Below are 72089 nucleotides of genomic sequence, written 5' to 3' on the forward strand. Positions count from 1 at the left end.
CCAGCACCTTCACATGGTCCTTTGCTGTTGTTCTGGGATTGGGATTGATTTGCACTTTTCGCACCAAAGTACATTCATCTCTAGGAGACAGAACGCGTCTCCTTCCTGAGCGGTATGATGGCTGCGTGGTCCCATGATGTTTATACTTGCGTACTATTGTTTGTACAGATGAACGTGGTACCTTCAGGCGTTTGGAAATTGCTCCCAAGGATGAACCAGACTTGTGGAGGTCTACAACTTATTTTCTGAGGTCTTGGCTGATTTCTTTTGATTTTCCCATGATGTCAAGCAAAGAGGCACTGAGTTTGAAGGTAGGCCTTGAAATACATCCACAGGTACACTTCCAATAGGCTAATTGACATCATTTGAGTCAATCAGAAGCTTTTAAATCCGTGACATCGTTTTCTGGAATTTTCCAAACTGTTTAAAGGCACAGTCAACATAGTGTATATAAACTTCTGACCCACTGGAATTGTGATACAGTTGTTGTAAACAATTGTTGGAAAAATGACTTGTGTCATGCACAAAGTAGATGTCCTAACTGGAGGTCGTCTGATTATGATTTTTCAATGCCGATACCAATTTATTGGAGGACAAAAAAAAGCCGATACCGATTAATCGGCCGATTTATTAGAAAAAATGTTTTATATATATATATATATCATACACTCACACATTTTTGTAATGATGACAATTGCAACAATACTGAATGAACAATGAACACTTATTTTAACTTAATATAATACATAAAAACACACACACACACACACACAGCTCTGAAGTGACAATGATACTGAAGAGTCTGCTTAGGAGACAAATACCCACAATTGTTTGAATAAAAATAGAGTTTAAGTTACCTGTGATGAATGTTGAAAACAAAAACTTTAATTTCTATATGCAGGAAATCATATTTTAATAATGGGCATGGTAAGAATTGACAACCAAAGTGTGAGTCATAATTCCCATGACACCTAGCAAAATCTGAATAGCGGTTCCTTCATTTATTCTATAGGATATTTTTAGAATCTCTTAAAATAAGGTCTGTGTTTCGTGTAGGCTTACACCACCGTGCCAATTTTATAACTGTGTAGATATCCATAGGACAAGGTATTGGCCAAATATAAGCGAAGATCATTTTTTTTGTAGAGTGGATTTATGAAAATATGTTGACAAACGTTACCTTATCCTAGTGAGATTTACACGGGTATCAAAACGCAGAGGCGCTTTAGGCCTGCACGAAACACAGACCTTATTTGAAGTAGATCAAGACATTCTCTATGGAAGACATGAACGGTAAAATAACGAAGGAACCACTTTCAAGTTCAGCCGCAGGTTATTACATGAATTATAACGTGTCAACTATTTCTCTCTAAACCATATACCTTTGACTAATCCGGAAACTATCACCTCGAAAACAAAATATTTATTCCGTTCCGTATTTTATCTAACGGGTGGCATCCATGAGTCTAAATGTTCCTGTTACATTGCACAACCTTCAATGTTGTCATAATTACGTAAAATTCTGGAAAATTAGTTTGCAAAGAGCCAGGCGGCCCAAACTGTTGCATATACCCTGACTCTGCGTGCAATGAACGCAAGAGAAATGACACAATTTCACCTGGTTAATATTGCACCTGGATGTCTTTTAGCTAAATATGCAGGTTTAAAAATATATACTTGTGTATTGATTTTAAGAAAGGCATTGATGTTTATGGTTAAGTACACATTGGAGCAATGACAGTCATTGATTGTTTTTTTTTATAAGATAAGTTTAATGCTAGCTAGCAACTTACCTTAGCTTACTGCATTCGCTAACAGGCAGGCTCTTTGTGGAGTGCAATGTAATCAGGTGTTGGACTAGTTAACTGTAAGGTTGCAAGATTGGATCCCCCGAGCTGACAAAGTAAAAAGTCTGTCGTTCTGCCTCCTAGGCCGTCATTGAAAATAAGAATGTGATCTTAACGGACTTGCCTAGTTAAATAAAGATTAAATAAAGGTGTAAAAAATATATATATGTAATAAATTTAAAAAATCGGCGCCCAAAAATACCGATTTCCGATTGTTATGAAAACTTGAAATCGGCCCCGATTAATCGGTCGGCCTCTAGTCCTAACCAACTTGCCAAAACTATAGTTTGTTAACAAGAAATTTGTTTAGTGGTTGAAAAACGAGTTTTAATGACTCATACGTGTATGTAAACTGCCGACGTCAACTGTACATGTACGTACTGTGCATGTACAGAGTACCTCCAACTAGACTGTACGCCTGCACATTGACTCAGTGTCCCCTTTGTATAGCCTTGATGGATGAAGAAGCATATTGATATATCCCTGCCTAAATATTTCCACAGCAACAGTACTGCACTCTGTGAACCATGCACTCATTATTGACCATAGTATACAGTGCGTCCCAAATGGCATCCTATTCCATTTAAAGTAGTGCACTATATAGGGAATAGAGTGCCATTTGGGACATAAGCATAGATTTTTTAATGTTGCCCTTCCTCCTCCATCGATGTGGCTGTTGCTTCTCCTTAACCGTCTTTCCCCAGGTGGTATTTTCTTCATTCACGAGAGCTTTGTCCTCCAGCATGCGGCGGCCATCTGCGAGTGGGTCTTCACCGTGGACATCCTGGTTTTTTATGGCACCTTCACCTATGAATTTGGCACAGTAACCAATGACACCATGATGGTCGGCTTGCAGCAGACCCACCACCACTCGGGGGTCATGATGGGCGGCGCGGCCGGGGCCATGACGCTGGGCATGGGAGCCAAGGGCCTCAAGTCCCCTGGAGGAAGTAGCACATCCACCCATCTCAACTGCACCCCTGAGAGTATAGCCATGTTGTAGGTTAGTGGGGATCACTGAAGGTCACCATGCTGCTGCAGAGAGGAATCACCACACAGGTAGTGGAAGTTAGGGCTCAATGATAGTACTGGCCGCCAGGGGAAGGAGGAAAGACAAGACATTGAAAATCACAAGATATGATTGACACACTGGGTCGGTATTGCTGTATTGGGTTTTCGTGTTGTAATAATCTGTCCGTTTCTCCACTACGGTCTAATTTTCTTTGCTTCATCAGCAGGAAGGAAGACTTACAGGAAGGACAAATATATGGGATGATGATGTTCTGAGTGTTTCCAAGATGACAGCTGGCACATGGGCCTCCCAGCACACTGACCCGATGATACCTTTTTTCTTTCTTAAAGATCAGTGTTGTTCACCGGTCACTGAGGCTTTTGCCAGTGTTCATCCTTGTCATGTCGGGATGGCAGACACAAACGGTTTCTTTTATATGCCAACACAATGTTGTTTTTTGTGGCACATTTTACAGACTTCCTCTACCTGGTGAATGAGAGAGTAGAGTACGTTGTTGGATTGAGCAGACTTGGTTTGAGTTTTTCTTTTGTGTATACTCTGCCAATGTTTAAGCATCATAGTAAAAACTATTGAATGTTTGAGAAGTGGAACTATGGATAGTATACTGTTATGTGCATGACAGGTTGTATGTACACGTCTTTTTATTTATCAAATCAAGTATGAATGAACTGTAAAACGATTTGTGAACTCAGAAACATAATTTGACAAGACAATTTACACATTCTGTGCACAATATCTGCCCAATATCTCAAATAGCTGTCTCAAGAGGGCAAGTGATATGAACAACTTTATTTTTTTAATATTGTTTCAAATTATATCTCTGTATGTTTAGTTATTCCCTAGATAAAATTTTATAGATGTATTACATGCTATACATCTAGATGACATGATCTGAGCATCGAATGCTCACACAAACCTGCTGGTCTGTTCTGCCCCTCTGTTACTGGGGCAAACTCTGCGTCTCAATCACTCTTGATTTGTTTTACATTTCCCATGTTGCCACTGAATTTCCCTCACCAGTTAGCCACTGGTAACATGGCTTATTGTGTTGCTTTTATGAGGTCACCTTTATTGTTTTCCATCTTTGTTGGTGAATTAATAGCCATTTCATCTGCCAAAGTAAAATACACTACAGAGTATGTTTTTGAAGCCTTGCTTTGGAGAGTTTTGAACACATTGCTCTTTGTTATATGTCAAAGTACATGTAATTAAATATATGGTTATAGATATGTCAACCCTCTAGGCTACGATCCATTTTAAAAGGTGCAAATATGACTAATTGAACAACAGCTGTCTTATCTGGAGAAAAGAAATACAGGGGTATCTACTGGTTGGATTCCAGGCTGGTTCCTTGGAAGCCTTATTTGGAGACTGTGGGCAACACAATCTCTGTAAGAAACGTCTCGTCAAAGCCTGTCATTAATGTTCTGAGTCAGATACTGTGTTGAGAACAGTGCTCGTATTTATAAAGCCTCAGAGTCGGAGTGCCCTTTAGTCCACCCCCTGTCCATGTAACCTTGTTCATTATGATAGAAGTGATCTTCGATCAGCACTCCGACTCTGAGATGCTTTATAAATACAGGCCCAGTTGTATTGACAGTAGGGAATAAAGAGGAGGATGCCTATATAGACCTTGTGCCATTGACCTGATAATGACGAGTGTCTGATGTGTGTCAACAGGTTTTGAGTATTGTTGAGATCCTCTCTGTCATGCCTCTGATGTGGAAATACATGAGGACATTTGTCATTTTAGAGTTGAGAGGCTGCATGCATGTACTGTGTGGGCGATGGGGTGCAAAATTGGTAGACTGAAATAGATGTGTATGATATGTAGACCGTGACTTATGAATGACTTAAATTGTCTTTCTCATTGCCAAACATCTATAACTGAAATGGTACAGAATAAACCTCTCAACGTTGTGACTGACAACCAACCAAATATACCCCAGGTCAGAGTCACCAGGAAACAAATGTGTTTCTGTAACCAACCAGCGCCACCTTGAGGCCAATGATTGTCTCCACATGGAGAAATCAAATGCAAGTCAGCAGTTTTAGTTGTGCTATGCTTTCTCCCTCTCTCTCTCTCTGGCACTTCTTTAGTAGGCCCCAGGGGTGGACTTTGCTACGTTGAAGGGGTTTCAATTAATTGAAACTGTCCCCAGCTGCCCATGGGAACCCCACTGACTGTTATTTAACAACTTTATATGGCCTATATATTCCGTGAAATAAATCTTTTCAATTGTGGGATAATAATCATATACGGTCATTTTCCATGGAAAAATTTCAATTTAAGTCCGCCCCTGGTTGGCACTTTTAACATTAGTGATCTATGATATCACTTCCACGGTATTCTCTATTGGGTCATTGTGTTCCTGGTAGAGTATATATTAAACTGTACAGTACAGCCACTGGATGGTTTTTCAGCCAACAAAACTATTTTCAACCGTGTTTTATAGTTTTCTTCATGTCAGCTACCTCTGTGATTGCGAGTGGACTTGATGTTATTCCAGAGAAGATGCATAGATTGTATTTCCTATTCCTATAGCTGGAAAAGATGAGAATCTACACTGGAAAGTGATGGGTTGGCTCTGTTGCTATAAAACAGGCCACACAGAAAAGACAAGAAAATGAAAGCACACTGGTGGTTTCTGATGCAAAAATTCTGTAGCTCCTGTGTATTTTCACTACGTTCGATCTTTTGGCATTTTCCCCCTTATCCCGTACCAGCCAAAAAGTTTTTTCAAATATTTGATTTCAAATTACCTTATTTTCTGATGTATTTCAGCGCACTGTAATTTAGTATCAAGGTTAGACTTCAACAGGCAGCTTTGATGAAAAATGTACCTACATGGGATTGGAACTATTCTGTGTAAACATTTGTGTTCTCTTACAGTGGACATGGCCAAAACATGACAAAATGGAATTTCTATACATGATTGTTTTTGTTAAAAAATAAATAAATAGATTCATGCACTCTTTCAAGACGTGAGAGAATAACAATTCCAGTAGCAGAATACAGCCTGTATGTAAAATGATGTCTTGAATTTTAAATAGCAGCAATGCACATCAAAGATGTAATAGTCATTTTATAATTTTTGAAAACTATGTAAAACGGGTGGTATGGGAGGGAAGTCGATTACCCCCTTCTGTAAATGTGTGATGTATCTATCATTTAGCTATTTTTCTTTTGTCAGAGATTTATATTCAAAAATGAAATAAAATTGATGAATTATAAGCAAATTCTTTGCTCTTCGTATTGTTTATTTGTGGGCAGAAGATGGGTAAATCATGTTAGATTACACAAGCTGAAGGTTTGTTTTGACATGACTGATCTGGGACGAGTCTCAGCTGTATCCCCTCAGAGAAGGGAGTAGGCTGGCTTGGCAGACATTAGCCTACCCACTAAAATGATATTTCCTCAATATTGCAAAAATCAACATTTGGCATACCTTTGAGCCCAGAACATCAACTTCTCTCTTCTGCTCCAGCCTTGTGAAACCACACTAACTGCAATGTGAGATATTGCAAGATTATTCAGGTTTCATGAGGCCTTTACTATAATGAAACGTATCATGTGCTCTATACAAGACAGCGCTTTGTTGTAAACCAAGAGAAATATGACAGAACAATTATCACTGCCTTGAAATAGTGTCGGTTCAGTACTGTCCGCATTTCACAGCAACTGTTAATTTTAAGGACTCACTCACAGGACTCAGCAGTTGGAGGTTATTTTGTCATATGCCTACTGAGATACACTCATTGACATGAAGCACAAACCAGTTATGCCAGCCAGACCAACAACTGAATGCTATACATGCTTTATAACCACCCATTGGACTTGGTCTGTGTGTTAACAATGCTGGGTCATTCAACAAACTATTTAGTATTTGAGGAAATGCGATTGAGTGGACCTGAGAAAAACTACAGTTGTGAGATTGGTCCTTAATCTACAATGCCTTTAGAAATTATTAACAACCCTTTACTTTTTCCTAATTTTGTTGAATTAAAAATAGTTTAAATTGAGCTTTTATGTCACTGATCTACACACAATACCCCATAATGTCAAAGTGGAATTTGTTTGTTGAATTTTTATTTATTAATTCATACAAAATGTAAAGCTGAAATGTCTTGAGTGAATAAGTATTGGACCCCTTTGTTATGGCAAGCCTATATATGTTCAGGAGTAAAATGTGCTAAACAAATCGCATAATATTTCGCATGGACTCGTGTTCAATAATAGTGGTTAACACACATTTTTTATGATTACACCATCTCTCTACCTCACACATAAGGTCCCTCAATCAACTAGTGAATTTCAAGCACAGATTAAACCACAAAGGCCAGGGAGGTTTTTCAATGCCTCGCAAAGAAGGGCACCGATTGATAGGTGTAAAAAAAATATCCCTTTGAGCATGATGACGTTATTAATTAGTCTTTGGATGGTGTATCAATACAGAGTCACTACAAAGATACAGGCGTCCTTCCTAACACAGTTGCCGGAGAGGAAGGAAAATGCTCAGGGATTTTACCATGAGGCCAATGGTGATTTTATAACAGTTACAGAGTTTAATGGTTGTGATATGAGAAAACTGAGGATGGATCAACAACATTGTAGTTACTCCAGAATACTAAATTATATATTTTTTTCATTTTAATAGGCAAGTCAGATAAGAACATTAAGAACAAATTCTTAATTTTACAATGACGACCTACCCCGGCCAAACCCTCCCCTAACCCGGACGACACTGGGCCCATTGTGTGCCGCCCTATTGGATAAAGTGAAAAGATGCCTGTACAGAATAAAAATATTCCAAAACATGTATCCTGATTGCTACAAGGCACTTAAATAATACTGCAAATAAATGTGGAATTTTTAAAACCTTTTTGTCCTAAATACAAAGCGTTATGTTTGGGGCAAATCCAACACATCACTGAGTGCCACTCTTCATATTTTCAAGTATCGTGGTGGCTGCATCATGTTATGGGTATGCTTGTCATTGGGAAGGACTAGGGAGTTTTTTTAAATAAAAATAAAAGGAATACAGCTATAAGCACAGGCCAAATTCTAGAGGAAAACCTGTTTCATTCTGCTTTCCAACATACACTGGGAGATGAATTCATCTTTAAAGCAGGAAATTAACCAATTACACAAGGCCACAACGACACTGGAGTTGCTTAACAAGATGACATTCAATGTTCTTGAGTGGCATGGTTACAGTTTGGACATAATTCAGTTTGACAATCTATGGCAAGACTTGAAAATGGCTGTCTAGCAATGATCAACAAATCAACTTGACAGATCTTGAAGAATTTCTAAAAGAATAATGGGAAAATATTGTACAATCCAAGTATGCAAAGCTCTTTGAGACTTTGTGAGGCTCTTTGAGACTCTTTGAGACCCTAAAATACTTACAGCTGTAATCACAACCAAAGGTGCTTTTACAAAGAATTGACTCAGGGGTGTTTGCTTATGTAAATGAGATATTTCTGTATTTCATTTTTAATACATTTGCTACATTTTCTAAAAACATGTTTGCACTTTGAAATTCTGGGGTATTGTGTGTATATGTATTTTTATATTTAATCTATTTTGAATTCAAGCTGTAACAGAACAAAATGTGGAATAAGTCAAGGGATATGAATACACTGTATGTTCACCGGTTTTTTTCTGTGCACTGAGTGGAGTTCATTGAACTTTCTTCAATATCCTATACCAGGGTAGGGAGTTACTGCTGGTGCCAAAGCAATCAACACTATAAACAGATTGTTTTTCAAATCTGACAAATGTGAGGCCATCAAAACATATGCCATTTAAAAATCTGCTTTGGTCATTATATTACATCTTGGGGGGAAAAGAAAAGGAAGAGACATGGTATGACATGTTAACGCAGGGAATGTAGAGAGAGTTCAAACGGACTGAACTGCCTCAGTATTCCTTTCATATTGTATCATGATCATCCATCATTTATATCTGTATCAAAAAACATGTCTTTGTACAATTGACTGTATATAAAAACGGACATATTTACAATACACAGGATAAAACATAATAGCTAAACAATGTTTTTTGCTGCTTTTGTCAATTCTCAATTCTATTGCGACCCACTGCAATACATGTGAAATAAGTAATAAGTGTGCTCTGAGCCGCTATGTGTACATGGCAACATGTAGATACTCCTGTCTATGTTCCCTCTGTTTTCTCTTATCCTTTAACACACAAATACACGGTTTAGTAACAGGCTGACGCTGACCATTTCTGTGTCCCAAATCAGCTAAATGGCACCCGATTCCCTGTACATTTGTGACCAGGGCCCATAGGACACTTAGGAAAGAGGGTGTCATTTGGGACACATCCAAAGTCTCAACTCTAAATGAGACAAGCATTATGATTATGATTTCCCATGCCAGAGTTCCACACACACCTTGTCCTTCTTAAACTCCTCATACTCTGGATTGTCAGTTGGTAGGTAGAGTCGGCATAGCAGACAAGAATTGGCCTGTAAAGATACACAGCAAAGGTTAGGATTCTCCAAGGGTTATATATTGTTCAGGTAAATAGTAAATTCACATCATAACCGACAGAATTGATCCATGTGTGTGTGTGTCGATTCAGTGGCCCTTACCTTCCTTAACCAGGGCAGGATACAACCAGAGTGAAAGGGGTGTTTGCCAGGCATCTCCCGCACTGTCTCCTGCTCCTCAAAATCCAGCAGACACACAGGACACTTCAGCCCTTTGCTGGATGATGGGAGAGAGGGAGTTCAATCACAGACAATAGACTACACTTACAGACTACATTGGTTGTCGTGCAAGCAATTATAATGAATTCAACTGAATATTTTTTAAGCATCATAAATATTTTTTAACGGGGTGGATCAGCTTCAACATTGCAAATAGATTGCTTCTTCTATGAATGTAATATCCTGAATCATTTCCAATCCCACATATTTTTTTAAATAAATATATTATATTAAATATATATATTTAAAATGTTGATATTTAATGGTTTTACAGTGGGCTGTAGATAGAAAATGAGAGAGAGAGAGTAAGGAGAATCATCGCTGGAGAGATGCCTTGACCTTTAAGTTTGGGCTATTTTTTGGGAATTGTCTCGTGCCGGAATTTGCGACTACAGACAATTATAATAATAGGGTTGTTGGCGGGGAGGCTCCGTCATTCCAATAGTGATGGTAGTTCAGTGGTTAAATTGCTGCCTTCCAAGCTTGAGACCCGAGTTTGGTTCACGGTAAATGCTCTGACTGGAATCTGAGTCTTTCATTGTAATTAAACCATTTGTATGTTTTGCCTGGAAAGATACGGTTGTTAGTGTTGGTATAAGATATAACTAGAACTTTCTTAATAGATTGTTTAAGTTAAATTGAAAGACCAATCCATTCTAAATAATAGCGGGGCGATGTCGTTGGAATACGCTGTCTTGCCTAAATATCCCGCGGGAATAACGTATTGGGAATGGAGTCGTATTCAAAATGCTGAATCACAGATGAGACAGTTACCTAAATCTAATGAATTCTAAATAATAACGAAGAGATAACTACTATAGAGTTGTGCCCATCGAAATGTTATTTTAACATACGTTCTAAACTTAGCGAAGTACATGGTACTTTTAAACTTTGGAGTAGAGAAGGTTGAAAAGTTTGGTTTTACTCTTACGATAGGATTAAAACAGAACTCAGTTGGAGTAGGGGGTATATTTTTGCCTAGAGGCAGGAGTAAGAGAGTTAGTTGCTGTGTTGGCTACTAATTGTCAGGGTAAGTTGCTAGAGGCAAGTTGATTTGTTGTGTGATAACGTAAAACTGCGTCATTATGTTGAATACACAATAACGTTACTCAAATTGATTGGACCGTTGTTCAGGTACACTCTTTTCTGTACTTCTGGCAGTACAATTTTGATTTATTGATTGATGTTGTAAGTTCTATTCAAGATCCAACATCTGTGATTAATTGGGTTTGGCTTATCAAACCTGTACTACTGCTGCTGCAGTCAGCCAACAATGATTTGCAATCTGTTGAAGTTGCTGCGGCCTGGGCACGGGCTGAGCGCCTGTTGCTGACATCACTCACAATGCACTTTTGCAGCCAGGCAATGAGGTTGTGACTGAGGGTGACAGAGAAATTTGTTTGTGTCATTTAGAGGGAAACTGCATGCATTATAGCTTTGAGTCACTTTTCAAAAGTTGCTAAAAGTTCCAAATACATTTTTAAAAGTAGCTGAATATTGTCAGTGTAGTCTGAAAAGACGCTAAAACTAGCAACAAAATTGCTAGGTGGCCATCACTGATTGGTGGCGTTCACTGGGCTATATTTGGCTATAAGAGAGGGAGGTCTGAATAGTTGTATCGTACAAGTTTTGTAATAGTTCCCGGTTATTGATTTTGGTTTGATTGTTTAGGTAACACCAGTGAAATTTAACAGGGAGTTAAAGTATACAAACAATAGAATTATACAGGTCCAACCAGGGGATTGCAGGCTGAGTTTATTTTATTTTAAGGGGACAGTGCAGGTTTATCACAGTTGTGTGTGTCTAATGGCAGGGTATTCCTATCAAGCATTTTGGGGAGACTATTTGGAGAAAGACTGAATGAGTTACATGAAACATTGAGGACATTTATAACTAATGATTGGAGGGAGTAGCTTTCCATTTTCCCAGAGACATGATATCTTAAAGGGGTACTTTAAGTTTTATTTTTTTAGTTCTAATTAAACACGTGGATTCTTTAGATAAAGGGTTCTTTAATATGTCTAATATAGTATGGAACATGACTGTAAAAGGGTGGTATAACCTTTGACCTCTATCATGGCTTTCCCTTGTGGTCTGATCAGCCTCAGGGGAGGGCCATTTGGATAATGAATTTGTGGTCATTTGGGATACTGGTTTTAAGGTAAATTAATTATGATGGAGTTTGTAGCTCTTGGACATAATTATAGTTTGAACCGCAGAGGAGAAAGTGGAATTGAGGCAGGACAAATTATGGGGAGCGGGGGAATAAACTCTAGAGAGGAAGAGGAAGAGGTTTAGGGATTCTGTTGTGAACACTGACTGTGAAGGTTTCGAATTGGCTATTATTGATTTGGTATTACAACAGGAACAAAAATCCTATTTATCATCGATAATAAATAGGAGAAGATATGGTAGATTGAGGTTTAGACAGGAAATATTTGAAGCCAATAGTGCAGGAAAATACATTGAGATAGAAAAATATAGATTTATAAGCATTAAAATTATTTATGAAAATAAATAAGTTGCAGTTCTTAGGGATGGTAAATTACTGTAGACAAGGTATCCCACACTATGCAACACATATTAAATTATTGATGAGACTGATTTTAAGGTTAACCCATGTTATTGTTAGATAAAATACAGTGGACTCCTGAAGGAGAGAGCTCATTAGTACAGACAGGATATGATATGGTTAGCATTCGTTTTGGCTTTATTTGACCATTAGAAGATTTTCATTTAAATCGTATTAAAGTTGACAGGGATATATGACATCTGTGGTGATTTAGGATTATTGCTGGATCAAGATAGGTTGATTAAGGTTATGTAAGGACTTTAGAGACTGCCACCATAGACATGTTTTTTTTTAAATCCATGAGTTCAGATAAGGCCAAACAGTGAGACACTTAATATTTGGAAACAACACATAGTTGTTACAGACAGATAGGGGAAAGGGCAGACAGAGGAGCCCTCCCCGCACTGCTGAGACCTTGAAGGTTTGAGAGCAGAGAGGAGAAGGGGGCCAGGAAATAAGCAAGATAGGGGTGACCCTTGAAATAGTAGCATTGACTAGTGTCTGTGAAATAAGAAAGGAGAGAAAAGGGTTACTGTTTAAATAGATAAACAAATATATTTAAGAACATACAAAGCAGCACAGGTACCTCTTAAAGTAGATAAGACACTTGGCAATGAATTGATACAGGATAGACATTAATGGACGCCCAAGGGAGAATTGGACATGTGGAAAATGAAAGGGGCGCTCCTACATGATAATGTCAGAACATATGGATAATTTACTAATCTTACCTAAGTCATTGTTTAAAGTAGGCAAGGTTGTTAAAGGGGGGGTGGGTAAGTTGTGGTCTAGGATAGGACGGGGCCTAGGGGGGCCTAGGATAGGACACTTTGTGGCCTATTGGATAATAAACTAATTTAAAAAAAATTCTAGCTAACATGTAGGCATAGAAGTTAAAGACATAATCAGATAAACCAAATGAGAAACTGTTTGTTAACCAAACCTGTATGTCCAAGATTTTATGCACTACAGGTGAATTACAGGAGAAGGTGATTCACTCAATCCAGTCCCTGAGGAGAATAGACGGGAAGCAGCCCCATTGGGAGGGGCCATACCAAGTACTCCTGGTGACAGCCTTCGGTGGGTGAGAATACCTGAAAGATCTACTTGGATTCATATCACACACTGAAAAAGGGTAAGACAACAATCACAGTGTTAGAGAGGAGAACCATAACCAACAGGGTTCGAGTTGCGAAAGAAGAATGTTAGGCCTGTGCCACAGCAAAACCTCAGTTGATAACCATTCCCTTTCCATTTGATGGAATTGATTCACCAGGGGGATTGGCTTGTATGGTAAAGCTGTTCATGAAGGCAGGGAAACCAGACAGTGACAGTTGCATTGATCTGCATTATCTGTATCCCTATGTGTCCATCACATTCAGATTTCCCCCTTTCACAGTTACAGGAGGACATTATTATTGCATGGCTTGCTACATCACACATGGATGGGACGTAGGGGAAGTAAGAACATGCAATAGGACAGAGAATGTTACAACCGACAAGACAATGAGGGACTTGACTGGCAGATGAAAAGGCCTGGAGGGATGTCTGGTGATTTGTGGGGGTGTGAGACTGTGACCTAACCTGCCTACCATTTTAACCTGTAGTTGTGCACTAGTGTAGCTTGGCGTGCTCTTTACCCTTACCCAGAGCCAGGTAGAAGAGAGAGAAGGAGTGCTCAGTCAAGATCTTTTGACAATAGAGTTTAAATTAATAGCATTGGTGTTCCACAGACGAGTTCAAAGCAAGAAATCAGATCCTAGCAGGATTAGAGTCAAGTATTTTCTGGTGGTCCACTCTCAATAAGAATGTGGACTGGATCAATTATATCTATTATAATCAACAGTGCTTCATCAATTATACCAGAGATGCAATAAAAGGAATGGCAGAGCAGAACTGAAACGCTCAGCCTGATGGCTTGGCAGAATAGAATAGCCTTGGATATGTTACTGGCTGAAAAGGGTGGGGAGTGAATGAGATTCGGAGCAGAATGTTGTAATTTCATTCCCGATAACACAGCTCCAGACGGATCAGGCCCTGGCAGAGAACTCTGGGTAGATAATGCTCTAACAAATTGGTTTGATAGTGTGTCTGGAAAATGAAAAAATGTCATGATCACTGTGTTTTGCACATCCTTCACCTGTGTGACTGTGTTAGTTTTGTGCCGATGTTGTGAGAACGGTTCTCATTTCTAAGACTCTGGAGAAATCGATGACAGAATAGATGGTGAGATACGGACCGATTCCAAGCTCTGACTAGTGGGATGAAGAATACAGACTTCCAGGCCTAAGAGAAGGCTCGGTGTCTTTTAATTATGAGGAGCCAATGTTGGATGAGACTTTTCAATTTTTTATTAAATGCTGTTCATTTCATGAAGATTATGATGAAGATCCTTAACCGGAAGTGTTATAATTGGATATAGGCGTAGAACCGTCATTGATGAGGAATTGAATGTAAATACATGTATCGTTTTGGTATATTCTTGTATAAAAATGAATGTTTCCATATAGTGTTTGATATGTCAGTATGAATTATTTAGTCATTAAGGGTGGATTGTTAAGATATTTTATCAAGGTTTAAGATAAATAATTCTGTCCATTTTATGCAAATAAGGATTTTACAAATTCTTAGAAACAGACAGAGTGATTTAAATTAAATTGGTTAATGAACACATAAGAACTAAATTCATCCAACACTTTTCTGGTGGATTGATCCAAAATTGCAACCGACTTTCTATGGCTTGTTTTAAAAACAGCAATATTTTGGAGAGGATATCATTTCAAATAACCGAAAGTGAGAGGTTGTAATCTGAATAAAGGGAAAAAGGCCATTCTTGAACACGGGTTGAGCCATTCTTACTAATCTGCTAGAGAACTCATTTGGATGTAAGTATAGCTTTTGTATGACTATCATTTAAAAAACAAGTCATTAGGTGTAGGCAAATAAGTAAACTGGGATATAAATCAAGAGTTAATCAGGGTGATTTTCTTTCACAATAGACAACTATTTTCCATTCCATGGTAGCCAGATATTTACTATTTTTGCTAACATTCTATAAAATGTATTGATGTGAGATAATTTCTTTCTTTCGGAATATAAATACTGAGTATGACCACCATTTTATTGGTAATGTACACAGTAATGTAAAAGTTGAATTTGTTTGTGATCCAATACCTAATATAGTACACTTATCATAATTTGGTTGTAATCCAGAGAGGTTAGGAAAATTATCTCGATCCTCTATGAGGCTATGGAGGGATCCAAATTGTTTATTTAAAATAAAACATGAATCATCTGTGTACAATGACACCTTTGTTTTTAAGCCCTAGATTTACAGGCCCTTGATATTATTGTTGGATCTGATTTGAATAGCTAACATTTCGATGGCCATAGTAAATAGATATGCCGATAGTGGACAACCTTGTTTAACTCCTTTTGACAGTTTAATACTTTCTGAGAAGTAGCCAACGGAAATGTATTACCACATGAGACAGCACATTATTGTTGTCTCCTTTTTGAAGAGACAGTAGCCTATAATCCCCAAAGGTTTTTCACAGCTAAAGAGGGTAGTTTATGCAGGCAGCAGGGTTCACCTGCTTGCTCTGGGGATATGACAACCACAGGTAAGGTTTGGACTGCTGTTTTAGCAGCTGGGGAGGAAGATGCTGTAATATTCATATGTGTAAACATACTGAATTGTAATTGGATGCATTTTACCGCCATATCATACTGTGCTATGATTGGTTAAGACCACCCAAATGGTTAGGTCATGGTCAGTTTGATCCTGGTTGGCGATATGTGAACATGCCAGTTATAGCTAGCTAATAAAGAGCTACGTTAAGAAATATCCTGTAGTACTGCATTTTATTATTTTGTACAAAGTGTGCAAAACAAGACATGGTGTCAGAGTAAAAGGTCTTAAAAGATGGATTTTTCTGGAGTTCCTCGAATGGACTGGGAGTCTACAAACCTGACGCATGGCGTAAGTACAAACAGCATGTAGAGAGAAACTTTTGAATGTTGGGTCTGAGGTAACGCTGGACAAAGCTATCAACATAGCCAGTTCTAACGAGCTAGCACAGGCTCAGATGAAAACCATTTCGAGCGGCAGCACGAGTGCATCACGTGAACAAGCAGTGCATGCAGTCAGGCAGACATCAAAGCACACCTCCGGTGCACAGAGAGCGCATTTTAGAACGGAGAGAGACATAACTCCAAAACAGAGGACACTGACTCAAAACGCCCCACAACATGTGGATATTGTGGATACAAAGTGCATGGCGAACAAGGAAGTTACCCTTATTCCTCTGAATAAGTACCACAGCTTGACATCTGAATGCGACCTACAGCCCACCATGTGCAGACTGACTAGTTATGGTGGTGAACAGCTCCCAGTAAAAGGCACATGCACTTTCAAATGCAAATACAAGGAAAGTGACATGATGTTGGAATTTTATGTTGTTGACACTGGAACACCTGCAGTGCTAGGTCTTAAAGCATGTTTAGACAGGGACCTCATCAAGCTAGTTTTATCTGTGACAGTGTCACGTTCTGACCTTAGTTCTTTTATTATGTCTTTGTTTTAGTATGGACAGGGCGTGAGTTGGGTGGGTTGTCTATGTTCGTTTTCTATGTTGTGTTTTGCGTTTGGCCTGGTATGGTTCTCAATCAGAGGCAGGTGTCGTTAGTTGTCTCTGATTGAGAATCATACTTAGGTAGCCTTTTTTCACCTGTGTTATGTGGGTGATTGTTTTCTGTGTCTGTGTGTTCCACACGGAACTGTTTCGGTTTTTGTTTCGGTCTTTCACTTTGTTATTTTGTATTTGTATAGTGTTCAGTTTGTATTATTAAAATGGACACATACCACGCTGCAAATTGGTCCGACCTCTCTTACTCCTCATCAGAGGAAGACGAATCCCGTTACAGACAGCACCAGTAGAGACAGACAATTTACTGGAGGAGTTTGCTGATGTTTTTACAGGAATAGGATTATTCCCAGGAGAATGTACCATTCACCTTGACCCAGACGCAACCCTTGTGGTCTACCCACCGAGAAAGATTCCCCTTGCTCTCCGTGCCCGTCTGAAGAAAGAGTTGGAGAGCATGGAGCAATCTGACATAGTCACCAAGGTTACAAAACCGACTGACTGGGTAAACGCAATAGTGGTGGTGGAGAAACCACACACAGGCAAGCCCCAGGCTATCAAACGCCCCCATTACCCTTTACCGACTCTAGATAGCATCACACACAAGCTAGCGGGAGCACACTACTTCAGCGTCATGGATGCTAGATCAGGCTACTGAGCTATCAAGCTCACAGAAGAGTCATCTAAGCTCATCTAAGCCTTTTGGGATTATCTCAGCCCAAGACGAGTTTCAGCGAAAGATCGACAAAGTGTACGAAGGCCTCAACGGAGTTGTGGCAATTGTGGACGACATTCTTGTCTATGGTCGAACTCCACGCGATGCTGCAAAGGTCCCGCGAGAGAGGAGTCCGGCTCAACCCCAAGAAGAGCACAGTCGGCGCTTAGGAGGCCAGCTACTTCGGACATCTTCTCACAGCGACTGGAATCAAGCCAGATCCACAGAAGATCTTAGCCATAAAAGAAATGGAGCCACCAAAGAACCGTGCAGAGCTGGAAACAGTGCTTGGCATGGTCAACTACTTAGCCAAGTTCGCACCCAGCCTCTCCAACGCTAATACACCCCTGCGTCAACTGCTAAAGCAGTCCAGTGAGTTTCTCTGGGACAAGCAACACGACATTGCTTTCCAGAATGTGAACGACTTGATCACGAGAGAACCAGGACCAATCCTTGCCTACTACAACCCCGACAAAGAGCTCAGACTCCAAGTGGACTCGTCGAAGTATGGACTAGGTGCAGTGCTACTGCAAGAAGGAAAGCCCATTGGCTACGCTTCCAAATCTCTCACAGACTGTGAAATCAACTACACTCAAATCGAAAAGGAGCTCTACGCCATTCTGTTCGGATGTAAACGTTTCCGTCAGTACATATATGGACGACAAGTCATTGTGGAATCCGACCACAAGCCCCTTGAGTCAATTATGAGGAAACCACTAGCCGCAGCCCCGCCAAAACTACAGGGAAGGATCCTTCAACTACAAAAATATGACTTGACAATCACTCCTCATCCAGGCAAAGACATCCCTGTCGCAGACACACTCTCCAGGAAGTTTCTTACCTATAAGGACAGCAGCCTCAGTGAAGGCATGGACATGCAAGTGCACACTGTGTACAGCAACTTACCAGTTAGTGACACAAAACTGAAGGATATCCAAGCAAAAACAGAAAAGGACTCACAACTCGCACAGCTGAGGAAAGTCATACAGGATGGATGGCCTCAGGAGAGGAGTAATGCCCTCACAGAGTCTCAGAATTCTGGAAACATTGTGATGAATTATCACAGATCAACGGAATAATTTTCAAAGGAGAGAAAATCATTATTCCTACCAGTCTCAGAGAAGAGATTTTTGACAAAGATCCATGCTGGACACATGGGCATGGAAAAGTGGAAACAGAGAGCATGGAACATTTTGTTTTGCCTCGGAATGTGCAAACAAATAGAGGACATTGTTGGTAAATGCACCATATATCTTGAACTACGCCCCTCAAACACTAAAGAGCCACTGTTACCTCACTGTATCCCAGACCGACCCTGGCAGGTCGTGGCAACCGATCTGTTCACCTGGAACAACGAGGACTACATCGTAACAGTGGACTACTACAGCAGATACTTCGAACTCGACTAGCTTCACAGCACCACACCTGCAGCTGTGATACACAAGCTGAAAGCAGCCTTTGCCAGGCATGGCATTGTAGAGACTTTAATATCTGACAAATCAAATGAGTTTGAATCCTTCACAAAAGCATGGGAGTTCACACGTCACCACAAGCCCACATTACCCTCAAAGTAATGGCCTTGCCGAAAAATCTGTGCCGATTGCTAAATCACTCATGGACAAAGCAAAAGCAGACAAGAGAGACCCCTACCTCAGTCTCCTTGAATGCCGCAACACTCCAGTTGGCAACTTCAAATCCCCAGCCCAGCTGTTGATGAGCCGCAGACTTCGCTCAATCCTTCCCAGCACCAACCAGCAGCTGCAACCTGAGGTCGTCAGCTACAAGGAAATGCATGAAAAACGTGCACGGAGATAACAACAACAAAAGCGATACTACGACAGATCAGCTAGACCACTGCCACCACTGATCGACGGAGAGTCAGTTAGAATCCAGGAGCATGGCCTCTGGAAGACAGCAGTCGTCGTCCAGCCAGCTGACACTGAACTTTCATATCACGTCTGCACCGCAGAAGGAGTGGTGTACCGCCGCGTTCGTCGTCATCTACTGAACACAAAAGAACAACACACTGATGAGATGAACTGTTCCCCTGAAAGAGAACGTGATGGACTAAACACACACAGCACAACATACACCATACTTACCTGCAACACCACAAGAGCTGTTGACTGATACAGAAGCATGCTCAGCATCATATCGCACAAGGTCAGGAAGAGAGGCCGAGCCCAGAGCTGACCTAGTCCTGTGAAATGTCAAAGGGTGTAGGCGGATCGCTGCCCTAAAAGAGTTCCAGACTGTTAACTTGTTATTGAAAGTTCACTTGAAATGCTTTGGTATTGTATTTGTTTGAAATGTTAAGATCTTATTTCTACAGTGAAAGCTGAGTTGCTGAATCCCTTGTTTGAAAAGTAACAGTATGTTGGATTATTGTTTCAGAGTCTATGTTGATTCAGTTGGTGTAGTATGCAATATAAATGGTTACTTACCTTGAGTTCAAACTACAGAGCATGTATTCAAAAGAAACCCTTAGAATATGTAAAAAAATAAAATAATAATAAATAAGGGGGATGTAATATTCATATGTGTAAACACACTGAATTGTAATTGGATGCATTTTACCGCCATATCATACTGTGCTCTCATTGGTTAAGACCACCCAAATGGTTAGGTCATGGTCAGTTTGATCCTGGTTGGCGATATGTGAACATGCCAGTTATAGCTAGTAAAGAGCTACGTTAAGAAATATCATGTAGTACTGCATTTTATTATTTTGTACAAAGTGTGCAAAACAAGACAGATGCTGTATCAGTCTGATAGGTCAAATGCTCCTGAGTCAATGTCCAGGCCCTGCATCAAAGACCTACACAGAGGTCAACAGGCATTCAGTGGCAGTGATGCAAAATACAGACTGGATTGTGTTTTGCCAGAAGATACAGACCTTACACATGTAAACACTGCACTATGGGTCGGCATGTATACACTGCACTATGGGTCGGAATGCAATCATGGTTACATTAAGACACTGCGGAGCTGGCGCGAGATATGTGTCGGAAAACTTACCTCAATGCAGGGATGTGCCACTGTGCTCTAAATGTTACCTTTATCCACACCGTTCTACCAGGAAGATTGAAATACTGCTAGTTTTCCTGGAAAACTGCCCTTTTCATCCTCATTCAAGCCAATAACAGGAACCACTGAAGCCATTTTGGAATGGCAGTGTCAGCCAATCAGTTGTTCTAGGTCATGTGCCATTCGATAATGGTTGCAGTGGCTCCTGCTAGCTAGCACGAAAAGAGCAATTTTCCAGGAAAACTAGCAGTATTTCAATCTTCTCGTTGGAGCAGTGTGGTTAAAGGTCAAATTTGGGGTACAGTGGCATATCCCATCACTGCATAGAGGTACGTTTTCCGACCCATATCGGTTTTCTGACCCAAACGTAATTGATTTATATAGCTTTAAATGGCTTTTAATAGATTTTATGTATTTCTATCAAATCAAAACTGGAATTTATATTCAAAGCAAAGGTTGTAAAAGTATACTAGACATGTATAGAATAAATCACACCTAGTTTGATGTTTCTGTGAGAAACGGTGAATTAGTTATTGATTTATACCACTTTTAATGGCATCTTATAGATTTGATGTATTTCTATCAAATCAAAACTGGAATTTGTATTCAAAACAAAGGTTTTAAAAGTGTGCTAGACATTTATAGAATAAACCATCTCTATTTTTATGTTTCTGTGACATTCAATGAATTAGTTATTTATTTTTACAATTCTAAGAGGCTTTTGGCGATTGTCTGTTGAATGTCTGTTGAATGTCTGATTGTCACGGTCGTTGTATGGAGGAGACCAAGGCGCAGCGTGTTGAGTGAACATAACTCTTTAATAAAGAGAGAACACTGAACAAAACTAAACAAAACAACAAAACATGAAGCAATATGGCTAGTGCAGAACAGGCAACTAGACATAGAATAACAACCCACAAAATAACCAAGGAATATGGCTACCTAAATATGGTTCCCAGTCAGAGAGAACGATAAACATCTGGGGCGGTAGGGTAGCCTAGTGGTTAGAGCGTTGGACTAGTAACCGGAAGGTTGTGAGTTCAAACCCCCGAGCTGACGAGGTACAAATCTGTCGTTCTGCCCCTGAACAGGCAGTTAACCCACTGTTCCCAGGCCATCATTGAAAATAAGAATACGTTCTTAACTGACTTCCAAGGTTAAATAAAGGTAAAATTAAAAAAAAAAAGAAGAAATCTGCCTCTGATTGAGAACCAATCCAGGCAACCATAGACATATAAACCCCTAGACATACGAAAACCCCAATACAATACAAAAACCCCTAGACAATACAAAAACTAAACAAACCACCCTTGTCACACCCTGACCTAACCAAATAATAAAGAAAACACTGACCAACTTCACCTTGGTAGATATTTTCTCTTTGTTCTATCTGTGCTACACCGCTGTCATTCTACCGGGTAAAGTTTGTCCATCTGATCACAAATGATGTGTGGGAGGGGTTTATGATAACAAGAGCTGGTACAGGGTTGGTTTGGTATTTTTATTGATAGTAGTTGAAATAGGGACTTGGTTATCGAGGACTGACCCTGTTTGCAACTGTTATCCTGTCAGCTAATTTTTCTCTGTCTCTCACTCTCTGTCTATTTAACTTGTCAGCAGCTCTCTCTCTCTATCAAATACAAAGTCACTTTATGATGTCTAAATGTACATGTAAATTCACTCAATATGGGGCTACTTCATGACAACTTTCGTAACCCTGTCAAATGCTTTTTATGTACAGTACATTGGACCCCTTGACTTCCTCATTTTGTTTTGTGAAAGCCTTATTCTAAAATGAATCAAAGAAAACATTTTCCTCATCAATCTACACACAATACCCTATAATGACAAAGTGAAAACAGGCTTTTAGAATTTTTTGGAAATGTATTACAAGTAGAAAACAGAAATACCTAATTTACATAAGTCTTCAGACCCTTCGCTATGAGACTCGAAATTGAGCTCAGGTGTATCCTGTTTCCATTGATCATCCTTGAGATGTTCCTACAACTTGATTGGAGTCCACCTGTGGTAAATTCAATTGATTGGACATGATTTGTAAAGGCACGCACCTGTCTATATAAGGTCCCACTGTTGACAGTGCATGTCAGAGCAAAAACCAAGCCATGAGGTCGAAGGAATTGTGTTCCGAGACAGGATTGTGTCGAGGCACACATCTGGGGAAGGGTACCAAAACATTTCTGCAGCATTGAAGGTCCCCAAGAACTCAGTGTCCTTCATCATTCTTAAATGGAAGACGTTAAGACGTTCCTAGAGCTGTCCACCCAGCCAAACTGAGCAATTGGGGGAGAAGGGCCTTGGTCAGGGAGTTGACCAAGATCCCGATTGCCACTCTGACAGAGCTCCAGAGTTCCTCTGGGGAGATGGGAGAAGGACAATCATCTCTGCAGCACTCCACCAATCAGGCCTTTATGGTAGACTGGCCCTACGGAAGCCACTCCTCAGTAAAAGGTACATAACAGCCCGCTTGGAGATTGCCAAAAGGCAACTAGAGGACTCTCAGACCATGAGAAACAAGATTTTCTGGTCTGATGAAACAAAGATTGAACTCTTTGGCCTGAATGCCAAGCGTCACGCCTGGAGGAAAACTGGCACTATCCCTACGGTGAAGCATGGTGGTGGCAGCATCATGCTGTGAGGATGTTTTACAGCGGCAGGGACTGGGAGATGAACAGACAAAAGTACAGAGAGATCCTTGATGAAAACCTGCTCCAGAGTGCTCAGGACCTCAGACTGGGGGCAAAGATTCAACTTCCAACAGGACAACGTCCCTAAGCACACAGCCAAGACAACGCAGGCCTGGCTTCGGGACAAGTATGAATGTCCTTGAGTGGCCCAACGAGAGCCCAGACTTGAACCCGATCAAACATTTCTGGAGAGAACTGAAAATAGCTGTGCAGCGAAGCTCCCCATCCAACCTGACAGAGCTTGAGAGGATCTGCAGAGAAGAATAGGAGAAACTCCCCAAATACAGGTGTACCAAGCTTGTAGCGTCATACCCAAGAAGACTCGAGGCTGTAATCGCTGCCAAAGGTGCTTCAACAAAGTACTGAGTAAAGGGTCTGAATACTTATGTAAATGTAATATTTCATTTTTTTATTTTTAATACATTTGCAAAAATGTCTAAACCTGTTTTTGCTTTGTCATTATGGGGTATTGTGTGCAGATTGAAGAGGGAAAAATACAATCAAATCCATTATATAATAAGGCTGTAACATAACAAAATGTGGAAAAAGTCAAGGGGTCTGAATACTTTCTGAATGCATTGTACACACTCAATCAAAATGCTCCACAGAGATAACTTATCAACTTATTTTTTATTTTTACAAATTATGCACTACAGTTTTACATGTATTTGAGATGGTAATAGCTCAAGGGTAAAAAACAATTGGGAAAGGAAAATCAGTAACAAATAGGGTAATCTCATCCACCAGCCGGCTAACAATTGAGCATGGGGATGAGGTTACCAATAGAGAGGACACCAAAATGACAAACTCATATGTTAAGAAGATAAGTGAAGATATGATGCAATTTCTCTGCAGCGGTTTTTGATACTGTACACATTGCTTACCTGTAGGCTAATGAATGACACATGTAACATAAGTACTCACACTGCATTGCCCACAGAAACAAACTTTCCTCAAACATAAGTGTTTTGTATACAAATAAAATTAAGTTCCTTTTCTTATGTTTCTTTTGACCAGAAAAAAAGGAAGAATGACATGAAATGACTTACTCATAAAATATCATGACAATTATAATTTTACAGCTTACATGGAATACTGAAAAAAAGGATACACAATTCATCCAATGGTGATTTTTGCTTTTTAACATACCAAAGGCACAATATTTTTTATTTGAACTGACCAAACATTCACATATACCAAATCCTATGGTAAGGCTGAAGCATTTCTGAGTATGAATGTTAAACTAGTGAGCCTGACCAACTACGGCCAGTTGAAGACAATACTGAATTGGGAAGCAGCTGAGCTAGTGATGGTACCATTTCATTCAACGATCTACACACTGAGCACGGAGCCTAAAATGCTTCTAAAAATAAACAATATCACAGATTAAAAAGTTAAGAAAAGTCAACCCACAAAACTTATATTGAGCTCAGGTGGAAAGCATGTTTGTGCTATCATCATACCAACTCCTTGTCGCTCAATGTCATGCCAAATGTTTGGTCCCAAATCTGGGACCAGGTTAATAAACCTATATATTCATCTACATGCACTATTCTTGTCTGATTGACTCCTTATTTCCGGGGAGGCCTCGATTGCCCCTGTCTCCATCTTCCATCTTCATTTCCTCCATGTCCTTTGCTCTGACAGACAGTCTATGGTCCTAAGGCCCTGAGGTGGGCTGCTCTACAGCAGTGGAGCTGTTTGAGCTGTGGTCGTCAGGTTCACACACTTTCCATACAACAATCCCAATGATGATGGCTGCCACGACAACCCCTATACCGGACAGCAACACTTTCATTTTCATGTGTTCCCACCACTTCTGTTGTTTAACTCTTCCAGCAGACTTTGAGAAAGCCTTACTCTGAAAACACATAATTATAAGATGTTAATATTAAGATAGTAGGATGTTAATACTAAGACTCTATGCATCTATATCTGTCAGAATATGGAGGAGGGGGGGGGGGGGCTTTATCCGTGCAATTGAGGTCATGGTGCATTGTACATATTCTAAAATCCAGAAAGAACTATTCTGTCATGAAACTTGACATTTTCTGACAATTTGCTAGACAGAAGCCTTTAGTTACAGTGCACACTACTTTCCCAATGATCTTCCAATGAATCAAGACTGTTTGTTTTTCTTGACGCTTCTGTTTTATTTTTCCCAGTAACCGAGTCAGCCAGCCAGTCCTCAGATAACTATGGCTGTGTCCCATGTGGGCTCTAGTCAAAAGTAGTGGGATAGGGAATAAGGTGCCATTTGGGATGCAACCCCAGTCAGCCACCTAGCGAGTCCTCAGAGAACTATGTGGTTGTTGTGATGTAACAGCCTGGCTGGGGAGAAATGTGGGAACGCTGTGACCTGGTTGGTTGACCCCAGGATGGACCATTACGGACATGCACCCTGTGGCACATCCTGGACACCCCTCTCTCTATACCGAGGGAGACTATTGGGTTTAATTCATCTTACAACAATAGGAAATACCTTTCTAAAAATATCACCTTAAACCACAACCAGGATGTAAATTGTACATTATTTCCCCTCTCCAATTCCACCTAAAGTGTATTTGTAAACACCAATATGACATTTCCTGCCTATTCCCTGGACTTGTTTTGGACCATGGAACATTGGAAAACACTTTCAAGAGACACCAAAGCTGGAGAATCCAAAGGAGAAACCTATTGTGCTATTTGTGTATGATAGCATTGGAATCATCAAAGTAAGACCTTCAAAGTCAGTGTCTTCATATTACGAATGCTTTGTTTTAAGTCATGATTTGGTTCCATTAAAGACATACAGTGCCTTGCGAAAGTATTCGGCCCCCTTGAACTTTGCGACCTTTTGCCACATTTCAGGCTTCAAACATAAAGATATAAAACTGTATTTTTTTGTGAAGAATCAACAACAAGTGGGACACAATCATGAAGTGGAACGACATTTATTGGATATTTCAAACTTTTTTACAAATCAAAAACTCGTATTTTTTTGTGAAGAATCAACAACAAGTGGGACACAATCATGAAGTGGAACGACATTTATTGAGATATTTCAAACTTTTTTGGTGGAACAAATCAAAAACTGAAAAATTGGAGACACCTGTGCAAAATTATTCAGCCCCCTTAATGATTAATACTTTGTAAAGCTGTTCCACTTTTGCTGCGATTACAGCTGTAAGTCGCTAAATGGGTAAATGTATGTCTCTATCAGTTTTGCACATCGAGAGACTGACATTTTTTCCCATTCCTCCTTGCAAAACAGCTCGAGCTCAGTGAGGTTGGATGGAGAGCATTTGTGAACAGCAGTTTTCAGTTCTTTCCACAGATTCTCGATTGGATTCAGGTCTGGACTTTGACTTGGCCATTCTAACACCTGGATGTGTTTATTTTTGAATCATTCCATTGTAGATTTTGCTTTATGTTTTGGATCATTGTCTTGTTGGAAGACAAATCTCCGTCCCAGTCTCAGGTCTTTTGCAGACTCCATCAGGTTTTCTTCCAGAATGGTCCTGTATTTGGCTCCATCCATCTTCCCATCAATTTTAACCATCTTCCCTGTCCCTGCTGAAGAAAAGCAGGCCCAAACCATGATGCTGCCACCACCATGTTTGACAGGGTGATGAGCTGTGTTGCTTTTACGCCAAACATAACGTTTTGCATTGTTGCCAAAAAGTTCAATTTTGGTTTCATCTGACCAGAGCACCTTCTTCCACATGTTTGGTGTGTCTCCCAGGTGGCTTGTGGCAAACTTTAAACAACACTTTTTATGAATATCTTTAAGAAATGGCTTTCTTCTTGCCACTCTTCCATAAAGGCCAGATTTGTGCAATATACGACTGATTGTTGTCCTATGGACAGAGTCTCCCACCTCAGCTGTAGATCTCTGCAGTTCATCCAGAGTGATCATGGGCCTCTTGGCTGCATCTCTGATCAGTCTTCTCCTTGTATGAGCTGAAAGTTTAGAGGGACGGCCAGGTCTTGGTAGATTTGCAGTGGTCTGATACTCCTTCCATTTCAATATTATCGCTTGCACAGTGCTCCTTGGGATGTTTAAAGCTTGGGAAATCTTTTTGTATCCAAATCCGGCTTTAAACTTCTTCACAACAGTATCTCGGACCTGCCTGGTGTGTTCCTTGTTCTTCATGATGCTCTCTGCACTTTTAACGGACCTCTGAGACTATCACAGTGCAGGTGCATTTATACGGAGACTTGATTACACACAGGTGGATTGTATTTATCATCATTAGTCATTTAGGTCAACATTGGATCATTCAGAGATCCTCACTGAACTTCTGGAGAGAGTTTGCTGCACTGAAAGTAAAGGGGCTGAATCATTTTGCATGCCCAATTATTCAGTTTTTGATTTGTTAAAAAAGTTTGAAATATCCAATAAATGTCGTTCCACTTCATGATTGTGTCCCACTTGTTGTTGATTCTTCACAAAAAAATACAGTTTTATATCTTTATGTTTGAAGCCTGAAATGTGGCAAAAGGTCGCAAAGTTCAAGGGGGCCGAATACTTTCGCAAGGCACTGTATATTATTGCATCTAGGGTACATCCCAAATGGCACCTTATTGCCGATATAGTGCACAATTTTTGACCAGAGCTCTCTGAGAATAGGGCTCCATTTGGAACATATCCATAAACTTCAATCACCTTCTCCAGAAGTACATCGGCCCTGTTCTCCAGTTCTCCCAGCTTGCCTGACCTCTCGTCAGCCTTGTTGAGATTATCTAGCATGATCACCTTCACCTCTTCCACCTCCTTCTGGGCCTGCTGCAGGCGGTTCTTCCCATTCTCCTAAACACACAAAAAAAACGTTTGGGGTTAATGGAAGATAAATCATGGAACCACTACCGATTTGGTGTATATTTTATTTATGGTTTATTTGAATAGGGGTTGGTTTTAACAAATTTATTGACACACTGATTGAACAATCATCATAAGCACCATAGTGTGTGTACAGATGTAGGATCTTAACTTGAGCTAGTTTCCTACAGCAGGGAAAATAATCCTGCAGCAACAGTAAATGTGAATAATTATGTGGATTATAATTCATGGACATTTTTGTAGAGATTGATGTATTTCTCGTAAAAGTAATTTCAAAGTGGAAATTATAAACTTTAGAAGCCTTTTTAAACCTCAAATACACTAAATGTTTTACATTTCCTGCGTTGCAGGAAGGTTATCCTGCAAAAGGGTGATCAAATTAAGATAATTACAACTGTAGCTCACACATTTTTCTTTATAGATTTGTCCCTATCTTTGTGTCACCATGTTCAAGGTAATATTTTGTATTTCTTATGTTGTGTAACCTATGCAATGCTTAACAGTGGTGCATTGTTAACACAGTAACATTAATCATTAGTCATATTGGCTGAGAGATTACATTTCCATAGAGCAAACAAGACAGAACAGGAATATGACACCCAACAACTGAAGTGGGGCAGGTTTTCCTGGACATCTGGATTACTCTATTTTCTGTAGCCTCTGAGTCTGTCTGGAGGAACATGGCGGCACCCTACAGCTCTCCAAACAAATGAAGCACTTTACACTGGGGCAACGAAGGTTGAACAACCCACTGTGTCAATGACACTATTGGAGGCCACCAAAATCTACTATAAACTATAAGGGCCGAATCCTAACTGAGATGTGCACACTTAAATCATGTATTGATATCAACGGAAGACGCAAATCTCAAGTTACTAAAAACGTAAACAGGATATTTAATAATAGGCTGTGCAGAGCTTGATTTATATCCTGATGGGACTGTCCGTGACCTTTTGCCCTCTGAGCCGGACAGGGAAGTGAGTGATTCAGGAGTCAAGGATGCTGAGTGCTTTAACACTAAAGCTCAGACACACCGGTAGGATTGTCAAACGTTTTCCCGCCGACAGTACTTAGCACTTCTGAACAGAATGTAGGCAGTCAATCTCTTTTGTGTTCATCGTCAGCCACTCAAACCAGATGGTGTCAGTAGCATTGTTTGGCCTTGCATGTCCGTGTGTGTTGCTTAGTTTACGGTCTAGATTCCAATGTTAGCTAGCTAGCTAATATTGTTATTTTGTAAAAAGCCATTGTTGAAACTTTCCAGGTGGCTATAACTAGATAACGACCTACCAAGATAACAAAGAAACAATTCAAATTGTCAGTGCCAGCCAATAGCCAAATGTTTATCTAGCTAACATTAGCATATCCATTGTGATTTAAATATAATGTCAATACTAGCTAGAGTGGTTAGCTAGCTTTGAGGAAGTATTTAGGTTTGTGTGCATTGCGGATTTATATTTATATTATATTTTTTATTTATATTGGAGAAGCAGTTACTGTCTATCTTCACACTGTACTGTCTTTGGTACCACTTTTGTTCTAGCAAGAGAAGGAATGGCCTCACACTGCGAGTACTTCTCTGCAGTGAGATTCTCTGTTTCATGCAGGAAACCAAGAGACTGAACAAAACAAGTGCAATCTCAGTGAATCTGATGATTTCATATTTCACTCTCATTACTTCTTCGACACCCTTTCATACACACAAACATAGTGGGATATGACGAGGTTAGAACACTAGTTCAGTGCCCCCAGTGACAAGTTAGGACTAGCTGTTATAAGTTACCAGTCAATGCACCATGAGTTATACAAGCTTTAGTAAAAGCTGCATTTCTTTCCCATTTATATTCACTATTACAGCTGTCATATGGTGAATAAAACTACATCTGGAATGTTGTAGTTAAATTGGATTAAGACATAAAGTTTGAGGATATGCATGGCACTGATTTAGTTGGCACCACCAGTTAAGTTTTAATAGCTGAACAATAGTCGGTTTAAAAATCAACTGGCGACAAAGTCTTCACACAGGAACTGTTGCCCCTTCCAGGAAATAGGAAATCTTAAGTCTTATTACATACAGCCGGGAAGAACTCATGGATATAAGAGTAATGTCAACTTACCAACATTACGACTAGGAATGCGACTTTCCCGAAGCGGATCCTCTGATCGGATCACCACCCAGGACAATGGATCTAATCCCAGCCGGCGACCCAAAACAACAGCGCCGCAGAAGAGGCAGACAGAGCGGCCTCCTGGTCAGGCTCCATAGACGAGCACATCGCTCACCGCTCCAGACTATACTACTCGCCAATGTCCAGTCTCTTGACAACAAGGTAGACGAAATCCGAACAAGGGTTGCCTTCCAGAGAGAAATCAGAGACTGTATCATTCTCTGTTTCACAGAAACATGGCTCTCTCGGGATATGTTGTCAGGATCTGTTCAGCCACCCGGCTTCTTCATGCATCATGCCGACAGAGATAAACACCTCTCTGGGAAGAAGAAGGGCGACGGTGTATGCTTTATGATTAACGGCTCATGGTGTAATCATAACAACATACAGGAACTCAAGTCCTTCTGCTCACCTGACCTAGAAATCCTTACAATCAAATGCCGGCCGTTTTACCTACCAAGAGAATTCTCGTCAGTTATTGTCACAGCTGTGTACAATCCCCCTCAAGCAGACACCAAGACGGCCCTCAAGGAACTTCACTGGACTCTATATAAACTGGAAACTATATATCCAGAGGCTGCATTTATTGTTGCTGGGGATTTAAAAAAAGAAAATTTGAGAACAAGGCTACCTAAATTCTATCAGCATATTGATTGCACGACACGCAGGGCTAATACTCTCGACCACTACTACTCTAACTTCCCCACCCTCCCTTCGGCAAATCCGACCACGATACCATCTTGCTCGTTCCGTCTTATAGGCAGAAACTCAACCAGGATGTACCAGTGACGAGAACCATTCAACGCTGGTCTGACCAATTGAAAGCCATGCTTCAAGATTGTTTTGATCACGCGGACTGGAATATGTTTCCGATCAGCCTCTGAGAACAACATTGACCTATACGCTGACTCGATGAGTGCGTTTATAAAGAAGTGCATTGGAGATGTTGTACCCACTGTGACAATTAAAAACTACCCTAACCAGAAACTGTGGATGGATGGCGGCATTCGCACAAAACTGAAAGCGCGATCCACCGCATTTAACCATGGAAATAGGTCTGCAAATATGGCTGAATATGAACAGTGTAGTTATTCCCTCCACAAGGCAATCAAACAAGCACATTTCCAGTACAGGGACAAGGTGGAGTCGCAATTCAACGGCTCAGAGATTAGACGTATGTGGCAGGGTCTACAGGAAATCCCGGACTACAAAAACATCCACGTCACGAACACTGACGTCACACTTCCAGACAAACTAAACACCTTCTTTGCCCACTTTGAGGATAATACAGTGCAACTATCGCGGCTCGCTAAATAAGACTGCGCCCCCCCCTCCCTTCTCCGTGGCTGACGTGAGTAAAACATTTACGTTTTTAAACTTGTTAACCCTCGCAAGGCTGCTGGCCCAGACGGCATCCACAGCCGCGTCATCAGAGCATGCACAGACCAGCTGGCTGGTGTGTTTATGGACATATTCAATCGCTCCCTATCCCAGTCTGTTGTCCCCACATGCTTCAAGATGGCTGCCATTGTTCCTATACCCAAGAAGGCAAAGATAACTGAACTAAATAACTACTGCACCATAGCAATCACTTCTGTCATCATGAAGTGCTTTGAGAGGCTAGTCAAGGATCATATCACCGCCACCTTACCGGCCACCCTAGACCCACTTCAGTTTGCATACCGCCCCAAAAGGTCCACAGATGACGCAATCGCCATCACACTGCATACTGCTCTATCCCATCTGGTCAAAAATAATAGCTATGTAAGAATGCTGTTCATTGACTAGAGCTCAGCATACAACACCATAGTACTCTCCAAGCTCATCATCGCTTTGCTGACCCTCAACACTGGGGCTCCTTCTGTACTCCCTGTTTATCCACGACTGCATGGCCATGCACTCCTCTACCTCAATCATCAAGTTTGCAGACGACACAACGGTAGTGGGCTTGATCACCAACAACGACGAGACAGCCTACAGGGAGGAAGTGAGGGCACTTGGAGTGTGGTGTCAGGAAAACACCCTCTCGCTCAACGTCAACAAAACAAAGGAGATGATCGTGGACTTCAGGAAATAGCAGAGGGAGCATCCCACTATCCACATCGAAGGGACAGCAATGGAGAAGGTAGAAAGTTTTAAGTTCCTGGGCGTACACATAACAGACAAACTGAAATGGTCCACCCACACATACAGCGTGGTGAAGAAGGCGCAACAGCGCCTCTTCAATCTCAGGAGGCTGAAGAACTTTGGCTTGTCACCCAAAACCCTGACAAACTTTTACAGATACACAATCGAGAGTATCCTGTCGGGCTGTATCACAGCCTGGTACGGCAACAGCACCGCCCTCAACAGCAAGGCTCTCCAGAGGGTGGTGCGGTATGCACAACGCATCACCGGGGGAAAACTACCTGCCCTCCATAACACCTACAGCACCAGATGTCACAGGAAGATAATCAAGGACAACAACCACCCAAGCCACTGCCTGTTCACACCGCTACCATCCAGAAGGCGAGGTCAGTACAGGTGCATCAAAGCTGGGACCGAGAGATTGAAAAACAGCATCTATCTCAAGGCCATCAGACTGCTAAATAGCAATCATTAACTCAGAGAGGCTGCTGCCTACATTGAGGCCCAATCACTGCACACTTTAATAAATGGATCACTAGTCACTTTAAACAATGTCACTTCAAATAATGGCACTTGAATAATATTTAGATATCTTACATTACACATATCACATGTATATACTGTATTTTATACTGTCTATTGCACCTTGCCTATGCCACTTGGCCATCGCTCATCCATATAAATATATGTACATATTCTCATTCACCCCTTTAGATTTGTGTGTATTAGGTAGTTGTTGGGGAATTGTTAGATTACTTGTTAGATATTACTGCACTGTCGGAACTAGAAGCACATACACTCACATTAACATCTGCTAACCATGTGTATGAGACCAATAAAATGTGATTTGAGGGATAGTCTGCTTATGGACTTCAGAGATATTTAACAGAGCTGGGTCTATATCTGTTATTAAATAAGAGTAAATATAGTAATGTCATAAACAAACATAAAAATATCTAACCATTTAAATGTGGTTGATTGATAGGTTAATATCCTACACTAAATTATTACCCTGGCCCTGTGATGACGTTCACAAACCATTTGTATGCAGGTTTGGGGAGTAACGGATTACAAAAAACGGTAACTGTAATCAGTTACGTTACCAGCAAAATTGTAATCAGATTACAGATACTTTTGAAAAACTAGATTACTTTGAGGATTACTTTTAAATTCAGAAAGGATGTCAATGACATTCAAATCAAAATTGAAAATCTAAATATGTTCTGCCTGAGCATGTCTGACCACAAGTCAGAGACTACTATGATGACACGTGTGTTTGATGGATCGCGGGAAAATCAGGCATAGGTTTTTGTAGGCTACAGTCCAAGCTATGTCTTCCAATGGTGCAACTGCTGTTGGCATCCAAAGATGATCCAATTTGAATAAACACTTGGAGGTAAGGACGACAGCAGTGATGTGGTCTATGGCAATATGGATATCACTTTTTATTGAGATCCACATAGCGCATTGATGTGAATCACACTGCTGCTCTCTCATTTAGCTGGTGGTTGTTGTGGATGGCTGTTCACAAATATAAATTTGTATTTGAACCCAATAATGGTTTAATTTAAGAAGTTTAAGCTGCCTATCAATCATTGTTTTTGAAACCAGTGGACAGCCAGTGAAAAATGCACTCTTGCAACAGCTGAATAGTGCGGATCCCAGCCTATGGAATGAAAGTGGGGCTTTGATTGCTCAATCTAATTCATTCTGAGAAGAAAAAATATCCATAAGTCTAATGGACACGTGCTCAAACTCGCACACTTTTGATAGATTTAAGGGGCAATCTGTAATTGCTACATCCATTTTAGAATAATAGTGAAGACAATAGAGTTATGAAATAACACATATGGAATCATGTAGTAACCAAAAAAGTGTTAAACAAATCAAAATATATTTTATATTTGAGAATCTTCAAATAGCCACCCTTTGCCTTGATGACAGATTTGCACACTCTTGGCATTCTCTCAACCAGCTTCACTTGGAATGATTTTCCAACCGTCTTGAAGGACTTCCCACATATGCTGAGCACTTGTTGGATGCTTTTCCTTGACTCTGCGGCCCGACTCTTGGCATTCTCACACTCTTGGCATTCTCTCAACCAGCTTCACTTGGAATGATTTTCCAACCGTCTTGAAGGACTTCCCACATATGCTGAGCACTTGTTGGATGCTTTTCCTTGACTCTGCGGCCCGACTCATCCCAAACCATCTCAATTTGGTTGAGGTTGGGGGATTGTGGAGGCCAGCTCATCTGATGCAGCACTCTGTCACTCTCTATCTTGGTAAAATAGCCCTTACACAGCCTGGAGGTGTGTTGGGTCATTGTCCTGTTGAAAAACAAATGATAGTCCCACTAAGCCCAAACCAGATGGGATGGCATATCACTGCAGAATTCTGTGGTAGCCATGCTGGTTAAATGTGCCTTGAATTCTAAATAAATCACAGACAGTGTCATCAGCAAAGCACCATAACATCTCCTCCTCCATGCTTTATGGCAGGAACTACACATGCGAAGATCACCCGTTCATCCAGACTGCTTCTCACAAAGACACAGCAGTTGGAACCAAAAATCTAAAATTTGGAATCCACACCAAAGGACATATTTCCACCGGTCTAATGTCCATTGCTCATGTTTCTTGGCCCAAGCAAGTCTCTTCTTATTATTGGTGTCCTTTAGTAGTGGTTTCTTTGCAGCAATTTGACAATGAAGGCCTGATACACAGTCTCCTCTGAACAGTTGATGTTGAGATGTCTGTTACTTGAACTCTGTGAAGCATTATTTGGGCTGGTAACTCGAATGAATTTATCCTCTGCAGCAGAGGTAACTCTGGGTCTTTCATTCCTGTGGCGGTCCTCATGAGAGCCAGTTTCATCATAGCACTTGATGGTTTTTGTGACTGCACTTTTGTTCCGTATTGACTGACCTTCATGTCTTAAAGTAATGATGGAATGCCATTTCGCTTTGCTTATTTGAGCTGTTCTTGCCATAATATGGACTTGGTCTTTTGTCAAATAGGGCAATCTTCTGTTTTTACCAAAACAGAGGCGGGGTGTCAGTTTTGTTATTGTTTCATCTGTTTCATCTGCATATTATCAAGATATTAAAGTGTCACCAACAAAAAGGTAAACAATAGGCCTATAGCAAATGCAGAATATGGCATACATTTTTCACATATAAACAGCACTTTTCAATATGGCTCAAAGCATGCCATTCCATGAGCGCAGCATTATTTTTCAATTCAAATCAATGAGCCCAATCAGTCCACCATGACAACAAAATCATAAACAACAGAGTAGGGCTGGTGGCTAATAAGTCCTTGATTTTGGGGTTATGCTCAGGTGAAACAATTTGGCTAATCTATATTTCCATATTTCCAAGTCCTATTCTTGAAGATCAAGGGGTATAACATTTATTGGAATGACTGGAATTCTGATAGACTTTGGTTTTTATTAATGTAAAGATATAACTTGTAACTTAATTGTTTTATTATGTGAAGTGGAAGGCGATGGGTTAGAAAAAGCCTAAATAACCAACCCATAAAGTAAAATGTAACATCCATATATGGCCAGCTATGTCAACTTCAAAAAGTTAAGTTACTGATTACAATTTTGGACAGGTAACTAGTAACTGTAACGGATTACATTTAGAAAGTAACCTACCCAACCCTGTCTGTATTAAATAATCTATTTGCATGAATTTGTTTGAATTGTGTTTGATCTCTCATAAGTAAAATCCAAATCAAATAGAAACTATAAAAGGGAATATTTAAAAGTCAAATTAACTGTATCACACGATGTAGGCTACATAACAGTCAAGTTCAATGGAGGAAAACGGTCTAACGCAATTCAAAGCCAGGCTGTAACCTAATATAGTCTATACACATACAGTGATAAAGGGACGCTTCTTACAGGTCTGTGCAATATTGAGGTTAAGAAACTAAATTATGAATACATAAACATATATAAATATAGTATTTCTTAATCCTTTATTTGTCAAAAAAATCATAGAAACTTACCATTGCTTTCACGTTACTATCTCTCCCGTCGTAAACTGTCACTGAACACAATGCATTGCGTTTTGGCATAAACTTTGTGTTCAAACAAATGTTGTCTTTATCCAAGATGATTTTCCGATATGACAAACTTTTATTTTTACCTTATCTCGTTTGCAGTTGGCTACAGTTCGTTGCAATCTTTCTTTTAGTCGATATTCTTTATTTTTCCTGATCTACTCTCTTCCACTTTCACTAAAGTCTACTGTTCGGGTCGGGTAACACCCACCCCTTTTCTGGAAGTCAGCAGAACAGACCCTGTGACGTCGCGGCCGTAATGTCACTGAATTTAAATGCTGGTAATATTAGATGCGTGATCATACTACATAAGTGAAAGGTCAAAACCGTACACCTTCCCTATCATTTGAAAATCTACAGATTTTACAGGCTTTGACGAGTGTTATAGAGCCTTCATTATATATTCATATTCAGCCATTGCCTTTCACTTTCACCTAGGCTTACTATGCAGTGGTGTAAAGTACTTAAGTAAAAATACTTTAAAGTATTACTTAAGTCATTTTTTGGTCATCCCTACTGCCTCTGATCGGGCGGAATCACTAAACACAAATGCTTTGTTTGTGAATTAATGTCAGGGTGTTGTAATGTGCTCCTGGCTCTCCATTAAATAATAAAAAATATATTTAAAAATTGTGCTGTCTTGTTTGCATAAAATATTGAATTGGAAATTCTTAATACTTTTACTTTTGATACTTAAGTACATTTGAGCAATTCCATTTACTTTTGACACATAATTATACTTAAAACCAAATACTTTTAGACTTTTACACAAATAGTATTTTACTGGATGACTTTCACTTTTACTTGAGTCATTTTCTATTAAGTTATCTTTACTTTTACTCAAGTATGACTTTTGAGTACTTTTTCCACCACTGCTAATATGACAGTAGCTAGTCTAATTAGTGGGCTATATGACCAGGATTTGCCTTTTTAGTAGAGGGGACTGAAAACAAAAACTGCATTTTATGACAATTTGGCCCACATTCAACAGGCTCCAAAACTTAAACAATAGGTCCTTGTCTGTGTTCACTGTCAGCAACGGTCAGTAGCGTGGCTCTGAAAAAATGTAGTTATGGTTTACCGACTTCCATCCCAAATTCCTTGTACCTCTAGTGTAGACCCTGTTCTGTTAATACTGTATTTCAATTATAGTTTAACTCACAGCCCTAGTCTGTATTTATTGAGTTATAACAAATAATAAATAACGCTCACCATAAGAGTTACAGTTGATGTAAACCTACATTCCACTTATGACAACTGACATAGCACAGTCATAATATGAAACTTTCATGCAGGACATCGAGGAAAGGAAGGGAGGAGTGGGGTGAGAGCACAAAACCCACCCAAAAAAATAATTTGAAAGTGAAGTAATACATGCGAGAGGAAGTAAAACTTTTCTCACAGTTAAATAAACTTAAAAATGTATATTCCATTTGGTAGGGAATTCACAAGTTTTCAGTAGGAAAATGCAGTCTGAGAAATTTGATCACTGAGCTGAATGCACATTCTTACATTATTTCATCATTACAACTATTTCCATCAAGGTTTTGTGACTTGAAACCAGTACAGAAGCATGCATGTGAACGGAAACCACACTTTTTGTCTGAGTGCACTGTGTACCTGTATGCTTAGTATATTTGTAATTAAGGTCATGCAGGAATATATGTTGTCCTCCATCTTACCAATATGACATTAAACCAACCAACACTAACGTCATGTTTTCATACATTTTCATTAACTGTCCTTTAACTGTAATAAAGAAATCATAAATGGGTTACCTGGGAAGGCAGGATTTTCTCTTTATCGCCTTCATCTGTCAACATTGACTTAATGATAAACATGAATAAGAAGTAAGCTATAACCCTGGTTGCCTGCCTTGGCTTTATCAGAGCATACTAGAGCTGTGCCCAGTGTTGGGGCCCTTAATTGTGTATGGGGGCAGGTATGGACTGGGACCACAAATCGGCTAACACATTGCCCATTTTTTCCCCTTGAGGCCCCTACATTTGGCAAATAATTATCATTCTGCACAAAAAACCCAATTTAGAACGGTCCACTGGGTTAAATATGGACAGGCCCATCCGGCATTTACCCAAACTGCCCCATTTCCAATCCATTTCTGTATGGGGGCAGATGACAGCCACCATGTGAGGCTGTGTCAGATCGTGTGGTACTAACCAGACTCTCTCAGGCCTAGTTAACAATGGGTCACGTCTGGGTCCGTTCCACACCAACACAAAGAACATATTCAGTCCACTCGGCCCTCCCTCCTTATCATTATGTAATATGGAGGAATGAGGACTCACATCCACATGACTTCCAATCAGAATCCGGACAGAATGCCTAGATACCATTTCCTGTCCAGTATAAATGAGCTCTTTTAGTTTCTTACATTGGAATCTATTGTTTCAGGAACACATGGTTGGTCATAAGGATTGCAAATGCAAATTGTTATGTGAGAAGTACCTTGGTAATATAAGATTAGCATTTTTCATGCTTTGTTAAAAACAATCACATTCATTCTTTGGGATAAACCAGAACTACTCTACTCTGTTTATTGTTTACCATATATCCTGATTCCTAGTCACCTTTCCCATATACATATACCTTATATACCTTAACCCCTATACCACAGGAGGTTGGTGGTACCTTCATTGGGAAGGGCGGGCTGATGGTAATGGCTGGAGCAGAAACAGTGAAATAGTATCAAATACATCAAACACACGGTTTCCATATATTTGATGCCATTCTATTTGCGCTGTTCCAGCAATTATTATGAGCCATCCTGCCCTCAGCAGCCTCCACTGCCCTATACATATCTACCTCTATCGATCCAGTATCCCTTCCAATTAGTGGAAAAATATCAGAATTGGATTGCCTGTGTTAACGCAGCCTAAGGAGATCAGATCCAAACAACCTGGACCCCCTTCCCGTATGTGAGATCTGTGCTGTGAGATATCACACATGGATGGAGATTGAGATGTCCTTGAGGTCTTTGCATGGCAAATACAAATTGCAAGATGTTAACACTGTTTATGCCCACTGTAAAACCTAATATACAGTCCAAGTAAATACTGTTAATGCTTCCAAAGATATCAAATATTAGATTAAAACTCTGGGAACCTTGACTGTGCTGGTAATGGCTCAACTGTTCTTTTCTGTTGATTCAAGATAACACCTTCACAAAGTAAACACTTAATCAAGACCCCCCCCCATTAGTGTATTGAGAGGTCCCAGCAGTTAGAACACAGTGAAACAACCATGGGGAAAACCTTTGGGTTTTCCCCATATGATCCTTTGAGCAACTACACCGACCTCTTTGTGTTAGTGTGATGTGTCTCCCTCTTGTGACTTTATGATCAAGCAAATATAATTTGAGACAGTAGGAAAGAACAAAACTAAAATCACTGAGTAGGGTAATACTATTTATTATATAACTAATCAGAAACAACATAATTGAACACTATCAATGAATGAAAAACAAATAATTCTCCAGCAATTGTAACTGGCCCAAATTCCCAATACATCCTACTGGTCTAAAATATCATATCTCTGGCCCGGCGCCCCACGGCTACACATATCTGACCTTCATGATCGGACTATAGCAAGGCACATTATGGTGGCAGCCTTATAAAAAAAAAACATTTTTTTTTTTTTATGTGCTCATACTTTTAATTAAGGGATTAAGGCAAAATTGTACTTCAATAATTTCTCATTATAAAAGGTGTCAGGCATTTTCTAAGTATGTAGACACTTTTTAATCCAAGCATGTCATATCATACTCCTTCATTGGTATTGTTGATTAAAAATAACATTAATAGAGTAATATGAAAAACAAAAGATGTTCAGAAGAGATGACAAATAGCCTTAAATGAACCTCAATGTTAGACTACTTGGATGGTTTACAAATGTACTAACAGGTGAAAAAACTAAAACATGAACTATATACACGCATGGGAGTTAACCCCTTGACCTCTCCAAAGCTCAGATGGTATTGCACCATTGGAGTGGGCAGTGGGATAAGTTAAAAGGCAAAAGTAGCTAAAGAATACATGTACCAAAAGCTACTCTGCAATTTATCATTTTAATGGAGTCAAGATTACATTACCAGAATTAATACATTTTGGGGGAATTAAGATTAAAGTGGGCAAAGAAATAAAGGGGAAGAAATAGGTAAGCAATGACTGAATTACAGTACATTACAATTGAAAGATAGTGTCTTCCTAAAACAAGGCAGTAACTAAGCCATGTCGTGACAGCAGTCATAGGAGCAGACATTAGTTTAGACCAGCAGGGGAGTTGTTAGATGTTCAATCATCCCTCTCTCACAGCAGCTTGACTGGAGTTAGCCAGGGTTTCCAAGACCTGGGTGCATGGAACATGATAACAAGCATAGGTCCTGACAAGAGTTCCAGCAGGTTATGTATGATGTAGTATCAGAAGGTCATGGATAGAGGTGTAAAGACCTTTCACTTCTCCAGAGTCTCCCACCATTCTCTCTCTTTCCCTCTCTCAGTTCCCACCAGCCTGTGTCTCGTCTGTGGCCTCCGATGCTTTCTTTAACTGTAACATTGCAAGTAAGAAAATCTGTTCTCCCATCTTTCAGAACAAAAACACTGTGACAACCGTTCTAGTAACCAGCTCAGCTAAAACCCATTCAAACACGGTGAAAAAGTGAGAAAAGACTAACTATACAAACAATTTAAAATAAATATCAGCAACAATGACCATGACAAACACATCTCTACAGCACAAATCTTTTCATATCTCCCGTGTTCACCCATTCAAATCTGTCCTGACCTTTGACCTCTTGGAGGCTTACCTCCTTACCCCTGACTGTGTGTGGATCACATTACATACCCTCAAAACACCAAAGGAATAGAAACCAAAAATGCCAAATAAATACCAGCCTGAATTTAGAAATGTGTCACAAATAACATTATATAGGCTACAATGACAATATCTACCCCTTAATTAGTACTTTGGTCTTCCCTGAAAAATATTTGCGGCCCAGCATTAACAGAGATAGCAGGGGAGTTAGTCGTTTTCTTTCTTCAAATGAACCATATGGTGTTTGAATGGCCAAAGACTGGTTAGATGGAGGGTGTGAAGCAGTACAAGAGTTGAGACGGTGATGTATTTAAGAAAAAGGGAGAAAATGTGCAAATAAGTGAGGGTTATTCATAAAAGCCAACATGCATCATTTCAAAGTGATGACGCATTGTTGAACTGTAGAGTCAACAGTGGCTATTGATCATGAGCCAAGTTGATCTCGAAGTTGGGCTTCTCTTGAAAGAAATTGCTCAGGTGGTAAGTAAGCCAACTAGTATGTGAGTGTGTATGTGCGTGTGTGTGATGTACTGTAAATGTGTGTCTCCGCCATGGGGTTTATTGTGCTTTTGTGGGTGTGGGAAGAGGTGGAGCAGTCGAGCTAGTAGGGATGACTCCAGTGGCGAGCAGTACGATGATGAGGATTATGACGAGGACGATGACCACTATCACCACCCACAGCTTCATGTTCTTCCACCAATAGGAACGAGCCACCTTCTGAGACGTGTGCTTGAAGTTCTGAGCCTGAGGGAGAGATGGGATGCTATTAGAAATATGCTAACAAAAATCATACCATTTGCATTGTTTTGCAGTAACCAATGCTTTGCAAACTGTGTGTGTGTGTGTATAATGCATTTTGTTTTACTGTAAAGTGTATTGCGAATTTTAAATGCAAGTTTGGTTTGATTTAATTGGATTTAAACTGAAGTACACTACACAAACCCAAACTGTGGGTCACAAACTCTAAGTCCATAGACTACTTTAAATCCAATTATGGATACCTAATTTGGATTAACTATGAAATAAAAATAAAAAACAGTAGAGCAACACACAAGAGGGGAAGAACAGTGTTGTAGGACTGACCCCAGCCTGCAGGTCCTCTGACTTGCCCATCAGGTCGTCCAGCCTCTCACCCCGGGCCAGGATCCGGTCCACGTTCTGGGTCATTATGTCCTTCACCCCATCCACCTGAGATTGCAGGGTCTTCACCTTGTCCTGCTCCACCACCTCGCCCTTCTCCTGGAGAAAAACACAGACAGACAGTGATAGAACATGAGAGAAAAAAAGTAATAGAACACGAGAGAGAGAGAAAGAGCATGAGAGAGAGCAAGAGAGGTCAATGAGGATAATACGCTTCTGCACATGTTTTTGGAAACTGGTAATATCTGCGTGAGTTCATTTGTATTCTCTTACAAAAGCTTTATCAAAAATCAATTTTACAACAGTAGGCAGGGGACACTGTGGAGCAGTTTTACACCTGTATGTGCTGTAACTTAGGTCGTAGGTCATATCTACAAGTCATAACTGCCTTTTAATGATGACGTAAGACCTGCACACAAAAAACAGGTGTAATCATTGGTCCAAAAAGTTTTGCAACGGCAACCGTTTACTCCAAATGGAGAACGTTTTGCAACGAAAAACGAGAGTTTCTATTGGACAAATTCAAATCCATTTGCTTCCATTTGGAATACACCCAACGATCCAAGTCAGAATCAGGAACATATGCATCTTTCAACTAGGCCTATTTTATTGCCAGGAGGTGTACATGAAAGAAAGGCCCCTGTAACTGCATTGCCAGGAGGCGTATATGAAAGAAAGGCCCCTGTAACTGCATTGCCAGGAGGCGTATATGAAAGAAAAGCCCCTGTAACTGCATTGCCAGGAGGCGTATATGAAAGAAAGGCCCCTGTAACTGCATGGCCAGGAGGCGTATATGAAAGAAAGGCCCCTGTAACTGCATTGCCAGGAGGCGTATATGAAAGAAAGGCCCCTGTAACTGCATTGCCAGGAGGCGTATATGAAAGAAAGGCCCCTGTAACTGTTCATCACTCCCCATGTTTTTTTTATTTGCATAGTAGTTCGTGCATATGTAATTTCCATTCATATTTCAGACAGCTTGCTATGTGAACTTTGACACCTTGAAGTGTAAAAGATGCTGTAAGGCGTTGAAGTGTTATGCCAATACTACACGTACAATGGGGCAAAAAAGTATTTAGTCAGCCACCAATTGTGCAAGTTCTCCCACTTAAAAAGATGAGACGCCTGTAATTTTCATCATAGGTACACTTCAACTATGACAGACAAAAAGAGGGGAAAAAATCCAGAAAATCACATTGTAGGATTTTTTATGAATTTATTTGCAAATTATGGTGGAAAATAAGTATTTGGTCAATAACAAAAGTTTCTCAATACTTTGTTATATACACTTTGTTGGCAATGACAGAGGTCAAACATTTTCTGTAAGTCTTCACAAGGTTTTCACACACTGTTGCTGGTATTTTGGCCCATTCCTCCATGCAGATCTCCTCTAGAGCAGTGATGTTTTGGGGCTGTTGCTGGGCAACACGGACTTTCAACTCCCTCCAAAGATTTTCTATGGGGTTGAGATCTGGAGACTGGCTAGGCCACTCCAGGACCTTTAAATGCTTCTTAGGAAGCCACTCCTTCAGTGCCCGGGCGGTGTGTTTGGGATCATTGTCATGCTGAAAGACCCAGCCACGTTTCATCTCCAATGCCCTTGCTGATGGAAAGAGGTTTTCACTCAAAGTCTCACGATACATGGCCCCATTCATTCTTTCCTTTACACGGATCAGTCGTCCTGGTCACTTTGCAGAAAAACAGCCCCAAAGCATGATGTTTCCACCCCCATGCTTCACAGTAGGTATGGTGTTCTTTGGATGCAACTCAGCATTCTTTGTCCTCCAAACACGACGAGTTGAGGTTTTACCAAAAAGTTATATTTTGGTTTCATCTGACCATATGACATTCTCCCAATCTTCTTCTGGATCATCCAAATGCTCTCTAGCAAATTTCAGACGGACCTAAACATTTACTGGCGTAAGCAGTGGGACACGTCTGGCACTGCAGGATTTGAGTCCCTGGCGGCGTAGTGTGTTACTGATGGTAGGCTTTGTTACTTTGGTCCCAGCTCTCTGCAGGTCATTCACTTGTTTGTAGGTGACCAGATACTTAATTTCCATCATAATTTGCAAATAAATTCATTAAAAATCCTACAATGTGATTTTCTGGATCTTTTTCTTCTAATTTTGTCTGTGTACCTATGATGAAAATTACAGGCCTCTCATCTTTTTAAGTGGGAGAACTTTTACAAATGGTGGCTGACTAAATACTTTTTTGCCCCACTATATGTGAGAGAAGGGGGGGAGGGGTGTTGCACATTTCTTCCAAACCCCGTGAGCCCTCTGGCTCACAAACACAGGAATCTCTTCTTTCTTTCTTTCCACTCAGTGAGTCTCCTCGCTCTCTCCTTCACAACCTGCTCTCTCCCGGCACAGGGCCCTGCCTGCATGAGGCATACTGAATGGCAGACTGCTATCAAATGACAAGTCCCATTGAGAGCGAAACATTACATACTGACGAACAAAGGAAGTTCACTGATGCTAGAGACACTAGTAGGCTACATACAGTATTATATAGAATCTTACTCAAATATACTTGAGAAGCAAGCCCTTTTGAAGCTCGTTGAACATCTCATTATAAAATCATGGGCATTAATATGGAGTTGGTTCCCCCTTTGCTGCTATAACAGCCTCCACTCTTCTGGGAAGGCTTTCTACTAGATGTTGGAGCATTGGTGCGGGGACTTGCTTCCATTCAACCACAAGAGCATTAGAAAGGTCGCACACTGATGTTGGGCAATTAGGCCTGGTTCGCAGTTTGTATGCGGAGATTGCATGGCTGTGTGCTCGATTTTATACACCTGCCAGCAACCGGTGTGGCTGAAATAGCCGAATCCACTGACTTGAAGTGGTGTCCACATATACTTTTGAATATATAGTGTGTCTGTCTGCTCTGATAGAGAAAGTACATCCAACAGATAATCCCTTCGCTAACATAAATGAGGAAATTATTCAGATGAATTATGGATCTTAGGTCAGTAAATAAGTGCCAGTCTGTGCTATCATGCCAAACATGTTTGACAATTACAGCAACAAACAGATCTGGGACCAAGGCAAGCTATAGATAATAATGATGTTTGACAGCAAGCGAGGTCCAGTTTCCTTTCTCAGATAACCTTCGCTAAATTAATCCCAGTCTGGTCAGAGGTTGCCATCAAATCATAGTAAATCTGTTTCAGAGAGTAGCTCATGTGTACATGAACCTGAACGAACAGTTGTTAATCTGGGATAACTACTGTGAACTAAGAATAAATACATTTTTGTGTGAGAGTATAGGTTTGAACAGGGCTGAAGAATGTTCTGTTCCATTGAACCTCTATCATAGATTGCTCTAAAATGTACTTCTAGATGCCAAGTCATTTCCCTAACATGTTGGTCAATAACATTGTAGCCTATCAGGTTAATTTCCCAACTATCACCAAAAATTCTGTTTTAAAATACATCTCAGGGACGTTGTGGATTTATGGAGCTACTGTAAGACATTGATGTTGAGCCTATCGAGTGGTCCGTCTACAATGCACCCTTCACGACCATACAGCCCTGGCAACTAACACAGTAAAAGTACCTACCAACTTTCTAAACTCCGGCCAAGATTAGACCGTTTGACTTTTGCAAGGCCCCCCAAACGTGTTCCATTTCTGAATGCTAGAGGCCACTGTGTTCTTGGGGACATTCAATGCTGCAGAAATGTTTTGGTACCCTTCCCCAGATCTGTGCCTCGACACAATCCAGACTCGGATCTCTATGGGCAATTCCTTCAACCTCGTGGATTGGTTTTTGCTCTGACATGCACTGTCAACTGTGGAAACTTATATAGACAGGTGTGTGTCTTTTCAATTAAATTGACCACAGGTGGAATCCAATCAAGTTGTAGAAACATCTCAAGGAGGATCAATGGAAAAAAGGTGCACCTTAACTCAATTTCTAGTCTCATAGCAAAGGGTCTGAAGGTATTTCTGTTTTTTATTTTAAACATATAAAAAAAACTGTTTTCACTTTGTCGTTATGGGGTATTGTGTGTAGATTTTAGAATAAGGCTATAATGTAACAACAATCAAGAGCTATGATGAAACTGTCTCTCATGAGGACCGTCACAGGAAAGGAAGACCCAAAGTTACCGCTGCTGCAGAGGATAAGGTCATTAGATTTAACTACATCTCAGATTGCAGCCCAAATAAATGCTTCAAAGAGTTCAAGTAACAGACAACTCAAAATTAACTGTTCAGAGGAGACTGTGTGAATCAGGCCTTCATGGTTGAATTGCTGCAAAGAAACCACTACTAAAAGGACACCAATAATAAGAAGAGACTTGCTTGGGCCAAGAAACACGAGCAATGGACATTAGACTGGTGATAATCGGTCTTTGGTCTGATGAGTCCAAATATGAGATTTTTGGTTCCAACTGATGTGTCTTTGTGAGACGCAGAGTAGGTGAACGGATTATCTCCAAATGTGTGGTTCCCACCGTGAAGCCTGGAGGAGGTGTGATTGTGCTTTGCTGGTGACACTGTGATTTATTTAGAATTCAAAGCACATTAACCAGCATGGTTACCACAGCATTCTGCAGCGATACGCCATCCCATCTGGTTTGCACTTAGTGGGATTATCATTTGTTTTTCAACAGGACAATGACCCAACACACCTCCAGGCTGTGTAAGGCTATTTTACCAAGAAGGAGAGTGATGGAGTGCTACATCAGATGACTGGGCCTCCACAATCCCCCGACCTCAACCCAATTGAGATGGTTTGGGATGAGTCGGACCGCGGAGTGAAGGAGAAGCATCCAATAAATGCTCAGCATATGTGGGAACTCCTTCAAGACTTCTGGAAAAGCATTCCAGGTGAAGATGGTTGAGTGAATGCCAAGAGTGTGCAAAGCTGTCATCAAGGCAAAGAGTGGCTACTTTGAAGAATCTAAAATATATTTTGATTTGTTTAACCCTTTTTTGGTTACTACATAATTCCATGTGTTATTTCATAGTAGAGGTCTTCAATATAATTCTACAATGTTGAAAATAGTCCAAATAAAGAAACACCCTTGAATGAGTAGGTGTGTCCAAACTTTTGACTGGTACTGCATATTTGACATTTGTATCTTAAAGCTTAATTGAGGAATAATCAATTGAAGTTGGAACATTTGTGACATTTTGGTCTTACCCAGACATTCTCTAAAGCTGAGATCCGCGATAGGCGCAACAACGCCACCCCAAGCGTATTTGTTATTGTTTTGAGGGAATGAGCATTCAGCATCATGGTAAAATATGAAATGTGTACTCTGATGTTCTGTTATAGGTGCAATGATGTCCGACGGGGAAAAAAAGTGTTTGTTGTTTGAAGTAGCATCTTTGTTGTTGTCATATCGCAAACGGACGTGGCAGTTTCAACGCTATGAATTCCAGATCTAACATTTCATCTGTAGGTGCTACAAAACAAAAATTGTTGTCATTTGAATCTTTATTGCTTGCTCTGTAATAGGAGTAGTATTTCATTTCAATAACAATTGTCTTACATTAATTTATGAATACTGAAAAATATACACGTGAATATTGTTGAACATAATAAATTGATCTATGGGCATATCAAAATTCCAGTGGGATCTCTGCTAGTTTTAAGGTTATGGCCCATTTTATACAGAAAAATTGGCATAGTAAGCAATGTAACCAATCACAGCACTTATTTTACTTGTACCATTGCACACCCTGCAAATAACCAGCAGAGAGCTAGCATTTTGAATCCATTTATACATTCAGTATGTTGGTAACGCTTACAAATTGGACCATAACCCTAAAAGTAGCAGAAATACCACTCAGGAACTTTGATTGTAGAGTATATTATGTTAAACAATATGTAGAACATTTGCAAAATCATATTTTGTCCATGAATATATTTTCAATATTCAATATACTACTATTACAGAGTCAGTAGTAAAGCTTCATATGACACATTTTCGCTTTGTAGCACCTAGAGATGGAAAATGATGTAGTCTTAAAGGGTAAAGCCAAAATGTCACAAATATACCTCTTCAATGTATTATTTTTTCAATTATGCTTTAAGATACAAATGTCAAATATGTCAACAATCTTTCCTCCAAAGGACCCTTCTATGGATTATATTTAATGGAAATACAACCCCCAAAAAATGTTCCTTTTAGGAATCATCCCTTTAGTCAATTGTACACTGAACAAAAATATAAATGCAACATGCAAAAATGTCAAATATTTTACTTGAGTTACAGCTCATGTAAAGACAATCAGTCAATTTCACATGACTGGGAATACAGATATGCATCTGTTGGTCACACATACCTCAAAAAAAGGGTAATGGATCAGAAAGCCAGTCAGTATCTGGTGTGACCACCATTTGCCTCATGCTTCCCGACACATCTCCTTCGCATAGAGTTGATCGGGTTGTTGATTGTGGCCTGTGGAATGTTGTCCCACTCCTGTTCAATTGCTGTGTGAAGATGCTGGATATTGACGGGAAACGGAACACGCGGTCGTACACGTTGATCCAGAGCACCCCAAACATGCTCAATGGTTGACATATCTGGTGAGTATGCAGGCCATGGAAAAACTGGAACATTTTCAGCTTCCAGGAAGTGTACAGATCCTTGTGACATGGGGCTGTGCATGAAACATGCTGAAACATGAGGTGATGGCGGCAGTTGAATGGCACGACAATGGGCCTCAGGATCTGGTCACTGTGTCTCTGCGCATTCAAATTGCCATTGATACAATGCAATCGTGTTCGTTGTCCATAGCTTATGCCTGCCCATACCATAACCCCACTTCCAACATGGGACACTCTGCTCACAACGTTGACATCAACAAACCGCTCGCCCACACAACGCCATACATGCCTGGTACAGATGAAACCAGGATTCATCTGTGAAGAGTACACTTCTCCAGTGTGCCAGTGGCCATCGAAGGTGAGAATTTGCCCACTGAAGTTGGTTAGGATGCCCAACTGCAGTCAAGACCCTGGTGAGGACGATGAAACAGTTTCTGACAGTTTGTGCATAAATTCTTTGGTTGTGCAAACCCACAGTTTCATTAGCTGTCCCGGTGGCTAGTCTCAGACGATCCCACAGGTGAAGAAGCCGGATGTGCAGGTCCTGGGCTGGCGTGGTTACATGTGGTCTGCGGTTGTGAGGCCAGTTGGATGTACTGCCAAATTTTCTAAAACGACATTGGACGTGGCTTATGGTAGAAAAATGAACATTCAATTCTCTGGCAACAGCTCTGGTGGACATTCCTGCAGTCAACATGCCAATTGCACGCTCTCTCAAAACATGAGACATCTGTGGCATTGTGTTGTGTGTTAACACTGCACATTTTATAGTGGCCTTCTATTATTCCCAGCACAAGCTGCACCTGTGTAATGATCATCATGTTTAATCAGCTTCTTGACATGCCACACCTGTCAGGTGGATGGATTATTTTGGCAAAGGAGAAATGCTCACAAACAACGATGTAAACAAATGTCTGCACATAATAAGAGAACTTTACATGTTGTGTTTATATTTTTGTTCAGTAAACTTCAAGACTTTATTACATCCTCTCCTGAGGAGGAAGCACAGTACAGTATTCCACAGTAAGTTCATACGGGGTTTTCCAGTATTCCCCCGTAGAGCCCATAAAGAGTAAGGTGTAGTATTTGAGTTAGCCTTGTATATTTGACTATCATATCCTTCAAATGTACACAGTTGAAGCTTCATGCTGAGGTTGTCTTTGAGGTGTTAACTAATTAATTAGTTATTGTAATATTGTCCAAGATATTGTTTCAAGCTTTATTTTTATTGTTGTCTAATAAATAGATTTGGCTACATTCAAGTGTGATTATCAAATCAAACTATACTACCCCAAAGTAACAACTGTTGCGCAGGCGCCAGTAGAGAAATGTACAATTTCAACACTTTGGTCCATTTCCTCAAAAACGACATTGCCACGACATCTTGGTCAGAAAGAATTTGAGGTGAGGGCAAAACATAACCTTTTCATTACATAATATGAAGCCCAAACAGGAGACGAAATTATCAACCTGATACATTTAGATTCTCAAATGAGAAGGATAGACTGTGTGGACTCGACTGAGACGGGTTATAACGCTGTAATGTTTTGTTTTCTATACAAAGCAAAATATTTCAAGCACATCAGAAAAGAACGATTGTTCCAGCACCTACCATATCATTAGACATGTTGTTGGAAAATGGAGTCCTTTGCCACCCGAGCGATAACTTATTTGATCCTGATGCATCAAATGTGTCGAACTTTTGTATTGAGTTTGTGGTCCCCGTTCAACAGCCGATTACGTTATCTACTTCCTGGTTTGTTATTTTCTCCCTCAAAGTGAATCGCTTCGCTTTGACCCTGCTCGAATGTTTCGCTTCCACTTGCATCCTCGTGAGGGCGTAAAACGCGGCCTTCTCAGGTACACCTGCCGCAAGTAAGAAAAAGTAGACCCAACTCAGGAGAATGTCGTTGATGCTGGTTGACCCACACACTTTCACATCAGCATTCTTGATAATAGTTATGCGTTCATATGCTGGTGCCTGGAGATTACAGTAAAGAACATTTTCCTTTTTACCTGCAATTTATCTGTATACACTGTAGAACATACAGCAGCAGGTGGATTGACATCTCACCCCTATCAGCTGTCATGCCCATAGGGGGCACAGGGGTACGTGCCCCATCAGATTTGTCCTATTTCAAAAAATAAAAATATTTTTGCTTGTTTCTCTTAGGGTTTGGAACCAAAATATTTTTGGGGTTTTGTTCCACTGTTCCAACTAGCAAAAGAAAGTTCTGAACTGGTTTCCAAACCCCCAAAAAGTACTGGTTTATATCCTTCCTTTCTGTTCATTTTTTTTACTTGGGAAATCAACAGTTTTTACATTTAGTTCATTAAATTACTTCACCAGTCAGTGAGGATAGAGCAGGCAAGCTAGTTGTTTACATGCACAAACAAACATGTTGTAGGTGTGGAGAGAGTGTTGAGAAGAAAGCTTGACGCTCTGGGCATCTTGTTATGACATGCATTAAATGAATTAGTCAGTGGAGGAAAAAGTACTCAATTGCCATACTTGAGTAAAAGTAAAGATACCTTAATAGAAAATGACTCAAGTAAAAGTGAGTTACCCAGTAAAATACTACTTGAGTAAAAGTCTAAAAGTATTTGGTTTTAAATATACATTTACATTTAAGTCATTTAGCAGACGCTCTTATCCAAATATACTTAAGGATCAAAAGTAAATAGAATTTCTAAAATGTACTTATGTATCAAAAGTAAAAGTATAAACCAAATTGAAATTCCTTATATTAATCAAATCAGTTGGCATCATTTTTTTATTGGCGGATAGCCAGGGGCACACTCCAACATTCAGACATAATTTACAAACAAAGCATTTGTGTTTAGTAAGTCCGCCAGATCAGAGGCAGTAGGGACGACCAGGGATGTTCTCTTGATAAATGTGTGAATTGGACCATTTTCCTTTCAAAATGAAATTAGTACTTTTGGGTGTCAGGAGAAATGTATGGAGTCATAAGTACATTATTTTCTTCAGGAATGTAGTGAAGTAAAAGTTGGCAAAAATATGAATAGTAAGGTAAAGTATACCCCCCAAAACTACTTCAAAGTATTTTTGCTTAAGTACTTTACACCACAGATTACAGTGCATTTGGATAAGTATTCAGACCCCTTCACTTTATCCAGATTTTGTTACGTTACAGCCTTATGGATTAAATACCAGGCAAGTCAGTTAAGAACATATTCTTATTTTCAATGACGGCCTGGGAACAGTGGGTTAACTGCCTGTTCAGGGTAGAATGACAGATTTGTACCTTGTCAGCTCGGGGGTTTGAACTCGCAACCTTCTGGTTACTAGTCCATCGCTCTAACCACTAGTCTACCCTGGCGCCCCTAATCAAATGACATAATGACAGAGAAAAAAACTGATTTATTTTTATTTTTTAGCAAACGTATAAAAATACTCAACTGAAACATTACATTTACATAAGTATTCAGACATTTTACTCTACTTTGTTGAAGCACCTTTGGAAGCTATTAAGGCCTCGATTCTTCTTGGGTATGACATTACAAGCTTGGCACACCTGTATTTGGGGAGTTTCTCCCATTCTTCTCTGCAGATCCTCTCAAGCTCTGTCAGGTTGGATGGGGAGCGACTCTGCACCGCTATTTTCAGATCTCTCCAGAGATTTTCAATTGGGTTCAAGTCCGGGCTCTGGCTCAGCCACTCAAGGTGGCAGAGTAGCCTAGTGGTTAGAGCGTTGGGCTAGTAACCGGAAGGTTGCGAAGGTTTTTCCCTCGATCCTGACGAGTCTCCCAGTCCCTGCCACTGAAAAACATCCGCACAGCATGATGCTGCAAGCACCATGCTTCCCCGCAGGGATGGTGCCAGGTTTCCTCCAGACGTGCGCTTAGCATTCAGACCAAATAGTTCAATCTTGGCTTCATCAGACCAGAGAATCTTGTTTCTCATGGTCTGTGAGTCCTTTAGGTGCCTAACTAGCATTGAAAAAGTTATTCCATTCTTCTCTAGCTAATGAAAAATCTCTCCCTATCTTCTGAATCAAGCGTAAATGTAATGTCAGTGGCCTATGCTTCAGAGGGGGAGGGGCAGGTAGCCTAAACACATACAGGCATAGATTTTCAGCTTGCAGGCAGAGACTGGAATACATTTTTGAGTGAGGGCTTTGCAAAGGCGGTTTGTTTGCCTGGAATGTAAAATACAATTATTAACTGTTTCCCATGCCTTTAAAAATAAAGGCTCTTTTCCAGAACAGTATGGATCACTTTCTTTCAAGGTTCCATTTCTGTTCCTTCAATTAAACATTTCTTTATTTTTCAGATTTTCAGTTCTGTTCCCTGAACCGGCTTCAAACCCTGGTTTCTCTGTAATACTACGAGCCACCTAGAAATTGTATGATATTAGCTTTAGCTAGCCTAGATAGGTTCCCAATCTCCCAACTAGCTACCAAGGAGCTATTTCAGGTTATCAATCAAGTTAGAGTAGCTAGCTTGTCTAACTATATTAGATGGCAAGGTATATTTCAGAAAAGTAAGCAATTACTAAATAAGACTCACATTCCTTTCAATCTTTTACCCAGATTTTTAGCAGATGCAGAGAAGCATATTTAGTCAAAATAAAACAAAACACAAGCCAGGAGGATAGACAGCACAAGAGGTATGCTTAGACATGCAGGCACATTTACATAAATATATATATATTTTTTTTACATACAATTAAGCATAATGGTTATGGCTTTAGATTGCAGTTAAACACGGTTTCAGGTGTTTGAAAAAAAGCTAAATTCTCCAATTTACAGACAGAGGGCCTAGTCCTCTGGACCACCCCCAGTTATACGCACATATTTGTGCTCCCTCTGATTTTCTGGGGTGCATGACTCCCCTTTAACATTACATTTACATTACATTTAAGTCATTTAGCAGACGCTCTTATCCAGAGCGACTTACAAATTGGTGAATTCACCTTCTGACATCCAGTGGAACAGCCACTTTACAATAGTGCATCTAAATCATTTAAGGGGGGGTGAGAAGGATTACTTTATCCTATCCTAGGTATTCCTTGAAGAGGTGGGGTTTCAGGTGTCTCCGGAAGGTGGTGATTGACTCCGCTGTCCTGGCGTCGTGAGGGAGTTTGTTCCACCATTGGGGGCCAGAGCAGCGAACAGTTTTGACTGGGCTGAGCGGAACTGTACTTCCTCAGTGGTAGGGAGGCGAGCAGGCCAGAGGTGGATGAACGCAGTGCCCTTGTTTGGGTGTAGGGCCTGATCAGAGCCTGGAGGTACTGGGGTGCCGTTCCCCTCACAGCTCCGTAGGCAAGCACCATGGTCTTGTAGCGGATGCGAGCTTCAACTGGAAGCCAGTGGAGAGAGCGGAGGAGCGGGGTGACGTGAGAGAACTTGGGAAGGTTGAACACCAGACGGGCTGCGGCGTTCTGGATGAGTTGTAGGGGTTTAATGGCACAGGCAGGGAGCCCAGCCAACAGCGAGTTGCAGTAATCCAGACGGGAGATGACAAGTGCCTGGATTAGGACCTGTGCCGCTTCCTGTGTGAGGCAGGGTCGTACTCTGCGGATGTTGTAGAGCATGAACCTACAGGAACGGGCCACCGCCTTGATGTTAGTTGAGAACGACAGGGTGTTGTCCAGGATCACGCCAAGGTTCTTAGCGCTCTGGGAGGAGGACACAATGGAGTTGTCAACCGTGATGGCGAGATCATGGAACAGGCAGTCCTTCCCTGGGAGGAGGAGCAGCTCCGTCTTGTCGAGGTTCAGCTTGAGGTGGTGATCCGTCATCCACACTGATATGTCTGCCAGACATGCAGAGATGCGATTCGCCACCTGGTCATCAGAAGGGGGAAAGGAGAAGATTAATTGTGTGTCGTCTGCATAGCAATGATAGGAGAGACCATGTGAGGTTATGACAGAGCCAAGTGACTTGGTGTATAGCGAGAATAGGAGAGGGCCTATAACAGAGCCCTGGGGGACCCCAGTGGTGAGAGCGCGTGGCGAGGAGACAGATTCTCGCCACGCCACCTGGTAGGAGCGACCTGTCAGGTAGGACGCAATCCAAGCGTGGGCCGCGCCGGAGATGCCCAACTCGGAGAGGGTGGAGAGGAGGATCTGATGGTTCACAGTATCGAAGGCAGCCGATAGGTCTAGAAGGATGAGAGCAGAGGAGAGAGAGTTAGCTTTAGCAGTGCGGAGCGCCTCCGTGATACAGAGAAGAGCAGTCTCAGTTGAATGACTAGTCTTGAAACCTGACTGATTTGGATCAAGAAGGTCATTCTGAGAGAGATAGCGGGAGAGCTGGCCAAGGACGGCACGTTCAAGAGTTTTGGAGAGAAAAGAAAGAAGGGATACTGGTCTGTAGTTGTTGACATCGGAGGGATCGAGTGTAGGTTTTTTCAGAAGGGGTGCAACTCTCGCTCTCTTGAAGACGGAAGGGACATAGCCAGCGGTCAGGGATGAGTTGATGAGCGAGGTGAGGTAAGGAGAAGGTCTCCGGAAATGGTCTGGAGAAGAGAGGAGGGGATAGGGTCAAGCGGGCAGGTTGTTGGGCGGCCGGCCGTCACAAGAAGCGAGATTTCATCTGGAGAGAGAAGGGAGAAAGAGGTCAGAGCACAGGGTAGGGCAGTGTGAGCAGAACCAGCGGTGTCGTTTGACTTAGCAACGAGGATCGGATGTCGTCGACCTTCTTTTCAAAATGGTTGACGAAGTCATCTGCAGAGAGGGAGGAGGGGGGGGAGGAGGATTCAGGAGGGAGGAGAAGGTGGCAAAGAGCTTCCTAGGGTTAGAGGCAGATGCTTGGAATTTAGAGTGGTAGAAAGTGGCTTTAGCAGCAGAGACAGAGGAGGAAAATGTAGAGAGGAGGGAGTGAAAGGATGCCAGGTCCGCAGGGAGGCGAGTTTTCCTCCATTTCCGCCGGCTGCCCGGAGCACTGTTCTGTGAGCTCGTAATGAGTCGTCGAGCCACGGAGCGGGAGGGAGGACCGAGCCGGCCTGGAGGATAGGGGACATAGAGAGTCAAAGGATGCAGAAAGGGAAGAGAGGAGGGTTGAGGAGGCAGAATCAGGAGATAGGTTGGAGAAGGTATGAGCAGAGGGAAGAGATGATAGGATGGAAGAGGAGAGAGTAGCGGGGGAGAGAGAGCGAAGGTTGGGACGGCGCGATACCATCCGAGTAGGGGCAGTGTGGGAAGTGTTGGATGAGAGCGAGAGGGAAAATGATACAAGGTAGTGGTCGGAGACTTGGAGGGGAGTTGCAATGAGGTTAGTGGAAGAACAGCATCTAGTAAAGATGAGGTCGAGCATATTGCCTGCCTTGTGAGTAGGGGGAAGGTGAGAGGGTGAGCTCAAAAGAGGAGAGGAGTTGAAAGAAGGAGGCAGAGAGGAATGAGTCAAAGGTAGACGTGGGGAGGTTAAAGTCGCCCAGGACTGTGAGAGGTGAGCCGTCCTCAGGAAAGGAGCTTATCAAGGCATCAAGCTCATTGATGAACTCTCCGAGGGAACCTGGAGGGCGATAAATGATAAGGATGTTAAGCTTGAAAGGGCTGGTAACTGTGACAGCATGGAATTCAAAGGAGGCGATAGACAGATGGGTAAGGGGAGAAAGAGAGAATGACCACTTGGGAGAGATGAGGATCCCGGTGCCACCACTCCGCTGACCAGAAGCTCTCGGGTGTGCGAGAACACGTGGGCGGACGAAGAGAGAGCAGTAGGAGTAGCAGTGTTATCTGTGGTGATCCATGTTTCCGTCAGTGCCAAGAAGTCGAGGGACTGGAGGGAGGCATAGGCTGAGATGAACTCTGCCTTGTTGGCCGCAGATCGGCAGTTCCAGAGGCTACCGGAGACCTGGAACTCCACGTGGGTCGTGAATGCGCTGGGACCACCAGATTAGGGTGGCCGCGGCCACGCGGTGTGGAGCGTTTGTATGGTCTGTGCAGAGAGGAGAGAACAGGGATAGATAGACACATAGTTGACAGGCTACAGAAGAGGCTACGCTAATGCAAAGGAGATTGGAATGACAAGTGGACTACACGTCTCGAATGTTCAGAAAGTTAAGCTTACGTAGCAAGAATCTTATTGACTAAAATGATTGAAATGATACAGTACTGCTGGAGTAGGCTAGCTGGCAGTGGCTGCGTTGTTGACTTTGTAGGCTAGCTGGCAGTGGCTGCGTTGTTGACACTACACTAATCAAGTCGTCCGTCGAGTGTAAGTTTCTACAGTGCTGCTATTCGGGGGCTAGCTGGCTAGCTAGCAGTGTTGATTACGTTACGTTAAAAGAACGACAATAGCTGGCTAGCTAACCTAGAAAATCGCTCTAGACTACACAATTGTCTTAGATACAAAGACAGCTATGTAGCTAGCTAGCTACGATCAAACAAATCAAACCGTTGTACTGTAATGAAGTGAAATGAAAATGTGATACTACCTGTGGAGCGAAGCGGAATGTTGACCGGGTTGTTGAAGTTCAATTCGGTAGACGTTGGCTAGCTGTTGGCTAGCTAGCTAGCAGTATCTCCTACGTTAAGGACGACAAATAGCTGGCTAGCTAACCTCAGTAAATTAAGATAATCACTCTAAGTCTACACACTCTAAACTACACAATTATCTTGGATACGAAGACAGCAAAGACAGCTATGTAGCTAGCTAACACTACACTAATCGAGTCGTTCAGTTGAGTGTAATAGTTTCTACAGTGCTGGTATTCGTTAGCTAGCTGCTGGGCAGATAGCAGTGTAGACTACGTTAGACGACGAAATACGATAATTACGCAATTATCTTTGATACAAAGACGGCTATGTAGCTAGCTAAGAAGAAATTGCTAAGATTAGACAAATCAAACCGTTGTACTATAATGAAATGTAATGAAAATGAAAATGTAATGAAAAGTTATACTACCTGCGGACCGAAGTGTAGATGCGACCGCGCTCCAACCCGGAACCGGAAAATAAAGTGATAAAGATGGATGTTGTCTAACAGGATGGATCTCACATTGCTGAGATGGGCTACTATATCTGACGGCGGTTCAGACAAGCTTTTAGGTCAACAGTCTTGTGCTGCTACTGGTAGGCTGTTTGCTGTAAGCTTTTGATGCTTACAGACAAGTGTCAAGCTAAATCTCCTCATACAGCGCATTATGTGATACCCCGTTAATGCTGAGTGGGTCTATGGAAAGCAATTATTGCATTTACATTTGTCATTTAGCAGGGGCTCTTATCTAGAGTGATTTATAGTTGTCGCATGCATACATTTTTTGCAGTGCACTTTCAGTCATTATCTGCTTTTAAATTCCAAATGTAGTGTGTCAGTCAAGGTATGGAATGGGGTGTGCGATGCCCTGCATTCATCATTCCATATAGAATCATGTTGAATAGAGTTTGAGGCAGTGTAACATGTATACAAAATATTCTCAGACTATAACCTTGCAAACCTCCCTCTACAGCCAGCCATGTGTGCGTGATTGGACCCAGCCCAGTCACACCTTCTGTACCAGTCATGCTGATGCAGTATCACCCAGCCCATCTGCACTGCTAACCCGGACCAACCGGTTTTAACCATGTGTCTGCGTAACAAATGGCACTTTATTGCCTTAAGGCTCTGGTAAAAGGTAGTGCACTATGTAGGGAAAAGGGTGCCATTTGGGACACACCTCTCTGTGACAAGGCTGCAGGGAGTTCGCCACAATCCAATGATGTCTGTTTACAGGAGTTCGCTACAATCCAATGACGTCTGTTTACTGTAGAATAAGGTACAGCATAAATAACCATTCGCTAAAAAAGGGCTACCCTGCAGTTTGTACACAGGAAACAGGTCATTTAGAAAACAAATGTTTTATTTGTTTTGGTATGTATGTACATTCCACCGTTGTGAGGAAGGCAGGAGTGAAGGATTTATATTATCTACACACAATAGACGTAGAGGGGGGGAAAGGACAGATTAAACAAAGTACAGGTAAATGTTTAAAACACTTCAGGTAATAAAATAGATGAGTCATTTTAAAAGGGCCACTTATTATACATTTGAGAAATAACATCTTTCACAGGCTCAAAATCTAAATGTGAGGGTGCCTTTGCTTGACATGAATGGCCCATAATTCATCATATACATAGAAAAAATGAAATTAAGCAGATTGAAGAGAAAAGGCAATAACTCTGTCCCATTGTCTATCCCTTTTCATTGACCTTGCTTGATGATGATATCTGACATGTCATCCACTTTGATGAGCTCCAAATTCTGTTGAATGAAACAATGAACGAGTGAGTGCTGTGATGAACTCTTCCATCACACTCAACAACAAAGTGATAACAGTTGATACCAATGACTATCTGAAATTAAAGACTCATTTCAAGTTTATTTGGCTGCGTTTACACAGGCAGCCCAATAATTATATATTTTTGACCAATCAGATCAGCTCTGAAAAAGATCTGATATGAAAATCTCATGTGATTGGTCACGTGAAGACCAATTAATGAATATCAGAATTGGGCTGCCTGTCTAAACGCAACCTATTTAGCACAGCCAAGATAAATTAAAGTACACCATGATTCCTTCCACAAACCCTCTCAACTAATAAAACCTCAAAATATTTAGTTTGTTTGTTAATAATGTAGCTTTGTACAACTACATGTTATATGTCAACATAATAACCATGTCGAGAACCAAATTATTTTAGGAATGCTATGATGCTGGCAGTCAGAGGAGTAGTTCCTCACCTTCTCATTGGCCAAGTGCAGCAGGGCGACGAACGCCAGGGGCACGGACAGGTTCTGAGCCATGTTGGGGGGCAAGCTTAAGTGACAGGAGAGGAAGAAGACATGGGGTTTATTACATTATTTATCAGCACGCATGTCCTATCTACATCCATTTGAGCAAATTAATGTTTGGACCATCCAAAGGCCCTCAGTTGGCAGCAGTCTAAATAAATTATTCATGTCCATCTAGCTACCAGTTTAAGAAAAAAATAAGAAGCAAATCCACCACAATTTCCAAATTGTTCTCCAATGGCAGCTGAGAAAGAACACTAGAGCCATTTGAGAATGGACCCAGTGCTGATATTAAGGCTGGGTACCTTTGACGCAGGGTCTGTGTGGTCTGGCTGAAGACCTTCTCCCCAGACACTTCTGAAGTCTCCACATTTTCAACCTCCTGCTGAGAACACAACACTGTTAATCACAAGGAAGCAGTCCTGGGTTCAAATATAATTTCAAATACTTCATCTGAGCTTGATTGCGCTTGCCCGTTACAATGGTACCAATAGTAAAACGCAAACACTGCCCACCTGGCACTCCAGGCAGACTTAAGCAAACACTTAAAGCATTTGAACGATTTTAAATAGTATTTGAACCCAGGTCTGTAGGGAAGAGGCATTGGGAAAATACACACAAAAAAAACAAACATTTGCAGACCACATAATACAATCAATGAGACCTGGGGGGGAAAGAAACATTGAAAGACTTCAAATTAACTAACCTTGGCTGGTTTTTCCAGACTGTCAGTCAGAAGATTCCACATGGTGTTCTTGAGCCTCTTCATGTCCATCTTCTTGGCTGTCTTGGCGTAGTTTATCTCAATCTTGTTCACCTGAAATGAAAAGTAAAGCTAGGCTTAACATTTAAAAGGGATAATTCAGCCAATTTAGAAAACAAGATGTTGGTTCCCTTGCCATGTAAGCAGTCTATGGACAAGGTAAGACAGCAATACATGCTTTGGTCTTGTTTTTCTGGCCACGGTCTTCAAATGCAAACTTTTCTAAAACACACTTGCTAAACATTGGCTTCCCCGTCCCTCCAGTCTTACCCTGTATGGCTCGGGCACCAGGTCATCCTCCCCATAGGTGGACACGTCGTCATGGTCTTGTGAGGAGGCGGGGTTACCATCCACAGAAGGCTGGGCGTCATCTGTACCCCCACTGAACCCTTCACCATCATCATCACTTTCACCACCCTTATATATATATATATATAGATTGATAGAGATGTAGAGAGAGAGAGATAACCCCATTATTTGAAGCAGCTACTAAACAATTGAGGGTCCAAAATGTGGCATTGATGAGGGATAAATAATGCTGTTATAATGGCTACTTATTACAAAGGTGAAATAAAGGTATCCGAGGGAAATTAAATGTTGAAAAAGACCGTGTGAGATTGACAGTCGGGTGGTTTCAGACCTGCAGTCCGGGGCAGAAGTTGGCTGTGTCATTGGCATTGTTGTAGTTGTAGTCTCCGATTCCTTCCCCCAGCTCTCCAGACAACCTCTTCTGACCCTCTTTCAATAACTGATGTAGAACACACAAGTTAACTGACAGAGCACATCACGTGTGTGAGTGGCATCACAATTCTCACTTCTAATTAGTCAATGTTCACCATCAAGGTTCTACATTAAATGTGTCATTTTCCCCTCTTTTTGTGTGTGTGTGTGTGTGTAAGAACAGTGAGAGAAAGAGAAAAGGATTGAGGGGGATAGGTCAAAGGGGTAATAAATAGGACAGAGAGAAAGTGAGAAGGCGTGCGAATAAATAATGTTAATAGTACAATGGAGCAACATTGTAGCAACATATCAGTTCCAGTCAGCTACGGTGATGAAGGTCTGATTGTGTCTGGTGGCGGCTGCACATTGTTTTAGCACACAACTGTCCCCCTGTATTGCCATAGACACGCGGGACAGGGTCAACTGGTGTGGGGTTACATTTATTTCTATGCTGTTTATTCCATGCTGGTTGTTGGGATAAAGAGAGTGGAAGGGAGACCGTACTGTGCTGGCGGGCTTAAGGCTGAGTTGGGACAGGGTCTCAGGGGGGAACTGGAAGTCTGCCGCCAGAGTGTTCTTCTTGTTTCTTGTGCTGAGGGCTGACTTGGTGTTAGTGGTAGCGGCCTGGGAGAACAGAAAGGAACATAAGACAGAATTGAGAGAACTGTTTGTCCATATATGAATGGTGGGAAAACTCCATCAGCAACTACAATCACACTTCCTCTGTTGCAGTGACTAAAATGAAACTGCCTCACACATAGCCTGGGATTGTTAAGACACTTGACCCACGTATTAGCATCAAAACAAATTTACACAATTGTCACAATGGCAATGCCTCAGAAAAATGGCATTTAGTGAGTGATATTCTTGGGTACGGATCAAACAATGAGGATAGATTGGGAGGGATTGCATCAGCGAACTAGAGGGGCAGCCAAGGGCTTACTCTAGTGGTGCGGAAGTAGGTGTCAAAGTTGACATCGTCATTAAAGTCGATTTCAAAGGCCTTCTTTGGCTTTCTCTTGCGACCCTCCTTCTCAGGCACGTTGTCCTCTAAACACACAGAGCGAGACAAGAGAGCAAGAAGCGAAGAATTAAGATATATTTGGAGGGCAATGCTGTTAAGGGAATATCCCACACATAGGTAAACAACATATACAACATGGCTCTCTGTGTACAACCACCACTCACTTTTGTGCAAAGGTTTGAAGCGCCAGTAGCCAGGGCCTGCCCAGGTAGCCATGGTCCTGGGGCTGAAGTAGGAGTACTCTCTGGGCTGATCGGACAGCTGCAGACACATGGTGGCTATGTCCCCCTCTCCGATGGGAATCACATCCCTGTGAACAGTCATAACATCACAGAACCATGTTCAAATTTATTTGAGATTAATTATAAAAAGACAAAAATTCAGTTCTTTTTTTTTCAGCCTAGACTTAATAAGAATGGCCCCATTTTTGTGTAAAATAACAAATTAACTTACTACATCATCAGTTCTGTAAGACAAATTACTTCTGCTCTGATAAGTAACTCAATTCTGAAGCTTTATGTCTGGACTGCAGTTCAAATCAAAGTTAAGTTAAGTAGCTCATAGCCAGTCGTCAAATCAGATCAAAGTTAAGTAGTTCATAGCCAGTCGTAGATCTGTTTCTATCCAGAGTCATCCTGACATCTAAACTGGATATTTAGAAGGGGCAACTCTTTTCCCTTCTTATAAATGAATGACATACACTAAGTGCACAAAACATTAGCAACACTTGCCCTTTTCATGACAGACTGACCAGGTGAAAGCTATGATCCATTATTGATGTCACTTGTTAAATCCACTTCAAATCAGTGTAGATGAAGGGGAGGAGACAGGTCAACAACAAAAAAGTTCAGCCTTGAGACATGGATTGTGTGCCATTCAGAGGGTGAATGGGCAAGACAAAATATTTAAGTGCCTTTGAACAGGGTCAGTTCTCACCCCCCCCCCCCCTTAAATGATTTAGATGCACTATTGTAAAGTGGCTGTTCCACTGATGTCAGAAGGTGAATTCACCAATTTGTAAGTCGCTCTGGATAAGAGCGTCTGCTAAATGACTTAAATGTAAATGTAGGTTCCAGGCGCACTGGCTTGTGTCAAGAACTGCAAAGCTGCTTTCATGCTCAACAGTTTTCAGTGTGTATCAAGAATGGTCCCACCACCCCAAGGACATCCAGCCAACTTAACACAGCTGTGGGAAGCATTGGAGTCAACATGGGCCAGCATCCCTGTGGAACGCTTTCAACACCTCGTAGAGTCCATGCCCCGATGAATTGAGGCTGTTCTGAGGGGGGGGGGCTGCAACTCAATATTAGGAAGATGTTCCTAATGCTTTGTACACCCAGTGTATACCCATTGACTCTTGAAGAACATAACTTACAAATGCCTCATGAGCTAAGTTCAACGGTCATAGCCCATCAGAACATTAAATATACGCTTGTTTTACTGTCTGTAAACAAAAAAGCCTCAAAACATGGTTAAAACAAATGTTTCTGGTCAGTCCCTGCATCCATAGCTCTCTCTATGAATTTGAGAGTGGTTACATTTCTCCAGCCTCATCCCTCAGCTTTTTGTTATCGTGTCAACTGCTGACAGATGCTTTACTGGGTCTGAGTGTGTTACTGTCATAATCTGTTTTTAGCACTCAGGAGATCATGGTAAAAACTCAAGACAGATCAAAGTCACTTCAAGCTACCTGACCCATTTAGAAATGGAATAACCCTTGGTGCCTCATGAAACATCCCTGGGATCCTCTACAGGGATAGACAAGCAGAGCACCAAAAAAATAAAAGTACTCAGTACATTACCCCGAGGTTGCCCTGTTAAAAAAAAAAAAAAACTCAATACCCTCACCTTCCTCTCCCGGGCCCTCCAGCCTCACAGCGATCCTTGTGTTCCTTGGAGCCATCGCCACCGTGGTCCCCCTGACCCTCCTCATAGTCTCCATCAAAATCATCCCCAAAGTCCTGACACTCCTCCTCGTCTGCCTCCGCGTTCACGTCAAACACGTGATCCCCCTGCTTTATCTTCTCCAGCATCTGGTTCATGGTCTGTATAGGACAAGAGTTTATATAGAGACTGTGGTTAAGATACTCTGAGGCTGTATAGCTACCATTTCAAACAATACATCCAATCTGACCATCTGTATCATTTCCAAACAAAAATAAAGACTTGTGTCCCCCAAATGGCACCCTATTCCCTATATAGTGCACTAATTTTGACCAGTGCTCTATAGGCCTTGGTCAAAAGTGGTGCACCATATAGGGAAAAGGATGCCATTTGAGACACATGCTGTGTATATTGGCAGTGTACATGTTGCTCTGACCTGGTCAGGGTTCCAGCTGGTGAAAGAGAAGTCTGCCAGGGAAGGGCAGATAGAGCTCTTCTCCTGGATCCGCTGGAGACCACCTGTCAATCACACAACATCTTTACATGCTTGATACTATTATCGGAACATGTCGGCCAACTGCCAATACCTTAGCTTACAGCATCACTCAATGATCAGTAGAACCAGATGTGTCTGCTAAAATCAAGAGATACTATGCTAGTCCATTAGGGGGTAGTACACAACAAAAACAGCCCAGGGGCTGAATTTATCATGCATATAAATTAGAAGTGCTGATGATATCAGGCTCCCCTTATTAATATCATATTATTTAAAAGGAAAAACTGATCCTAAATCAGCACTTCTACTCTGAGGCGCTTGCTACATATGGCTCAAAGTGTGATGACACGGTCAGTGTTACCTGTGAAGGGCGTTGCAGGGACGTGCAGCGGTGGAGCCTGGGAGTAAGCGGGCCTGGAGTGCAACAGGGTCATGTGGGAGGGAAAGAGGAGCTCACAGCGACTGTCCTCACTGAACAACACTGACAGGAAGACACCTGCCGTGCTGCTCTCATCGAAGGACGACGCCATGCGCTGGAACATGGGGTCCACCTGGAGTTGGATGGACGATAACGAAGGAGGGGGATAATATGTGAGTTTACCATGAATGAGCTTTGTAGAAACTCACACAACCCAGGCTGGATCCATACTCTCAGGAAATATGATAATAAGGTCTCACATTAAATCAAGGCATTCCTAATCAATTCCATCTCTATTCAGTGTCTGTCTATCATTCTCAAAGATTTCCAGGTGAATCCACAATGAACACAAGCATAGCCTGGGTTGCATCCCAAAGGGCACCCTATTCCTTAAATAGTGCACTACTGTTGACCAGATCCTTCCCTATATTGCAGGTGTAGCATTTCGTTAGACCAGCAATATACAGTATGTGTATGTGAACAATCAAATGTGATATAGGGAAGAGGGTGCCATTTGGGACTCAAGCACCATTTGGCTACCAGCCTCGAAGATTTCCAACTGAATACATAATGAACACAACACACACAGCCATAGCCTGATCCTTTAACTCAGGCCAGTCCTGGAGAAGGAAACCATCCCTTACCTCACACTTCATCTCAGACTCAGAGCTGTTGATGTTGCTCAGGTTCTGCTCCACAGTCTTCTTGGGAGGCCTCTTCTTCTTCACCACCTGCTTAGCAGCCAGCTCACCTTCAGCCCCCTCCTCCATCTCTCCTCCTGCCCCTGCTCCATGCTCTACACACAGACAGACAAGGTTCAAACAGAAGCTGTTGATCTTTTATTAAATTACAGAAAGTCAGTGTTGCACCCTATTCCCTATATAGTGCACTATCCTATGGACCCTGGATAAATGTAGTGCACTATAGGGGGAATAGTTTGTAATTTGGAAAAAACGGGAGTTTATAGATGTTATAGTTAAGAGGTGATCACCTTCCCCAGGCTTGGTCTCAGCACCCAGTCCTCCCAGCACTCTGTAGGCATCAGCATGGACAGCATCCACTCTGACCGCGTAAATCTTAGTGCTGGCGTCCAAGGTACCCGCTGCCACCTTGGCAAGGACAGAGAGGAATAGTATGAGATGGTTACTCTCTCATACAGCCAACAGACATTAGGCCAGTAAAGTTAAATGAATAGTCTATCATAAGCTTAATTATTTTGGAATAGGCCTATAAAAACAATGACCATCTTAAGTGGTTGGGATATAAGTGCATTTCTTCTCTCTCCATTACCAGATTATACTTTTATCTCCTCAACAGTAGCACAAATCTGAAGAAAGTATTGTGTAAAGAGGAAATTCAAAGAGACAAATAAACAGAAACTACAACAATGGAATAATTTGTGTCTAAAGCCATACCTTGAAATTTGTGAGCTCAGAATCTTTCTGTTTGAGGATGTCAGCCATGTAGTCAATCAGGTGGAGACCAAAGGCATTCTTGGTGGTAATTTTCTACAAAAATAGAAGAAGGCTTTGTACATCGGAGATGCCAGTTTCTAATAACTTGCATGGTTGGAGATATGATGTAATAAGACATGAGGAGGGAGAGCAACAACATTTCCTTGGGATGGATTCTGCCCCTCTTAGAAGTGGCTGTTAAAGATAGTAAATATGTGAATGGACATTCTGCTTACATTTTCAGTGGAAAGTTTGATGCAGGTGGAGTAATGCTCTGAGATCTGTGCATTTGACAGCTTAGGCACAGCGGCAGGGGTCCCGGTGGTGCTGAATACAAACACGGATTGTATCTTATACAAAGGTCTAACAAATCAATATGACACCTGTCAAGATCGAGTTAACTTGATTACTGGCAAAAGGAGGGTTTGGGGTGCCCTACCTATGAGAGGTAGATTCATTAAATGAAGAGTCAGCGGCGGCTTGCAGATCAATGACCCGGGATCTGCGCCTCTGACGCCGCTCCAGCTCATCATCGTTGCCCGGGAAAGATGCGAGGAGCGGTGTGCTGATGCCGGCAGGAGAAGCGCCCTTGTGCTTCAGGGACGGTGAGGCCCACTGACGCACCCGGGAGATGGGTGTGGAGGATGCGCTCATCGTGACTGTCCGGGGGAGAAACGGACACAGTGATGCACTTTCAGTTCTCTATTCCGCTCTGCTTCCAAAAGTTGCATGTAGACAAGTTATACTGTAACTAGCTACCGTTGCCATTATCTGTTAAATTCAACAGTTCGATGTAGGAACCTAGCTAACACTACCAATGCAAAGAAGGCTTGATTTGACCATCAAAGCAGTAATAACATTTTGTTGTTGGCAAGTAACCGTAGCTAGTTAGCAGGGCTGCAAGCAAAATCCAACCTAGCTAGCTAATGTTAGCTAGATAGAGCAAGGTATCGTTTGTTATTGTTGTTACGGTTAGCAGTGATACCATCGTTAACTAACCAACGATGTAGCTCAAAGACATGGCATGCTGGATTAGTTTGCTAAATTGCTAAAGGTATCTGACATCAGTGAGTGAACTAGCTAACGTTAGCTAACTTGCTATCCTACAGAACATGTTTTAGCTTACGCTAGCAAGCTACGAATGCTGGATGAAAACAAAAAAGCTGTAGCTCGATTTCATACATTACCTCGATTATATCCAACGCTTCTGCAACAGTGACCGTATCTTTCTTTATATAAAGATTAAACTGCCTAAATTAACATGAAGCGTGTTTTACTTTGTACTGATACACTTTTCTTCCTGAGAACATTTGAATTTTTGCGCCGAACGGTTTACGTAACGACAGTATGCGTCACCACGTGGAATCAAGAACGTAAACACTCAACTCCGCCCATACCCACATTTTGGGCAGAGAGGTTTCTTGTGCATGACGCGACCTACTGTGCTGGCATGTACGATCAATCACGAACTGCCCCTATACTACCATGAAAATAAATTCAAAACCATATAAATCCCTATCTTCTACCATACCCTCCCCCAACGCAATTAAACGTTATCTATATCATGCTGAAACGATTTCTTTTTTTGTACTTTGTTTATAGATTTTCAGATATAACAACAAAAACAGTACAACCCCTCATCCTCCCATCCATCCATCCATCCCCTCCCTCCCACCAAGGCATCTATAAACGTAAGTTAAATAGGAATGAAAAACAGAAACAAACAGTAATAGAAACAAAAACAATGGGGAAAAAAGTTAAATAAAAATGCTTATCTGCACAAATGGCTACTAGAACAGACATTACTGCTTACCAAACTATGCAAGTTACACTAAGTAAAAGACAGACTCTCCACGTATTATATTAATCGGGACCAGGTTAAGCCAACTCTAAACGGCATGAGAGGACCTTAGTGAGAAAGTTATAATCGCAGCACAAAAGACTTATAGGGCGGTATGAGCCACAGTCTAGGGGATTCTTGTCTTTTTTTAAGCAAAACCGAATTAGTCGCCTGAGTAAGTGTCTGTGACAGTTTCTGACTAGAAAGGATTTCATTGTACATTGAGCTGAGGATAGGGGATAATTTAGAAGAGAATGCAAAAAAAATGTAATAGGGAAGCCATCAGGCCCAGGGGCTTTACTGCTCTGCATGAACTGAATTGCCAGAGTAGCTTCATCATCACTTATTGAGGCATCCATGTTGGTTTGTTCATCTGAATTGAGACAGGGGATGTCCAGATGTGTCAGGAAGAGCCTCTGACGAGTAAAGAACAAAATAGAATTGCTTAAATAAATTATTTTTAAATGTTATTTTATTTCACCTTTATTTAACCAGGTAGGCCAGTTGACAACAAGTTCTCATTTACAACGGCGACCTGGCCAAGATAAAGCAAAGCAGAGCGACACAAACAACAACAGAGTTACACATGGAACAGTCAATAATACAATATGGTTCTGCTATCGTCCGAGATCCCTAAAGATTGGAAAGCTGCCGCGGTCATCCTCCTCTTCAAAGGGGGTGACACTCGAGACCCAAACTGTTACTGACCTACAGTTGAAGTCGGACGTTTACATACACCTTAGCCAAATACATTTAAACTCAGTTTTTCACAACTCCCGACATTTAACCATAGTAAAAAATTCCCTGTCTTAGGTCAGTTAGGAACACCACTTTATTTTAAGAATTTGAAATGTCAGAATAATAGTAGAGAGAATGATTTATTTCAGCTTTTATTTATTTCATCACATTCCCAGTGGGTCAGAAGTTTACATACGCTCAATTAGTATTTGGTAGGATTGCCTTTAAATTGTTTAACTTGGGTCAAATGTTTCAGGTAGGCTTCCACAAGCTTCCCACAATAAGTTGGATGAATTTTGGCCCATTCCTCCTGACAGAGCTGATGTAACTGAGTCAGGTTCATTGGCCTCCTTGCTCACACACACTTTTTCAGTTCTGCCCTCACATCTTCTATAGTATTGAGGTCAGGGCTTTGTGATGGCCACTCCAATACCTTGACTTTGTTGCCCTTAAGCCATTTTGCCACAACTTTGGAAGTATGCTTGAGGTCATTGTCCATTTGGAAGACCCATTTGCATCCAAGCTTTAACTTCATGTAACGGGTGATTTCCTCCTCTTCGTCTGAAGATGGTGCCTGCGCTGGTGGTACTGGGCCGAGGACACGCACCTCAGGGCGAGTGCGGGGAGGAGGAACAGGGAGTACTGGGCTCTGGACACGCACAGGAAGCCTGGTGTGGGGGGCTGCCACCGGAGGGCTGGTGCGTGTAGGTGGCACTGGATAGACGAGAAGGTGTACTGGAGGTCTCGAGCACCGAGCCTGCCCAACCTTACCTGGTTGAATGCTCGCCGTAGCCCGCCCAGTGCGGCAAGGTGGAATAGCCCGCACTGGGCTGTGCAGGCGAACCGGGGACACCATGCGTAAGGCTGGTGCCATGTATGCCGGCCCAAGGAGACCAGATGTGTAGAGCCGGCTTCATGGCACCTGGCTCGATGCTCAACCTATCCCGGCAGATACGAGGAGCTGGGATGTACCGCACCGGGCTAAGGACGCTTACTGGGGACACCGTGCGCTCCAACGCATAACGGTGCCTGACCAGTACTACGCCCTCTCTCACTCCGGTAAGCACGGGAAGCTGGCGCAGGACTCCTACCTGCCTTAGCCACACTCCCCGTGTGCCTCCCCAAGACGTTTATGTAGCCAGTTCAGATGCGGGAGGGGTTCACCGACACAGCTGAATAACCTAGAGGATTTAGGGATAAGGGGAGAGAGGGATGATGTGAAGGAGAGAGACTGATATTGAGTAAATAAGGTACTTAATAAGGTACTTAAAATGACATACCCAAATCTAACCGCCTGTAGCTCAGGACCTGAAGCAAGGATATGCATATTCTTGATACCATTTGAAAGGAAACACTTTGAAGTTTGTGGAAATGTGAAATTAATGTAGGAGAATATAACACATTATAACACAAATTTTGTATCAAGATTGCCCAAATGTGCCTAATTGGTTTATTCATACATTTAAGTTTATAACTGCACTCTCCTCAAACAATAGCATGGTATTATTTCACTGTAATAGCTACTGTAAATTGGACAGTGCAGTTAGATTAACAACAATTGAAGCTTTCTGCCCATATCAGTTATATCTATGTGTCACACCCTGACCATAGTTTGCTTTGTATGTTTCTATGTTTTGTTTGGTCAGGGTGTGATCTGAGTGGGCATTCTATGTTGTGTGTCTAGTTTGTCTGTTTCTGTGTTTGGCCTGATATGGTTCTCAATCAGAGGCAGGTGTTAGTCATTGTCTCTGATTGGGAACCATATTTAGGTAGCCTGTTTGGTGTTGGGTTTTGTGGGTGATTGTCTCCTGTGTCAGTGTTTGTGCCACACGGGACTGGATTCGGGTTTTCACATTTATTGTTTTGTAATTTATTCATGTATAGTTTTCTTATTAAAAAAACATGAACTTCAACCACGCTGCGTATTGGTCCGCCAATCCTCCTCTCCTCTTCGGAAGAAGAGGAGGAAATCCCTAACACTATGTCCTGGGAATTTTTCTTGTTTCTTACAACTTCATGCTAATCACATTAGCCTACATTAGCTCAACAGTACTGCGGGGGGACACCGATCCTGTAGAGGTTAAATTAATGAGTGTTCAACAGGAATCTGTGTGTGTGGCCTCACATGGTGTCCACACTAAGTAGCTGCAGAGTACTTTATGCTGAAAAACATGAACGGACACACGAGGACAAACAATATAGTGTAGTTATAGAAATAATGAAGTGTCTTACTATTCTCCATGGTTGGCCCTCTTGCCTGTTCTTTGAAGGTGGAAAGAGTCACAGTTGTGCAGTAAGCAGGCTCAGGTGTATAACACAATCCATCAATCAGATTGATACATGTGTGTGTGGGTTATAGGGTGTCTAATTGTTCTACATTTTTTCAATATAGGTGACTTAAAATAGCCTATTTTGTTTTTCTACAGACATCACACCCTTATCTAAACAGCACCCTCACCCGAGAAGTAGAACTCAAAGGGAGGGAAACTGGGAATTGAATAACTGCAGTTGACATAGCTAAGTCAATGGAAGAATACTCTTATTGCAATGTGGATGGCTCTTAAAATAGCCTTTGGTTATGCATAGTGTAGTCTATGGTGTTGCCTGGGAACAGCACTCTTTTTGAAGAAGTAGGAGGTGAAGATCCACCGCACACGGATTGCCTCTCATGCTGCGTTGCTGGACCCCAACCTTGAAACATCCCGCAGAGCACCAGACTTCTCCTCTGGCACACGCCGGCAAGCTGCATATCCCCTCCTGGCCCTCGTGTCCATCCTCATGAAGTTATGCAGGACCTTCACATGCCTGAATTTCTCCAGGAGGCAGTCCCAGATGGCCCTGGTCACCCAACCTTGCAGTGCCCTACACGGTAACTGTAGGCAATCGTTTTGAAGGAATCTCCAGTTACAAGGTATCTAGGAATATGGAAAATAATGTTATTATTAGGCTTTTATATCACCAGGTCATTGTGGATTACTAAAGTATAATATCCCTT

The 72089-nt window shown here is 41.4% G+C and overlaps 4 protein-coding genes across 8 annotated transcripts in view; 1 reads left to right on the forward strand and 3 right to left on the reverse strand.

The window, feature by feature from the left end:
* The window catches only part of LOC135543734 (transmembrane protein 150A-like), a 17099-nt gene extending 10985 nt beyond the window's left edge, over nt 1-6114 (forward strand). Inside the window, exons 8-9 of one of the 4 annotated variants that reach the window (XR_010456249.1) lie at nt 2552-3000; nt 3083-6114. Coding sequence is in view for 2 of the 4 variants with exons in the window: in XM_064971106.1 (XP_064827178.1) it covers nt 2552-2850 (299 nt within the window). In the remaining 2 variants the exon portion in view is untranslated. Of the gene's footprint in view, nt 1-2551 lie in introns of all 4 variants that reach the window. The other 3 variants (XR_010456250.1, XM_064971106.1, XM_064971099.1) reach the window with 3 other exon arrangements.
* A 17782-nt stretch (nt 6115-23896) lies between these two features.
* LOC135543758 (vesicle-associated membrane protein 5-like) lies at nt 23897-36701 on the reverse strand. The gene is made up of 3 exons (XM_064971113.1): nt 36424-36701; nt 27937-28080; nt 23897-25146 (listed from the first exon to the last, which is right to left on the reverse strand). Exons 1-3 carry the CDS (start codon nt 36490-36492, stop codon nt 24946-24948), a joined length of 414 nt encoding a protein of 137 aa, XP_064827185.1. The 5' UTR covers nt 36493-36701; the 3' UTR covers nt 23897-24945.
* A 3188-nt stretch (nt 36702-39889) lies between these two features.
* vamp8 (vesicle-associated membrane protein 8 (endobrevin)) lies at nt 39890-50799 on the reverse strand. Its single transcript, XM_064971120.1, has 3 exons — nt 50629-50799; nt 42391-42546; nt 39890-42051 (listed from the first exon to the last, which is right to left on the reverse strand). Exons 1-3 carry the CDS (start codon nt 50641-50643, stop codon nt 41866-41868), a joined length of 357 nt encoding a protein of 118 aa, XP_064827192.1. The 5' UTR covers nt 50644-50799; the 3' UTR covers nt 39890-41865.
* An 8009-nt stretch (nt 50800-58808) lies between these two features.
* ncaph (non-SMC condensin I complex, subunit H) lies at nt 58809-67846 on the reverse strand. Of its 2 annotated transcripts, none has more exons than XM_064971129.1 (18): nt 67704-67846; nt 66956-67175; nt 66753-66843; nt 66478-66570; nt 66054-66171; nt 65707-65858; nt 65006-65195; nt 64585-64667; nt 64113-64309; nt 62429-62574; nt 62184-62290; nt 61745-61864; nt 61161-61268; nt 60791-60937; nt 60464-60574; nt 60063-60139; nt 59707-59782; nt 58809-59227 (listed from the first exon to the last, which is right to left on the reverse strand). In XM_064971129.1, exons 2-18 carry the CDS (start codon nt 67168-67170, stop codon nt 59168-59170), a joined length of 2091 nt encoding a protein of 696 aa, XP_064827201.1. In that variant the 5' UTR covers nt 67171-67175; nt 67704-67846; the 3' UTR covers nt 58809-59167. The 2 variants fall into 2 exon arrangements, with proteins under 2 accessions (XP_064827201.1, XP_064827197.1); XM_064971125.1 differs by having other exon boundaries at nt 60063-60142.
* Nucleotides 67847-72089: the final 4243 nt, after the last annotated feature.

This window comes from Oncorhynchus masou, chromosome 1 (genome assembly GCF_036934945.1).
Source record: "Oncorhynchus masou masou isolate Uvic2021 chromosome 1, UVic_Omas_1.1, whole genome shotgun sequence".
Classification (NCBI taxonomy): Eukaryota; Metazoa; Chordata; class Actinopteri; order Salmoniformes; family Salmonidae; genus Oncorhynchus; species Oncorhynchus masou.

Bases quoted from the DNA above. Each gene is read 5' to 3' on its own strand.
- LOC135543758 (XM_064971113.1), bottom strand. From the start codon at position 36,492: ATGCCAAAACGCAATGCATTGTGTTCAGTGACAGTTTACGACGGGAGA. The intron at 28,081-36,423 runs GTAAGTTTCTAT...TTGTGTGTTTAG, and splicing joins ATAGTAACGTGAAAGCAATG to GAGAATGGGAAGAACCGCCT. The intron at 25,147-27,936 runs GTGATTGAAGTT...ATGTGTTTTCAG, and splicing joins CCGATGTACTTCTGGAGAAG to AGTAAGGCTTTCTCAAAGTC.
- ncaph (XM_064971125.1), bottom strand. From the start codon at position 67,170: ATGAGCGCATCCTCCACACCCATCTCCCGGGTGCGTCAGTGGGCCTCA. The intron at 64,668-65,005 runs GTAACACTGACC...TGTGATTGACAG, and splicing joins CCCTGCAACGCCCTTCACAG to GTGGTCTCCAGCGGATCCAG. The intron at 61,269-61,744 runs GTACGGTCTCCC...GTTCTACATCAG, and splicing joins GCCTTAAGCCCGCCAGCACA to TTATTGAAAGAGGGTCAGAA.
- vamp8 (XM_064971120.1), bottom strand. The intron at 42,052-42,390 runs GTCAGTCCTACA...TCTCTCCCTCAG, and splicing joins CAGAGGACCTGCAGGCTGGG to GCTCAGAACTTCAAGCACAC.